Source organism: Pinus tabuliformis, chromosome 2_1 (genome assembly GCF_031772625.1).
Source record: "Pinus tabuliformis cultivar Carrire ecotype Pingquan chromosome 2_1, CPIR1, whole genome shotgun sequence".
Lineage (NCBI taxonomy): Eukaryota > Viridiplantae > Streptophyta > Pinopsida > Pinales > Pinaceae > Pinus > Pinus tabuliformis.
Window position 1 is genome coordinate 470,260,298 of NC_142299.1, and position 72,089 is coordinate 470,332,386.

The following is a 72,089-nucleotide window of genomic DNA, read 5'->3' on the forward strand; positions in this document are numbered from 1 at the left end:
ACGATCACGACAAGGGTGGTGAGCCTAAATTTTTCCAGCGACTCATTGACATAATACATGTAGATGCCCCCTCATCAATAATTGTTCGATGAACAGTTTTGTTAAGGGCTTTCACTTGAATAAGAAAAGTGAGTTGAGATGGTAACTGAGGGTCATATCCTTTATGATGAAAGGCCACAAGATTGGAATCCGCTGGGTCGATCCCACCTATTGCTGATAATAGAGCCTGCTTTTGGGAGGGGAAATTTTGCAGTACCTCAAGTGTCGACATAGCGGACGGCGATTGGGCCAAGTCCTCTACTATATTATAATTCTGTGTTGCTCTGGCACGAGGATTAAATGTCGATTTGTGTACTACTCCCTTTGGCGGCTTTATCGTTAGCTCAGGAATGATGGGTGGCACAACTTCTGTTGAAGTTGTTGTCGAACTACTAGGTTGATCAGTAGCCTTGTTGTTCGACAGTTGTGGATTCCCGTAATCTTTATTCCTTGTCGATATCAAAGCATCATTTTGCTATTTTGAAATGGACAACATAAGCACTTGGGATGGGTAAGAATTGTCACTAGCAACCAGATTGGTTCCTGTGTTTGGAAACAGATCAGTCAATACCGCCAAGGTTTTTGAACTCTTAAAGAGTTTCTTAACTTCAAATTTATGCGGACAATCTCTCGTCCAATGATCCTCATCGCATATTTGACACCCTGAGGAGGGTTTCCTTTGCCCATAAGGGTTTGCAAAAGATTTTTCAGGAGACGACTCATCCTGTTTTTTCTTTTTCCCTTTCTTTTTCTTCTTGCCTCCTGGTTACTTCGGTTATTTGCCTTTGTCAGTTGACACGACATTTACCTCCGAGGCGAGAAGTTCTTCATTTGCATTTTGACTAGAAACCGTACGGGCTTTCTTTGATGTAGCCTTTACATTTTTCGTGCTAGTCGTACCTATCACACCATCGTCGGCATGAGAGTCTTTGTTTGATTTAGGAGGAGGAGGAACAAAAAACTTCGGTCTAGGAGCATCAGGGATTTTGTCGTAGAGCGTGCCAGACCGAGTATAGATCAAGTCTAGATATTATGCACGAGCAATTACTTGCTCTTCAGTGACAAATCCTCCCTTTGCCACATCTTCCATGATAGAAGGTAACAATGAATTAATAAACCATTTAGCTAGCAGTTGATCAGAACATGTGTTTTTACCATTCTACAACGACGTCGCCACTCATGAATATGATCAGATATGTGAGTGGCCGTCGTTTGCTTGAAATTGGTAAGAAGCTCTGTTCCTGTTTCGTACCTTATTGGTAACTGAAAATGGGTTAAAAAGGTTGTGGCAAGGGTGCTCAAGTTATCGAATGAAGCTCTAAGCAATTCGATGTACCATTTTGCTGCCGCACCAGTTAATGTTCACTGAAAAAGGCGAAGCCTAATCGAATCATCATTGAGAGTGTTGGACGAACACCACAAATGAAAGGTCATTACATGATTCGACGGGTCTTCACCTAGATTTCCATTAAATTTAGGAATATCAGATGAAAGTTTATGAGGAATCGCCGGACAACAAGGGACATAAGCAATTGTATCATTTGTTAGCCTATTTAGATCTAGTAACTCTAAAGTTGCCATGAAAGGCAACTGTTGATTCAGGTTCGTCAAAGCATACCCAGGATAAGATGGGATCGCCTGAGCAGTGTGTCTTTGCATATCAATATAATGTATTTGATGTAGGTAACTTTGGTAAGGCTGATGGGCATAACCATTATGATATGATTGATGTTGACCGTTTTGAATATACGGCTGCCCATTACCCGCAAAGCTTTGTTGCTCAGGTCCTCGATAAGCTTGTTGGAATTGCGGTTGTTGATATTGTACCAGCCATGGTTGTAGAGCCATTTGCTATTGTCCAATACTGGCTGTTTGACCAAGATGAGGGGTAATAGTAACCGTTCGAGCCTGGGTCACTCCAGTTAAGGAGCCACTAATCAACGATTATGGTGGCGTCGTGGAGACAAGAGGTTGTTGTATTACGACTTGAGAAACTTGAGGTTGGCATGCAACAGGCAACGCTTGTACTTGCGACACCGTCACAATAGCCGGTGTAGTGGGGATGTTTGACACAGATAGACTTTGTTGCATTGAGTATACAACTCTTGGTTGTTGAGGTAGTATTGGCACCCAACTGTTGTATGTAATTCCAGCATGACCTGAATTCTGTTGTGAACTCTCATATGGTTGTTCTCCCAGAGGGAACAATGAAAGGGCATACTACCCGCCATACGGCGGCATTCCAGTGCTCAAATGAAATATTTGCCTTTGGGGACTGGGTCTCCCAAATTGATACTATTGCGAAGGATCAATTTGTTGAGACTCAACATAAGAGATTCCGATATTATTCCAGATGAACAAACGGGAACAGAACATATTGTCGAAACAGTCCCTGGATGGACTCCATCTAGCAGTTGAGAGCTAGTTGGGACAGATGGTACACTAACGAACATTGTTGGAGTAGCAGCAGGAGGTTCTGTTGTTGCTGCGTCAGATGACATAGTCCTGGATGTCGATGGTTGTTCAAACATATCTAGTCTATCCAAAATATTTCCTAGCGATTCTACAGGAACTTGCAATGAAGGGAGACTAACTTCTGATGAAGAAGGATATAGGGTGATCCCAGCTCCAAAATGCGATGGAGTACCAGATGGAAGATCCTCCACAATCTCTTCTATAGCAATCAATCCAGGTGGGAGAGGTAGACCGTCAGGTCCGTAAAATATTTCTGGTGCCGAAGAAGGTATAGACTCTGCAGTGAAAAATGTTGGAGGGATAACACCTTACAAATGAGCTGTAGATGGAGTCGGTTCAGGAATAGAAGTGTTTACCGTTACACTATGTTCAGTTCTAACGTCCTCTTGTGGCTGCGGAACTTCTTCTATAAAGGCAGGGATACTAGAAATTGTTGGAGTAACTGGATTCTATGAGGATGTTGGAACACAAGTTCCAAGCAAACCAGGGGACTTTGATCCGGTTAAACGAGTTCGCTTTGTCCGGAATAGTTTTTTTTCTAGAGTCAAAGACGGTTGACTCGTTAATCTCCGCGAACGACAGGGTTTCGATTGATTTTCTTCCATGATTTTGGATTACTTGATCAACTCAAAATAAAGGGGAAAATGTGATTCCGAATTAAATGAATTTGAGACGCTTTGACACAACTTGCTTTTTCAATTTTTAAGAGTCGAGAAAAAGCTAAAGATGACTCTAGTCGCCTTCGATTTTTAATGACCCTGAAGTGACAAGTGATCAGATGGACCTTTTCCTTTAAGGAGTCTGAAAGGGAACGAAAGAGACTACTCTGGAAATCTAGACAAAGGGATTACCAAACCAATCGCAAAACTTCAGAATACTTTTTACGGTACGACAGTCAATCTTCCCGAATGTTGTGTTCAATGCATTGTGATCGATAGGGCGGCAGACACGGCTTCCTAAGGATAAAGGATATAGCCTATTATGGTCTCCCAATATATACTCGACGGTACGTGGGAGCACAAGTACGTAATGGCACTTGTCGTCTCAAGGAGGAGGAATCACCCAGCCTATGATGAAAGCGATAGTTACCAGGCTTTACGACGCCGAAATACGTCTCTAGCCTAGACTTCTAAATGTTTTGTGTTAGGTTCCAAAGCATTTTTATGTTCATTGAATTTATTTTACAGTTGATCTTTCTTAAGAAGTTTGCCCTTAAGGTTCACCGCATGATGTAGATATACAATTCCTAAAATGCAATCTAAGATGATAAACAATCATTTATTCTTCTTTTTGCAATGAAAATCCTAGCTACTAAGGAAAGAGAAGCGAGATTATTTCAACATAGAGCAGAGAGCACACACTAGATGCATTGTCCTAAATCAAAATCAACAAGCAGTATAAATGCAAATTCACATGCATGTATTTGTTTTTTGCCTTCTTAATGTGTAAATGACAAAAAGAATGCTAAGTACAAATCTTGATTATTTTTTCAAAGCGACAGTACTAACAATTTTCTCTTCAAAAGACGAAAGGAAGACAATGATAACACTTTGCGATTTTGAATTGAAAATTGTTTTCGAAACTTGAAATACTATTAATTCAAATCAAATACAAGAGTAACAGTGTAATCAACTATCAAGAAGAGTAGGATTCTTTTCTTTGACTAAAAACGACACTTACGAAACTTCCAAATCAAAAGACGACAATTCGATTAAGCTACTTCTTTGTGAATGAGAACTGTAAATGGCGAAAAATACGTAAAATCATTCACAATTCTTTGTACAATGGAGGCTGAATAATGCAAAGGAAGGGAGTTTCCACAGTGGTATACTGATCACAGACAGCAAAAATCCTAAATAATGCTGAAGAGAGTGAAGAAAAAACCAAAATCTAGAGGCAGAAACAGTCTTATCTGATCATCGCACCTGTAACACAAGGAAATAGGGATGCATCTCACCTACTGCACATGGGAGGTGCAATGCATCCAGATTTCCAAGAGGAGAAGGTGCGATGGTCTAGGGACGAGACTTCAACTTGGTTCATGATCATAGTTTGCAGATTAGTTCAGGGATTTAGGCCGAGCTAATGATAGTCAGTAAATACAAATCATAAGGGCTAATCTAATGAGGTTACTTGAGCCACCACCAAGGCAATTAGGATGTTTGCAAATCAATTGTTCAGTTTATAAAAAAAACTCGGAGATAGACTGAAGCAGCATTGATCTACTTTGCACTTGCATAGCAAATTCAGTTCGAAGGCTAGCTGGCTTAACTTCAGACTCCGTCTGTAGTTTATAAAGCAAACAAGCTATTCGATCCCCAACAGAGTCACCATTTTGTTATCAGGAAATCTAGTGTCCATTCAGAGCTGCTAGTCCCACTAAGATGGGTAGCTATCTTAGAAACAAACAAACTAAAGTTACTTTCGTTTTCCTTTATGAGAAGTAGATGGGAGAGAAGCAGAGAGTACCAACCTCAGTCTTTCACTTGGCTCCTTGTTTGTTTCCTCTCCCCTTTGACAGATCTTTGCCGCTCCTTCCTTGCTTACCCCGCTTCAAAGAGCACCTGTAAATTCAAAGTAGCATAATACCTTCAAAGCAAAGAGATCTACAATCATAAACAATATAGGACCAGATATATATTGACCACACAAATGCATATATCATCAAACATACAAGAATGTGGAGGAAAACTTAAATAGCTTTATTGATAGAAAGAGTAGAAGAGAGGATTACAACCCATTGATCTGACCCAGCATCATCCTCCCAGCATGAAAGCCCTTCTTCACCTCATGAAAAGCTTAGATCACCCAACACTATGATGTTCCACCAAGAAACCAACAGCACTTCCTTACAAAATACAAGATTCCAGCCTTTTGGATCTCTGGGATGAGGGATCCATATATAGATGTTTGTAGGGGGGTGAGTCAGCTTCTGGGATTTTGATTAGTTTCCTCTCTCTGATAGTTTTTGTTTCCACTTGGAGATTCATGATCTCTTACTCATCCTTGGGCGAATTCAGAGAGGCAAGTGTCACAGGAGAAGTTTCTGGAAGATTCCATGATCATCCACCGTGCAAATTGTCTCTGCCATTTGTCTACTCTCGCCCATCGCACCCTACAGAAGGGCTTTTCAGTATGCATTACACTTTTTGCATGTGGCAGGTGAGATGCATCGCACCCTTAGCACTAAGCAGTCTGTATGGTCCAGTTTTGACCAGTTCTAAGCAGTTTTCCATGGAGAACTTCTAGGAGATGGTGTAATCAGCTAACCTTGTTCCTTTAGGGTGTGAAACAACACTTTTAGGGACTCAGAAGCCCTTGGTTTATGGACATATATGATTGGGGTTACAGTGCCCAAATATGTCTATAACAAGTCCGTTCGCCAACGGCTTCGCCTAGTGCACCCTAGGAAGGCCATTGTCATTAAGGGTGAATTTGAAAAGCTTCTAAAGGCTAGGTTCATCTATCCCATCTCCCTTACAGACTGGGTGTCCAATATTGTCCCTGTGACTAAAAAACAAGGCACAATCCATGTTTGCGTGGATTATCAAGATCTTAATCGTGCCTGTCCTAAAGACAACTATCCCACTCACTTCATTGATCAAATCATTGATGAATGTGTTGGGAGCAATATCTTTTCCTTTATGGATGGTTTTTTTGGTTATAACCATATTAATATCGCATCTTCCGACCAAGAAAAGACAGCCTTTATCTACCCATGGGGTACGTTCGTGTACAAGAAGCTTCCTTTCGGCCTCAAAAATGTTGGAGATACGTTTCAACGGGAAATTTTCTACGCGTTTCATGATATTTGCAACATTGTCCAGACTTACTTGGATGACCTTCCTACCCATTCTCGTAAGCTCCAAGACCACCCAGACCATCTGTGATAGATTTTTCTACGCTGCAGACACTATAACATTCGGTTAAATCCACACAAATGTGTTTTCTACGTGGAATCCGGACAACTCCTCTGCTTCATCATTTCCAAGGACGGTATTCACCTGGATCCACTAAAAGACGAGGCCATTGTAAATTTACCCCCTCCATCCTCACTGCACCAACTCCAGAGCCTGCAAGGAAAGGCCAACTTTCTTCATCGTTTTATACCCAACTATGTCAGGCTAGCCACAAGATTTACCCGTTTTCTCAAACAAGGAACACCCTTTGCATGGGACAAGGTGGCCCAAAAATCTTTTGACGATCTCAAGGCCATCCTCATACATGCTCCTCTGTTGCATCTACCGGACTATTATCGAGATTACTTCCTTTACCTAGCCGCGGCCCCTAGCACCATTGCTATGGTTTTGGTCCAAGACGATGACGAAGGCAGCGAACATGTAATCTACTACCTTAGTCAGAATCTCCTCGACACTAAAACATGTCATACACATGTCGAGAAGTTGGATTTGGCTACCGTTCAAGCTGTTCAATGCTTTTGGCACTATATCCTTTTACGTACGACTATAGTGATTACTGAGTGAAACTCTATGACCTATATCCCGACTCATCAGTTGCTGGGGGGAAGTATTCTAAATGAATCGTTATCCTACAAGAATTCGATTTGGTCTTCACTATGGCCAAATCTAAGAAGTCACTTGTTTTCACCGAATTGATTTGTTCCCTTCCCTCCAAGGCTTTCCCTGTTGGTGCAGATGAACAACTTCCAGATGAGACCCTTTTCCTGATGAGCACCCTTGATCCATGGTACGGTGATTTCATCGTGTATCTCCAAACATCCACATTTCGGTCTGCATTGACCAAGGATGACCATCAAAGGATTCAACATCATTCCCAACCCTACCATATTATTGGTGATACTTTATACCATGTCAGTGTCGATTCAGTTCTTCGTCGATGCCTTATGATCGAGGAAGCTGAAAGAGCTCTCAATGATTTCCACTCTGGGGCATGTGGTGGTCATATTTCTGGTTACGCTACAACTCAAAAAATCCTTCGCGCTAGTTATTTATGGTCATCTATATTTAAGGACTGCATTCTTGTTGTCCGTAAGTGCCACAAATGCCAAATTTACCAACGCAAGATGCGCGCCCCACCTGCTCACCTACACCCCATCATTACCATTGATCCCTTTGCCAAATGGGGCATCGATTATATGACATGTAACCCTCGTTCATTCGAGGGCATGGCTATATTATCGTCGCTATGGATTATTTCACCAAATGGGCTAAAGCGATGCCTACATATTCTGAAGATGTTAAGACAATGGCTCAATTCCTTTTTAACCATGTTATTTCCAGGTTCGGCATACCCCAGGCCACTGTCACAGACCATGGCTCCCATTTCAGAGATTACATGATGGCAGAGCTGACATCCGCATTGGGCTTGCGCCACGATGGCTTGACCCCATATTACCCTCAAGCCAACAGCCAAGTTGAAGCCGTGAACAAGGTTTTGGTCACAATGCTTCATCGTACTATTGGGATGCACAAGTCAAATTGGCATCTCATGCTCCTTTTAGCTCTGTGGGCCTACTGAACCTCAACCAAAGACGCAACTGGTTTCACACCATTCCAGATGGTCTATGGTTTGGGAGAAATATTGTTGATCGAATGCAAGATTCCTTCATTCAAGTTAGTTGTTGAACTCCTCCCCGAAATATCACCTCAAGAGGAACGCCTCTTATATTTAGAACGAATGGACGAGACTCGTCGTCTCGCTGCCTTGGTCATCAAAGCACAAAAGAAATGGGTTAAATCCCATTTCGATCAATCAGTCTCCCCCTATGCATTCTATGAGGGTGATTTGGTCTTATTATATGACCAAGCTAATGATAAGCTGGGGGCAGGAAAGTTCGAACCTATGTGGCATGGTCCCTATATCGTGAAATGCGTTTTGCAGAAAGAAGCTTATGAGCTTATTGATTATGAAGGAAATCCTCTTGATAAGCCCCGAAACGGATTTATCTCAAAATGTACTATGCTTAGGTCATCTTGCATGGTTACTTATGTACATTAGTGTGTGATTCATTTTTGTACAGCATGGTTTTGTGTGATAGTTTTCAAACAACTTTCCTGTTTACTATGTTTTTCTTGCTTTGCAGATGTCCGCGACTACTCACGTTGGTTTCGCTGATGGTGCTTGTCGTAGTACCCGAAACCTATCATCCGTGGCATGGGCTATCTATGACCCTAACGGTGAATTGATTGACCTTCAAGGTATCTACCTAGGTTGCACAACCAACAACATTGTTGAATATAGTGCGGTCATCAAACTGTTGTCAGAAGCCATCGCTCTGGGCATCATAGAATTGGTTGTCAACCTAGATTCACAACTTGTCATCCTTCAACTCAACAGGAAATATTCTGTTAGGAACCCTCAAATATTGAGAATGTATCTCCATATCCATCTATTTGAAAGGCATTTTGATTATATTACATATCAACAGATTCCTAGACACATGAATACATTAACAGATGCATTAGCTAATTACATGTTGGATAGACATTTATGAAGCATGTAAAAGATAAGACAAACCATTTGTACCGTAATAGACAGGGATATATATATATATATATATATAGATATATATACACATGGTGAGAATGTTTGATACATCAGAACCCCAAAAAATAATGTGTGTCTCAAAAAACATCAGCGTCTCACAGGCCTCATACATTCGTGGCATGCAAGCCTCAAAAAATATGTAAGTGTTGGACCTAGAAACTAATCAGCATGGTGGTCATGGTAGCATGAGACAACTCGTGTTGCAAGACTCAAAAATCGATGGATCCGATCTGAGACTCCCACCGTGTGTCTCTGGTACCGACGGGGCATGTCTCCTATCCGAGCATACTCTGGGATACCATGAGTTAACCCCTTAAGGTTCCTCGCAATATCCTCCTCATTTTCACTCCCTTCCTAATAAGGGGCAATAGAATTGATAGGATGGGGGACGCGCCTAGCTATCGGGGACATCTCAACTTACCGCTCTGGTCCAACATCTACATAAACAATAGAAATGTTATATGCACGCATATACCAAAAACAATTAAAAATCTCAAAATTAAAAATTTGATTTTTTACCTTCGTCATTGAAGTCCTCTCCATCTGGCAAGGGCATATCTGTATCTCCACGTAAATCAGTGCCATTATATGGCTAGTCCTCCACAACAATCTTATGTCATTGTAGCCATGAAAAGAATGCAGGTCAGTACAACATATGCTGACCCCCACTGGTCCTGGGCATCAAACGACTCCAACGGGCCATTCACAGATCGCATGGCATGGGAGGATCCGCCTCAGTCAGCTGATACTAGAACAGTGGCACTTATTCCAGGAAGAAGGTCACAAGTACAGATCTAAAGCCAAATTTCTTCAGATTCCCTGCCTTGGCCTTAGACAACTAGCGCTTGATGATCATCTTCATGGCCTCTACCTAGTTGAAGATTATAGGAGTTGTACAGTTAATAGCATAAAGGAAATTCAACTTGTTAGTCTCATGTTCCTCATGGGAACCCGCCACTCTATTGATAGTCAACAGAAGTACCCTCAGTGTCAGATCCCACACACTGGAAATCTCTATCTTCCCACTCTTGGATATCAGGGCCTCAGGGCAGTGTTCGGCAAGCAGGGAAGATATGCTTGCCCCAATCAGACGTGACCCATACAAGTTCATTGGCTCACCTCTGCGAGACAGTCCAGTGATGAAGTAAATATCTGAAGTTGTCAACTCCAGCTCCTGGTCGCCAATGACAAAAATATCCTAATTAATGTCCCAAACGCTTATCAGGTATCGAAGTAACTTGGGTTGGGTCCGCATCCCTGGTGTAAGGAAGAAATTTAGGAGCCCTCAAAGCCTCCAGGAAATTTGGTTCATTCATTTCCTGGGTGTCAACATCTTCGTGTTCCTGTTCCTTCAAATCCACCATTTTCGGTGGTTCTCTCCTGCAAAAGCCATTAATTTGAGTCAATAATCATCCTTGGCACATAAAATTCAAGATTAAATGGTCAGTTTTTTAGAACATAGTGTTTTTCCCTATCCACTATGCCAGCGCGCCTGTTTTAAAAATAGTTGCACCGATCAGCGCGGATGGCTTTTCTAATCACCCTCGGCTGGCGCGATTCCATGCCCAGAAATCGCACCGACAAAGGGCGAAAAGGATTTTCAAAAACCTCCCTAAAATCCAAAAAATTTACTAAAAGCAAAAACAAATAGCATGAAAATGGAGCTTAGGGCTTTGGCTGTTACCTAGAACTGACGGCTCATCGATTGACCTCCTAGATCTCCCACAAAATTCTCTGGAACAACTAGGGAAAAAGTGGGTAAAAATTATTCACAACAAAGGTAAAATGGTAAATGGTAAAATTATATTTTTCCCATTTTTATTCACTTTTTCATGAAAATATCAGGTTTTGTAAATATTTTGACCTATTTTGCCTCAAGGACTCGATAATACACTTTACTTTACTTGTGCAGCAATAGGTGATGGACATTCGACGATAATGGTGAGTCATGTTTCAACTATTTTCTCGACTCGTTAATCTCATATGGAAATATTTCAGAGTATTTTTTCCCTTTTTGACTCGTTAAAGAGAATAAAAATGGGGGGTCCACTTTCAGCTCTTTTCCGACCCTTTAAACACGAAAATATTGTCAAGCTCCCTCCGTTTCGAACTCATTAACGGATGCAAAACATCATGCGCTCAGCATAAGTTAACCCCTTTTTCGGGTTGGGAGGCACTATTTACGAAAAAGGCACTCCTTGACTGGAATGGTCAAACAGTTCTCTCAAGTATTGTTTTCTACCTTTTCGGGCTCGAGAGACACAAATGTACGAAAAGGGACCATGTGGAGTTTTCTTTTATGTGTCTTTTTCAAACTCTCTAAACATGAAAAAGATACTGAGTTACAGCTTTGTCGGACTCGTTAAACTATTAAATGACATCATAATCGTCACCATAACGAACATGAGCTTCTCCTTCCTAGGGCTTGCTAAACTTACTAGTTCAGATTCATCCGAAGGATGAACTTACAGAGCAAGCATATGATATCCCCTTCAAGCTTGCGATTAAAAAATAATTGGGGTACCTGCCAGAAATGGTGGGGGGGGGATTTGGAAATCTATCAGTTGTGTCAGCAGCTCACTCTTGAACATGACACTCATTGCTTCATGTCGGGTTGGGACATCCTCCTTTTAATTGTTGACCTTCCTGGGTTTGGGTCTTCCATTTGATCTCTGCTGCATCATCATGACCACCAATCCCATTGATCCAAAAGTTGCCAAACTTCCAGTTGTGTCACTATATGTTCAAGAGTTTCCCTTCTATAGTTACACTTACCTTTGATTCTCTGTATCATCCAAAATCATTTTGCATCCTCTCGTCTCGCGTCGATGATGTGGGATTCATTATGGCCCTCCTTCGACATGGTCACTTTCCGTCAACTTCGACTCATTATCTGGGAAGTTGATCGAGAGACTCTCTTCCAGTACCTTAAAGCTTGCATGCCCTAATGGCAAGTTCTTCGCACTCGACGACAAGTTCACATCATTGGCTTTCGATCAGGTGATTTCACAGGTGTTCGACTTCAGTTCCTTTATTCACATTCCGTGAATTGTGCTGATAGTACCTTAAGGACCATTGTCATTATTGGTGGTTTCTCTCGCACTTGTTAACAATTTACATCATTTATTGGTAATCAAGCGAATTTCTAGCATGTTCGATGTCAACACATCTATTCGCATGCTAGGATCTGTACTTTGATCGGTTCATGTTGGAGCGCAAGACCCTGGACTCAGATCACAAAATTCCAGGTTGTAAAGTGGTGTGACATGGTTATGATGATATGCATGTCTCTATCATATGGTTGGCTATGACCAAGCCATCAGTTATCATATGTGATCCTTCTCATTATTGGATGGATACGACCATACCTTGGTTTCGTTATTGTCCTCTTTGACGAATGGCTACGCCCATACGTGGATCCATTTACATGAATATTCTCTGGATGGTTGCGTCCATACCACGATTCATGTATCATTTGACAAAGATCTCAATGTATGTATATGCATCTATACTTGCTTCCAAGTTTTTCGATGGAAAACCGGTTCCCCGCACTGATTTATAAAGCATTTCATCCCTCACTCTAGCTCGGCCTTCATGCTTTTGGGGGCATCTGTTACACAACATTTTGTCACTGTCCCTGTACTCCCCGTTCCTTGATCCTGAAGGACCTCTACAGTTAACCTCGTATGCTTTTTCTTCATGAACAAACTACCATTGTGTCCCTCTTCATGAGCAGATCATTTCCCTTTTGCACCATTTCCATTGAAACTTTTGTTTTGTCCAGTTTACAAGACCGGCGATAATGGCCTTTGGCTTCCCCGCACTGATGTGTAGAGATTAGCACTACTCCTCGTGCCGAACAGACCAACTAAGATGTGTTTCGGTCACACCGATCCAGTTATGGAAAGTTTTTTAAATTAGAGCCGAAGCTTCCAGCTCTAGAAGCTCTGTAACGAAAGTCTGGTAAATGGTTTAGCCGAATGGGGTCGAGGATGACAGTTTGGGCTCCTTTCCCCTATAATGATGGAACTACCTCAAGGGATAAGTCCTTCTCCCATGAGAAGAGGATCCATATCCCATCCATATTTCCTATATAAACCTCCCTTCTTCTGAAGCACAAGCTAGTGTGAGTGTTATAGTTACAAAGTTTTGATGCTATTTTGAAGTAGACAAGCAAGCTATTACTAGTTGTAGCTATCTAGTTGTGTGAGGGAGAAGTGTGTTTTGGTTTGGAGTGAAGCCTAAAGGGAAGAGCTTTAAAACTATTGTTGTTTAAAGCCATCGTGGAATGCTAGCAGAAGTGTGTGGGAACCTGGTCTTGTTAGGGGAAGAATGCAATGTCAAGACGAATGGTTGTAATCTCTCTTTGATATTAATATATGCAACTATCGATTGATTTCCTACATGTTTTGTAATATTACATATTCATGGCTTAATGTTTCTTGACTTGTTAAGTAGGTTGAATTTGTCTATTATTATGTTTGTGTGTTGTTGTTGTTTACTTGTTTCAGGAGTTTGAAGAAGGAAGCGAAATTGCTAGAGTGAGAAAGCGAGGACATCATCAAGCAAGATAAGCGACCAAAAGGTAGGCCCTCTTAATTGATTCTAACCTAAGGAAATCTTCCATAGATTGTTTCTGTTGTGGCTAGACCCATTATCGGGCTAGAGCAATTTGTTCATGTCCACACTTATAATTTTATTTCACCACACTTCCCCAAAGAGGTGTTGTGTTCTCTTGTGATTGGTCATAACCAAGGCATATATTTAAAACCTTTCCAACGATGACTGGGCCGTATGACTGAAAGGGACTCCTACACCAAACAGTGTGAGTTCTAATTGGGACTTCACATCAGGGATATCCCCTTACAATGTTGGCACCATCCAACATCGTCAACAAATAAATAAGATAGTTGATGGCACAATAATAGAGAAGGGTGTCAATCTTGATGAGCAAATCTTAGAACAAAGCATAGAGGACAAGATTCTAGTAAGGGAGAGAGATGGAATAAAAGGAATAAATCCCAAAAAAATGAAGACATCTAAGCCTGTACATAAATCTCATAAGTATAAGGAATTTAACAAGTAATTGGTCATAGGATTTATAGAAAATAGAAGCAAAAGGAAAAGGACTATGGCAAAGGACCTACAGTAGAAATGTTGCATAAAGAAAGTGATATTATAGCTGAGGTTGGAAAGGAGAGGGGCCAAGGGAAGTCCTCAAGGAGAAGAGAATGAGAGGAGTTCACAAAAGGTGAGAAAGGTACAACAGCCAAAGACGAGCAAGGAATTCTCAAGACGTTCTAGGGGAGTGAACCGAATAAACGCCAATACCTAGGGTGAGGTGAGGTGTTCATGTAACAAGTGAGGCGAGGCTTGTTACAGGGCTAGGTTGTAGCTCACAATGAGCAAGGAGAAGATCATGTAGAGGGAGAAGAAAATGACCATTATTGGTTAGGAGGAAGTTCCAAGCACAAGCCATAGTAAGAAAAAGAAAGGATGCCAAAGTAAATGGCATGGGGAGAAGGATGATTTAGCCAGGAATTTTACCTTGAAATGGATTATTTAAAGGAGAGAGTCAACATAATGCTACAACTACTAGAATATGGGAATAAGACTACAAAGAAGGTTGGATGTTAAGGAAGAAGAAGGTGTTAGGTCCCTATACTACTAGTGTAACCCCTTATTGTTATTAGTACAACCCCCTTATTATATTTTTGTGCCCATATAGTCCCCATATTGTTATTATTGTGCCCCATGGAAGCCCACTATTGTTATTATTGTGCCCTTAGATTATTATTGTTATGTCGGCTCTGATTATATTATGACCCCTTAGACTCCTATATATAGAAAGGAAGCCTTTTCATTTGTATCATCCAAGAATTGTTCATTTGTGTAATATAAAGGAGGTTTCCCCCTTGAAGAGGCTTATTTTGAAGGTGTTTATCTATCTTTTCTATCTTTTGTGAGTTGGTTTCATAACATTTGGTATCAGAGCTTTGAGATTCTAGGGTTTCGCTGCTCCAAACAGGTCATCGTGGAATTGTCGCTATAACTCTTTTTCTACGACATTCAAAAGCTAAAAAAAAACCCATTTGAAAAGAAATCGCGCTGAACCTCAAGTCCAAATTTTAGATCCTTTTGTGCTATATTTTAGGAGATATGATCTTAGGAAGTTATGGTTTTTGCAAGCTCCTGAATTTCATATAAAATATGTTATCGTGGAATTTTCGCTATAACTCTTTCGCTAAAAAGTTTAAGAAGCTCAAAGAAAATACCATTTGAGAAGAAACAGGTATGAACCGCAGCTCCGAATTTCATATCTTTTCGTGCTATATTTTCGGAGATATAATCTGAGGAAGTTAGGCTTTTTGCAGACCCCCAAATTACATTCCAAATAGGTGACCGTGGGAAAATCATCATAACTTTCGCTCTGACCATCATATTGAATTTTCGTAAGAAGTTACAGAAAGAGAATGGACTGTAGTTTTTCGAGTATCATTTTCAGAACCTGAGGTTGAAACAAGGACCGGCGGCACGTTGTACAATTTCACTCTACTGAACCAGTCTATACTCAAGTCATCGTGGAAGATTTGTCATAACCCTTCATTGGAGAATCCAATCTTGATCAGACTTGCGGGGTTAGAAGGATTACTCAGAGGGTTACCACAAGAAGAAATTTCAGAAGTTAAATATCCAAAAGTACAGAGTTACAGTCGTTTCAAGATCGAGCTCCTAAAATCAAGGAAAAGTGAGATGAGGAAGTTTGATGGGAAGGATCTGGTAAATTGGATACTACAGATGGAGAAATATTTTGATCTACATGGTGTACCACTGTTACAAAAGGTATGTATTGCATCTAATTATTCATAACTGAATCAATTTTTATGGTATAAAGGGATTTGTTCTTGTAAGCAACTTGTTACGTGGTCAATTTTCACAGAGGAAATGATAGCACATTATGAGGATACAAAGAGCAACACCTTCTTTAGAGAAACACCACAATAATTGGAAGAAAAAAGAGCAAGAGGGCTTTGTTGCAAAGTGGAAAGAAAAATTAGGGCAACAAGGAAGTCTACCCCTCACAACTATAAAGATGGAAGTGTTGTTTCTCCTAGCCTTCCACAACCTACAAGGGTTACACCACAACAATTGGAAGAAAAAAGAGAAAAAGAGCTTTGTTACAATTGTGATAACAAATACATTAAAGGTCATAAGTGTGCTGAGAATAAATTATTTTACATTGATTGTGGAGAGGAGGAAGAAAAGGATCAAGAAACATCAAAAGAAGAGTATATACACCAAGAACCAACCCTAGAGAAAGAAGAAATGAATTTGACCATATCTTGTAAAGCATTGGAAAGAATTACTACTCCTCAAACTCTTAAGATAGAAGGACATATCAAGAAGAAAAAGGTTCAAGAAGTGAAAGACCACATCAATAAAGAAGAAATGAATCCCACCATATCTTCTAATGAAATTGTCGGAATTACCACTCCTCAAACTATCAAGATAGAAGGACATATCAAGAAGAAAAATGTTCAAGAAGTGAAAGATCACACAGAGCATCAAGAAATCAATCCGACCATATCTTGTAATGCACTGGAAGAAATTACCACTCCTCAAACTCTCAATATAGAAGGACATATCAAGAAGAAAAAGATTCAAGTAGTGAAAGATCACATCGAGCATCAGCAACAAGTTCTCCAACTTTTAAAGGATAATGCCACTTTGGTGTAGAATTGAATGAAACAACAGGCAGATCAACATCTCAATGAAAGTAGTTTTGATGTAGGCGATTGGGTATTTTTATGGTTACATACATACAAACAAATCTCCCTCAAGAAAGATATTTATGAGAAGGAAATGTTGGCAATAATACATGCACTTAAGAAATCGCAACCTTACCTAATGGGAAGACACTTCAAGGTAAAAACGGATCATGATAGTATTAAATACTTTTTGGAACAAAGATTATCCTCTGAAGAGCAACAAAAATGGGTCACAAAGATGTTGGGTTATGACTTTGAAATCATCTACAAAAAGGGAAGCAAATGTTGTGTCAAATGCACTCTCAAGAAAGGATGAGGATGTGGAAGCATTATTGTTCCATTTCTATTATCCAACTAGATGGGTAAATGAAACAAGGCATGAATGGAAAAAGGACGAAGAAGTGTGGCCACTCATTCGAAAGTTGCAGAAGATCCCAGTTAAAACAATATTGCCAAAACTTGATGAGGAAGGAAAAATCATATTGGAGCCTGGAGCAGTCACAAAAACAAGAACCCGACAGCTACAAAATCGATCAATTTTAGAGTATCTCATCAAGTGGAAGAACTTACCAGCTGAATATTCCACATGGGAGGACAAGAATTTTATACAGGAGGATCAAGAACTACTCAAGCGTTGAGGACAACACTTTTTGAAGGAGAGGGGCATGTTAGGTCCCTATACTACTAGTGTAACCCTTATTGTTATTAGCACAACCCTCTTATTATATTGTTGTGCCCATGTAGTCCCCATATTGTTATTATTGTGCCCCATAGAAGCCCACTATTTTTATTATTGTGCCCTTACATTATTATTGTTATGTCGGCTCTAAGTATATTATGACCCCTTAGACTCCTATATAAAGAAAGGAAGTCTTTTCCTTTCTATCATCCAAGAATTGTTCATTTGTGTAATGTAAAGGAGGTTGCCCCCTCGAAGAGGCTTATTTTGAAGGTGTTTATCTATCTTTTCTATCTTTTGTGAGTTGGTTTCATAATAGAAGGTGAAATGGCCTCTGCTACAAAATAAACTTAAGTGCTTCATTAGAGGAGAATGAACTCAAGGAAACTGAGTGTGAAGGAGAGGTTGTTCACTTTTTTGAACCAAAACAAGGATAAATCATAGGAGCGGAGGATGATGGTAATAAGATGATGATGTGATTAGCTCAACACAAGGAAAGGATTTCAATAACATTAGATGAGGAAGAATAAATTAATGTATTCCTAGTTAATTTTTTGCGTGAGTCTGTATTTGTAGGTACCAAATACAACGAAGTTGAAAAAGTGACATATATTATGGAGGAAGCAGAAACTAAAAGAGAGATGATTTATGTTGATGAATAACAACAAGAGGTGGAAGACTCATAAGATAGATAGCCTCAAGGAACTATCACAGAAGAAGGGGATACAGAGTTATCTCATGAAGACAATGTGGAAGAAGGCCATGAAGGAGTTCAGGTTGAAACTCTCCAAGTTAGTGAGAGGAAGAGTATACTTAGAGTCATAATTGATTGGTTTTGTTTTCTCTAATTAAATTTTTATTGGATAATTTATCAAAATATTTTTTCATTGAGTGAAGGCCTGTGGAAATTGGGAAAATATAGGAAATCACATGTTTTGAATATTTGTGGATTAGATCAATGCGAAGATGGTAGAGGAGGAGCTAACAAGAATTACTCAACACAACATATTTTGGCTAATTCAAGGGAGACCAAAAGAAGTCAAGAACAAGGATACAATTAAGAACACGTCATTAAAAAGGAGACCTCTTTGTCTCATACAATCAAGAAAATAAGAAGACTGAATTATGAAGATAGTTATGAAGCAGGGTACATAGAAGTACCTCAAGGAAGAGTAAACGAAAGCATAGTCTGGAGCAACAATGAGAATTTTTATGCAAATAAAGCAATTTTTTTGTGGAACAATGACAAGAGTGTCATTCAAGAACTTGCAAGAGATGAGAAAAGGGTTCAAGGATGAACTAAATTGCCTAATGAGACTATTGGAAACAATGTTAAATACTGAGGAGGGGGTCAATTAGTATTTAGGATAATTTTAAACTTTTATGCTAATTTATATTCAACATTCAAACTTGGCATTCACTATGTGAGAAACCATTAATAAATCATAACAATAGCCATATGAATCAACACAAGCACATGCATCATGAGCAACAAACACATGAGACACAAAGGTTTAACATGGAAACCCTTCCAAGAGAAAAACCACAAAATCTTGTTTGCTATTTGATGTAAGTATGAGCTCCTAATCTATTACATCAATTTTATTTGTGAGCCACCACTCAAAGGAAGCACCAACTCCCTTTGATTGTTTGTTATAACCCGCTAGAAGGAAGCACCAACTCCATTCTTTTGTGGACACCTAATTAGCTTACCATGAAGCACCAACTCCATTCTTCTGTGGACACCTGATTAGCTTACCATGAAGCACCAACTTCATGGATTTATGAAAGCACCCACTTGTAGGAGGCACCAACCCCTAAGTTCTCCTTAGATACCCACTAGATCGAAGTACCAACTCCTTGGTTTGCAAGCTCCAACCCACACTCAATAAGGAACTAATGTTCATTGTCCTTGGCACTCATTTTTCCTTGTTTCAACTCTTTGTTCTTCTTTACACCCTCCTATTTACTCAACCCACACAACATTCTAGTTTTTTCTCACTCTACTACAACAATGCACATATACACAGCTCTGGGCCCTCTTATCTCAACAACATACACTCAAATCTTAGCTTCATTTATTCCAATGTATCTCTTGGCCTCTCACAGGAGCAGATGCACACGCTTGGCCTCCATTTTTGCACTGGAACACTCTCGGCCTCTCTTTGCAGCAGCCTCACACACTTAGAGCTCTCCACTAATCTCTAGCAATAATGTTGGAATCCCTTGTTGTTTGAATACCAATCTTGGTTTTTTTCAACTGCCACACAATGGTCGATATCGCCCCTAGAGCAAAACACACTACTCGAGAGTGTACTCTGCACATGGCTCTCCTTCTTGTTGTGGTTTTTGATATATGGAAACTGTAGCTAAATTAATGTTGAGAAAGAGCTTCGTTCACTCAACCACTGCAACCACATTAAATGACATAATGGATACCTAATCATTTCTTCATGTTGGGAATTAATTCTTAGTTCATTTGTGTGCTCCAGCAAGGCTCTACATGCTTCTTAATTTCCCACAGGGCTCAAATTGTACTTCAAAGATGGCTCTCTCGGTCTGAGGTGAGATCTTTCTGCATTCGGTAATCTCTTTCATTTAATTTTTCATGATGTGCAAGGAAGAAAAAAGGAGGGATGTTGTCTCTATAGTCAAACACATTGCCCGAGAGTGTACTCTATGCATGGCTCTCCTTCTTGTTGTAGCATGCAAGTAATAATAGAGAAAAATTTCTTTTGTTCAAGACAAACTCCATTAATTCATTCTATGCAATTGTGGTCCTCTTTATTCTTGAGTCAACACTTCTTTGCAGTCACCATTAATTCAATGACACCAACCTTGATATGCACATTTACCTGGTTGCCTTAGGATTTTCCTAATCTAGCTATGGCCATGGAAAATTATGCCACAATTTCCTAAGAGTTGTCAAATCATTCAAACTCCACAAAAGTAGGAATATGGTGTGTTGCCACATATGGCATCCCCGCCAAAGATGGAGGGCTTCTCCCAAAGTTGTCGTCTCATCCATCCAAATGTCTAAGCACCTTATCAAAGGCCCAAAGCCTTTTTAATCTACCACTACCAACATAAGCTTTGTGGCTTCTTTTTATTTAATTAAGAGACTCACTACCAAATTCGTCAAAATTCCTTAACACCTTTCCCCTGGCACCTTTACTTGTTTCCCTCCATTGGACCAAGTGTTGTGACCTCCAACTAGGCCTCTAGGTGCTAAAATTATTTATTGGAATGAGGGGGCTTAATTTCCCTTATAATCTTCCTCACCCCTAGTTATGATCTTCCACACAAACTGGGCCACACTCATATCCATATGTTTCTACCCCAAAGCCCGAAAATTCTTTAAAATGAAATGCATACACCTTCCAGGTACTTACTTCCAGGTATAGAATCGACTTCAAGACTCTTTAGCTTTGAAAACCTCCAGAATGACCCACTTTCCACCTATTGACCTATTGTAATGAAGACCTCTGTCTATCCTCCCCACTGGAAATTCCTAACTCTCGATTAAAATTGCTTCAGGGATTTCAACCTTTCAGGTAATCTCCATTACATGTTCTGTTGATTAATGGTTCTTTCAATTGTTGTTCCTACTAGCCTGGATCCAGACTTTCCTGTGTCACTTATTAATAAAGTTTTGGGCATCCGAACTTATGGACAATCTTCGCTAAGGAGCTCCACTATAGTTGGAAAATCCGCCAAATTAGCATGCCACTAAAGAGTCTCTTAGCTAATCTTGGCACTCCAAATATGACTTTGGAGATCCTGACTTTGACAGTCAATAACTTTTTAGGCAAGAGATTATTTTTTGACTTCCACATACCGTTGGAAAGTTTTTTCCGAGCATAATCCAAGTATGACATTTCCAAGAGTATTTGACCTGAAATCTAGAAGTATAAATTCCTCCAAAACCTAAGTGTCCCTAACCGTCATAGGTACAATATTTTAGTTTCTTACCTCATCCTGCTACTATGATGGTTCTCCACTAGAGACTGCAGCAACTATGGGACTCCCCCTGAGCTTGACACACTATGCACATCAATGCCAATTTGGTTTACATAAATTCCAACACAAATGCCTCCAAATCCTGGGTCTCCCTAACTATCATAGGTACAAAATTTTAGCTTCTTACATCATCCTGTTAATATGATGGTTCTCTACCAAAGACTGCAGCAACCATGGGACTCCCCTTGAGCTTGACACACTATTCACACCAATGTTTCCCTAGTTGACATAAATGCCAACATATTGAATGCCACGAACCATTTAGACAAATCCAACTACGCAATAATAGAAAACCACACATTTGCAATGGATAGTCAAAGAGGAGGACAAGAGGTAGTGGGAATAGAGAATGAACTTAAGGGATGTTTAGAAGAAATTGTTTTCTATAATATTTTCTTTGTGTGTGCAAGGGTAACTAGAATTTGGAATCCCGGAAATGGAAATGAACAACCTTTCCATAAATCTAGTAGAAGATTGGGCTTGCAAACTATGTACCTTGGAGATTAATGAAGGAAGGTGGGAGAGAATTATTATAACTCTTGCATAGAGCATTATCGAGAAAAAGGAGGGCTACATAGAATGTAAAGTTGCTTCATGCAAACATTTTTTTTCATAATGAACAAGAAGAAGTGAATACCAAAGGATTTCTTGGGAAGGTGGAAAATTTGGAAATGTAATTGAAGACAACCTAAATGCCGCATAAGAAGTGGGCAAGGTTCGAGGACCCAAGGATATATTCTTACAGTCATAGGGCAACATGTAAGGAATTGGTTGCATGCTTACACACCAAGCAAGGAGGTGACTGTCTTTAAAGATAGAAGAGTTCCACTTAACCCAATGGACATATGGGAAATGGAAGTAGCTGAGGAGTTATGTATTATAACTTTTGCAAATTAGCAAGTCAAGAAATTGGAGATTAATGCGCAATACCATTTGAGATGGAGGAAACAAATGATAAGAATGGTGGAGGCACAAAGCAGTGCAGATAAAGAATGTATGGAGTAGGATTTCAAAGGCCTTGAAACCTTAAGGGAACCTTGGTATAAGTGGAAGTTGTCTTGTGAAGAGGAAAACTTCCCAATTCAAAGAAGAAATGGTCAACAACTAGAAAAAGTGAAAATGGAGTTAAAGACAAATATTCCCAAGTGGAGATGGATCAACCACAATAAGAGGCATATGGTTAACGAAGAACATTAAAGCAAGATGATTGTATGTAGGAAAAATAAAACATGACATCCTAGAAGACTGAGGCAACAATATAGCCATGCTTGTGGATTGCAACAACATTTCATTTGGGATCCAAGAGGTTTCAACAATTGAAGACATATGACCAAAAGGTCATATCTTTTATTCACTTGGGGATTATGATGCAGGAGCATTAACCACTAAGAATTCATTTTCCTTGGACTCAAAAAATGGGCATGTAAATTCTTGAGGGATAGCATATGTCCCTCATATTTGTAAAATCTTAATGTTGAGACAAGTTTCTTGATTCCAGGTTTATGGGTTGTTGTCTTGGCGGATGAGTTGGGGCAATGGGGACCTTTCCAATTGTAACCAGTCATAGTTGAGCTATTAGGGAGTTAGAGTAGGGACATGTGTAAGTAGTCTAGTCCAACTTATGTGTCCTTATGGGACAACCACAATTTTTTTGTTATGGTGGATTCTAGAATAGGCTAGGTATGGCCTTTTGAGAGGCTTGTTGGCAGGAAAACTCTCTTAGGTTGTTAGGAAATGCCTCATGTAAATGTATATGTACATATATGTGTTCTATAGAGATTTGTAGGTGTGGTTATTGGTTGGGAGGATATAGGAGGATATGAAGCTTGGATAGAGCTCAAGAGTTAGAATATTGCTTGAACAGGGTTGTGAGGGCTTAGGAAATAAGCCATCAAACATCTCCCCTATAAATATGTTTTTTGAATTAATAGAAATATGGATTGTTTAGTCTTCATTTGTGGTTTATTCTTTTGCCTGCATAAATATATTGAAATCCCATATGTGGTTGAGGTGAACTCTAAGAATTATATGAGAATGTTTAAATCCATGCATTTATTTGATGATGGAATGATTGCCTTAATGTGAGTTAGCCACAAGACGGATTCATGTGAGCAGATTCTTTTTAAACCTGGTTTTCTCAACCCTTAGAGTAATATTGCAACAACGGGTAATTTGGATATGTCCATTTCTTTGTTTAATGAAAAAATTTCAGCTTTGAATGGCGACAGTGTTGAACCATCATAACAAGGGAAGTTGGGTAAAATTTGGAGTTATGGCCAAATTCATGTCGATTAACAAGGTTGGAGGATGAGGAAACATCCCTATCAACTTGTTGTAAAGTGCAATGTTGGATTGTAGGTAGTGCTAACATTGTGTTGTTAATGAAAGGACCCATTTCGACAGTGGTGGGAGAAAGGGAAAAATTAGCAGGCCCTTTTGGCGGCGTGCATCAAGAAATACCTGTCTATTAACACTAAATTTTCCATTATAGAACTCGTTAAATGGAGGAGTCAAGACGAAACCTTAATCAAGCCTTGAAGCTGTCGTACATTTGACATTTGGTTGAGAACCTTGACTATGCTTGACTAAGCTACATAGGTCTGTTGTTCGAGTCGACTAGTGAATCTCGTGGACAGAGTATTTATACCTCGACTATTTGACTCATCGCTTGCCGTCAAACATGGTAGAATCTCAATCGTTGGTTTTTGCAAAGTAGCCAAGGCTCGTTGTGGTCCTCCCTATTAGATGGAAATTGTACACTTGGTCAAGGATACTTGGCGTGGACTTAGGTGGAGCCCTAGCTTGGGAATTCACGGAAGTTATTAGGGATTTTATTCAAGAGGAGGAAGTGAGTGTATTAGCTATTGGACACATTGGCCTAAGAGATAGAGCACCAGACTCATAACTCGTCCATAGCTAAAGGAGGTGAAGATCTTTTTATGTTGTGCAAGGTGGAATGATGTGTCGAAATTTTGAATTAATTGGGTGAGTATTGGGTTGTATCATTGGAGTTTTATTTATTTAAGTTAAATTGGGAAGTAAATTAAGAAAGGTATCCATGGTCACCTTTATTGTGTTACTTCATTTCATGCCAGATAGAAAATATTTTCAAAACTATGTTCAAGGTAATTTTGGAAAAGTTTATTTGAGTGAAAAAAACTATAATATTGAAAATAAAAGATAAAAATATTATAGAATGGAAACCAATGGTTTAAAAAAAAAAAATCATCTCCAGAATAAATAAATAATTTTAAAAATAAAACACGTTCTTGACAACAAGAAAATAATTGTATAGTCTTTGTATGAAAAGAATCGGAGTGGACTTGAGATAGAATATAAAATGGGTCTATAGTGAATTGAATGAGCATTCCTTGAAGCATTTTATAAAAAATGACTTGGAGCATCAGCTAATCATTTAATCTTAGTCTAGTAAATTTTGTAATTTTGTTAAAAAATTTATACACATTTTAGGTAATCGCATACATTTGAATTCACTTAAAAGTAAAGGCCCACATGGTTGAGGTAACACCTTTATGTTGTGTAAATACATGATTGGAGCGCTGAGGTGGACGGGCACTGGCGACAAAGATTGAGGTGCATAACACAACATTATTTCGATCAGTGGAGAATCGCTACAAAAATCGATGGTCACTCGGTAGATAACTTGGTGTCGTTATATGTTACTGACGACATTTTGTTGGTGTGAACTTTTGTCGTGTAACATGCCACATAGGATGGGCTGAAAATTTATGTCGTGTAAAATACAAGTTGACTTTTTATGGAGCAACATAATCGCCAACGCCTAATCCACGTCATATTGCCGAGGCATGGGTAACTAATATACGTCGATGACAAATGCGTGGGGTCCATCTGACTCTTACCTTTTAGTTGAATGCGTGTGGGTTACTTGAAAATTCTATGGTCCACTTGTTAAACTACCTTTGAATATTAATGAACGTTTAACTGCCAATAAAACACAGGTCAAGGTATAGCTCTCGAAAACCAATCTTCCACACAGTTTCAGAACAATAGCTCAGCGATTTTAAAATCCAAACTCGTTTCTTCCTCTGCAAATTTGCGTCCACAGCACCGACGATTACTACCTTTTATTTCTGTTTTCCAGTTGGCAATGGCCGCATCCACCTCCACTTCTGGGGCTGCTAATCCCAACTACAAATCCGACCAAATTTTCATAAACCATCGCGGGGTCGATGTGAAGGACACCTTCGCCAGGCCTCTCTACCTTCGCCTTCGCGAGAAAGGATTGACGGCTTTTCTGGATGACGAGGAGATGCAACAGGGATACCAAATTTCTTCTCAATTAGAACACGCTATTAGAACCGCCTCAGTCCATGTGGCGATCTTCTCTCGTCGATATGCTGAATCATGTTGGTGCCTGAACGAGCTGGTGATGATGTTACACTCAAATGCTCCCGTAATACCTGTGTTTTACGGTGTCAGGCCCGCTGATGTTCGGTGGATGCTGGGTCCATATGGTGAAGCCCTAGAAACTCAAGAAAGGAAGGGGCGATATGATCCCAATATTATTGAAAATTGGAGAATTGCTCTTCATCAAATTGCAAGTAACTGCGGTTTCGAGCTGGAGACGTCCAATGGGTAAGAACTCAACCTTCTCTATCAATATGAGTGTGTTTTATATTGAATAAAATAGAGCCTTTTTTTCTTACTAGGTCTACTTATTTTGTCTGGATAACTAGGGAGGGGTTGGTGGTGGAGCTGCTAGATAAGGTTGTTGAACGTCTGTCAAGTATGGTCACAAAGGCAAACTTGTATGTGGCCGAATATCCAACGGGTTTGGATTGCAAGCTCAAAGATTTTGAGGATACAGTGCTGTTCCGGAAAGAGCAAAGCGGGGAGCCTCAGATCGTGGGGATTGTGGGTTTAGGTGGCGTTGGAAAGACAACGTTGGCAAACACATTCTTTAATAGAAAGAAATCAGATTATAATAGATCATGCTTTTTATCTGATGTCAGAGATCATGCAGATAATAGGTCTTTAAATGTGTTGCAGAGTCAACTTCTTAGGAGCTTAGTTGGCTTGAATAACCAGGTAAACATAAACAGTATTGATGAAGGTAAAGGGATGCTCATAGAGCCTCTCAAGTCATTTGACGCTCTAATAATCTTAGATGATGTAGACCATGCTGATCAGGCGAAAGCACTTTTGCCAATTCAAACTTGTGATGTCAATTCAAGAACATTAATAGTGATAGCATCCAGAGATAAAGATGTTTTCAGAAGCTTAAGATTAGAAAAGTCATCGATCTATAAGCTATCTGGGCTTACTAGACAACAATCCCAGGAGCTCTTCTGCTCCCATGCCTTCAACCAACCTCATCCTCTCCGAGGGTTTGAATGTTTGGTACATAAGTTTTTAGACTGTTGTAATGGATTGCCCTTATCTTTAAAAGTAGTTGGGGCACTTCTTTATGGCAAAGAAATATCTCAGTGGAGAGACGAATTGGAGAGTCTTCAACAGATACTTCCCAATGAGATCTATAAGACATTTATACTAAGTTATAAGTCACTCAACGACGAGGAAAAAGAAATATTTTTAGATATTGCATGGTTTTTTATAGGTGAAGACAGGGATTCGGCAATAAGATTATGGAACGGATCAGGATGGAGAGGAAACAGGGGATTTCTCAACCTACAAAACAAGTCACTTGTGGAAGTGGACTCTTGGAATTTTATACGCATGCACGACCATTTAAGAGATGTCGGGAGACAAGTTGCCGCGTCTTTGTCGCCGTGTCGTCTGTGGCGCTCAAGGGCAAAGAACGTCAATGATAATTTGTCACACCAGTCATCTGTAAGTGTTCAGTAATTCAATTTGTCACACCAGTCATCTGTAAGTGTTCATTAATTCAATCCTTTATAGATTATTCAATAAAAACCTGGGACAGTTTTTGATTGATTATTCAATAAAAGGTTGGGATCATTTTTCAATTAATTCAATCCTTTATAGATTATTCAATAAAAACCTGGGACAGTTTTTGATTGATTATTCAATAAAAGGTTGGGATCATTTCTTGAATGAACCAGTAATAGCGATCGTTTTTTTCAACAATGGACAGGAAACAACTGTCCGGGGAATTTGGATGGTTCATGGTGAATATAATGGTCATGATGAAGATGATGTATTTGGCGCTATTGACACTGAAAATGCTGTGTTAAAACGCAAGTTAAGGAGGTTGCAAATTCTTCATATTGAAGGTTCTCTACGCATTTTGAAGAACGCAGAATTACCAAATCTACTGTGGCTTAGCTGGGAAAAATGTCCTCACTCTTCCCTGCCTTCGTGGGTTCCCATGAAGACGTTAAGGGTTTTACGACTGTCCCATGGCGAATTGAACACATTATGGCATTGCGAAGGCGAATCACAGGTAAATAGAAATGTGTTGTGTTCACGTTTGTAGCTGTACTAACATTTGTGTTTCGAAGGAATTCAAATGTTACCCAGATAAAAATCATGATTTTTTTTAATGGTTGTAACGAGTGAACATTTTGCTTTTCAGCCACCTCTGCAGTTGCCCTTGGAAGAGTTGAGAGCATATGAATGCGTGAAGTTGAAGCACATACGGGAGTTGGCCCTGGCCAAAAATCTTAGGTACCTAGATATTTCTGGGTGCTCTGATTTAGAAGAGCTACCGGATTTGAAAATATTGGTATCTTTGGAGAAGTTGCAGGCACATCGGTGTCAGAAGCTCAAAAGCATACAGGGGTTGGCGCACGCCACAAAACTTAGATCGCTAGATGTTTCTGGGTGCTCTCAGTTAGAAGAGCTGCCAAGTTTGGAAGCGGTGGTATCTTTGCAGGAGTTGCGGGCAGACGGATGTGAGAAGCTGAAGAGAATATCGGCTAAGGGGACAAAGCTTAAATCCCTGGATATTTGTTGGTGCTTTGAGTTAGAAGAGCTGCTCAATATGGAAACATTGGTATCTTTGGAGGAGTTGCGGGCACACCGATGTGAGAAACTGAAGAGCATATGGGGGTCTGCGCTCACGACAAAGCTTAGATACCTAGATGTTTCAGGGTGCTCCCAGTTAGAACAGTTGCCTAGTATGGAAACACTGGTATGTTTGGAGGAGTTGCGGGCATACCGATGCGTGAAGTTGAAGAACATACAGGGGTCGTTGCAGGCGATCAAGCTTAGATTCATAGATGTTTCTTGGTGCTCTGAGTTAATAGAGCTGCCACCTATGGAAACACTTGTATCTTTGGAGGAGTTGCGGGCAAAAGGATGTGCGAAGTTGAAGAGGATACAGGGGTCTAGGCAAGCGACAAAGCTCAGATACTTAGATGTTTCTGGGTGCTCTGAATTAGTGGAGCTTCCAACTATGGAAATATTGGTATCTTTGGAGGAGCTGCGGGCACACCGATGTGAGAAACTGAAGAGCATACGAGGAACAGCGCAGGCAGCAGCAAAGCTTAGATTCCTAGATGTTTCTTGTTGCTTTGAGTTAGAAGAGCTTCCAAGCATGGAATTACTGGTGTCTTTGGAGGAGTTGTGGGCACATCGATGTGAGCAGTTGAAGAGCATACGGGCCTTGGCCCCGGCTTCAAAGCTTAGATACATGGATGTTTCTAGGTGCTCTGCTTTACAAGAGCTACCAAATATAGAAACATTGGTATCATTGGAGGAGTTGCGGGCACACCGATGTGAGAAGCTGAAGAGGATACAGGGGTCAGCGCAGGCTACAAAACTTAGATATCTAGATGTTTCTCGGTGCTCTGAGTTGGAAGATTTGCCAAGCATGGAAAGTCTAGTTTCTTTGGAGGAGTTGAAGGCACACCTATGTGAGAAGCTGAAGAGCATAGGAGGGTCGGCACCGATGACAAAGCTTAGATACCTAGATGTTTCTGGGTGCTCTCAGATAGAAGAACTGCCGAGAATAGAAACATTGGTAGCTTTGGAGGAGTTTTGGGCGTCTGGATGTGAGAAGTTGAAAAGCATACGGGGATCAGCTCAGGCGACAAAGCTTAGATTCCTAGATGTTTCTTGGTGCTCTCAGTTGGAAGAGCTGCCAAGTATGGAAACGTTGGTTTCATTGGAAGAGTTGCGAGCTCCCGGATGTGAGAAGCTGAAGAGAATAAGGGGATCGGCACAGGTGACAAAGCTCAGATCGCTAATTGTTTCTGGGTGTTCTGAATTAGAACAGCTGCCAAGTTTAGAAACAATGGTATACTTGGAAGAGTTGCGGGCACACCGATGTAAGAAATTGAAGAGCATATGGGGTTCCGCGCACGCTATAAAGCTCAGATCCCTGGATGTTTCTCGGTGCTGTCAGTTAAAAGAGCTCCCAAGTATGGAAACATTAGTATCGTTGGAGGAGCTCAGGGCAGACAGATGTGGAATGCTGAAGAGCATACACGGATTGGCGTGGGCGACAAAGCTGAGATCTTTGGATGTTTCTGGGTGTTTTTAGTTACAAGAGCTACAAGGTCTGGAAGCATTGGTGTCTTTGGAGGAGTTGCTGGCACACCGGTGTGAGAAGCTGAAGAGGATACAGGGGTTGGCGCAGGCAAGAAAGCTTAGATGCTTAGATGTTTCTTGGTGCTTTGAGTTAGAAGAGTTGCCAAGTATCGAAACATTGATATCTTTGGAGGAGTTGCGGGCACACCGATGTGAGAAGCTGAAATGCATATGGGGGTTGGGGCAATCCGCAAAGCTTAGATCTCTAGATGTTTCTGAGTGCTCTGCGTTGCAAGAGCTGCCAAGTTTGGAAACATTGGTAGCTTTGGAAGAGTTGTGGGCAGACCGATGTGGGAAGTTAAAGCGCATACAGGGGTCAGCACAGGCCACAAAACTTAGATCTCTAGTTGTTTCAGGATGCTCTGAGTTGGAAGAGCTGCCATGTTTAGAAACATTGAGGTCTTTGGAGGAGTTGCGGGCACGCAGATGTAAGAAGTTAAAAAGCATAAGAGGAGCGACGCAAGCCACAAAGCTTAGATCCCTAGATGTTTCTTGGTGCTCTAAGTTAGAAGAGCTGCCAAGTATGGATACATTGGTGTCTCTGGAGGAGTTGAGAGCAGACGGATGTGAGACGCTGAAAGCCATACGGGTTTCGGTTCAGGCGACAAAGCTTAGATCGCTGGATGTTTCTCAGTGCTCTGAGTTAAAAGAGCTACCAAGTATGGAAACACTGGTGTCATTGCAGGAGCTGAGGGCAGCCGGATGTAAGAAGATGAAGAACATACAGGGTTCCGCGCAGGCGAGAAAGCTTAGATTCTTAGATGTTTCTTGCTGCTCTGAGTTAGAGGAACTGCAGAGCATGGAAACATTGGTATCTTTGGAGGAATTGCGGGCAATTCGATGTGAGAGTTTGAAGAGTATACAGGGATTGGCACAGGCGACAAAGCTTAGACACCTAATTGTTACTGGGTGCGTTGAATTAAAAGAGCTGCCAAATTTGGAAACAATGATATCTTTGGAGCTGTTGGGGGCAGCTGGGTGTGTCAAGCTGAAGAGCATACGAGGGTTGCCAAAGGCGAGAAAGCTTCGGAAGCTGAGTGTTCGTTCGTGCTTTGAGTTAGAAGAGGTAGAAGGTATTGAACAGTGCAAGCGGTTGGAGATGCTCGATGTTTCTGAATGTCCCAAATTACAGTGGCCGGAGTCGTGCAGCAGCTCTGCAGCAAAGGTAGGCGTGCTACCTACCTGAGAAGCAAAGCAACAAGCAGCAGTTTCATCAGACGATGCTATTGCTGTGCAAGTACATTTCTGGTTAGTATTTAAAGAAATTTAAAAGTGGAAATAATTCAGTAGATTTTGTGGACACTTCAAGGAAAGTTTATTAGATAAAAGGTTTAAATTTGTAATGCATTTGGTTCTTGAACTTCGTTAAAGAAATTGCTAGTAACTTAAAATTTGGTTGACACATTTTTTTAATCAAAGTGATACATCCAGAAAGTTACTCAAAGGAATTATTAATGATTTAAACTTTGTTAATACCTTTTTTTTATTAAACTGATCTAAATCCTTTCTGGTTACGAGAACGAGATAAATTAGTTCTTTTACAAATTAAAATAGTCCTATAAAAATATTAAAAATTAACCTTATAATTACACATTGGAAAGGGTTTTTCTCACTCAATTACAATTAATTAAGAAATAAATATAATGATTTAATATTTAAAATTTTATTTATAAATTATATATATAAAATAATTTTATAAATTTAGATATTTTATAAATTAAATATTTTTACAACGGTTTAAAATACCAAAATAAATTATTTAATGTTTTTAAATGTAATTTAACTATTTTATATTTTAAAATAATTTTTGGTAATATAAATTTGGGGGCGTTGTTATTTTTATCTATTTAAAATATATTTTCTTAATATTTAAATGAATTTAATAACTTGAGAAAGAAAGACCAAAACCACGAACAAATTATTATGCCCTTTATGAAAAATAAAACCAGTAAAAAAGTCAAATAAATGCATTTTTTATTTAAATAAATCATCTAATTTCTTGCATTTTTCGTCAATTAAGTTTTTGCTTTCATCACCGTTATATTGTATATAAGTTTTTGTTATAAACTTTTTTTATATAATTAGTAAAAAAATCAAATAAATGCATTTTTTTCATTTAAATAAATCATTTAATTTCCTAGATTTTTTCGTCAATTAAGGTTTTTTTGCTTTCATCACCGTTATATTGTATTTATTATAAACTCTTTCTTATATAATTAGTATTAAATGTCCACTATATATTCTCATTTGTTTAAGAAAAACAGCTGTATGTATGTAACCTGTGTGAACGATTTGTTTTCGGAGATTTCAGGATGTTAGGAAAAGGCAATGATGAAAACTTAATTGGGAGAATGGGTGAATGGAATATAGTCTTTTTCTAATAATTATGTCTTTTTCTTATTTTTCTGAAAGTTATGGAAATTTTGGTTATATTTTAAAAAAGTTGACAATTTTTTTTTGTAAATTTAAATAAACGTTGTTTAACTTCATAATTTTAGGTGCTTCAGAGGTTTTTGATGGTGCTGAGTATATTTTTACCATCAAAAACATGTTTGTGAGAATAATTTCGGCAAAATCACATAAAAAATCATTTGTCGAGGCGTTTCGAACCAACCAGTGTGGTTCATCATCAGGGCAAGTTGAAGATCAAATCTGAGTGATAAGTTAAATAAGGACAGCTGGCCATTTCATCAAAAACATGTTCAAACACTGTGTCTACAAGGTTTTTTGAAATTCTTTTACCTGGATTCCGGTATTTTTTCGTCGTCCAGAGAATTCTTCCACCTCCTTAAACCCCCACTGAAATATATATTAAAAATATAAAAAAAATAATAATTTTATAAAATGGAAAAATTATGAATAAATATATTATTTATTAAAAAATTTATATTTTCTATTCTTTATAAACAAAGATATTAATTTTTTTAATAATAATTAAATTCAAAATATAAGTTATCATATTTTGATTTGATTTTCTTTGTGATAATATGAGATTTTATAACTTTATTTTTATAATGTAATTATTCTTAAAAATCAAAGTATCTTTATTTTCATTGCGTTGAATCTAAAATGGAATTTAAAAATACATTTAATTTAATGGATTATAAATAAAATTTAAAAAATAATAATTAACAAAAACTTATAAATTAGAATATTATGAATAATTATTATTGCAGAGTTTTTATAACATAAAAGAAATTATGTAAATTGTAGATATGTTTTAAGTTTACTTTTATATCCTAGAAAGTAAAAAAACAAATGATATATTTCATTATGTAATTATGTGAAAACAAGTGTATTTTGTATTAGGGGTTGTAGGTTTTTATTTTTATGTGATTTTGTATATTAGTGTGATATTTTTCAGGATTGCATCTATTATTCCTTTTACCACTTTTCGGCTCTTCCTTGTTGGACTTTGAAAGTCGGTAAGTGGGTTTGAGTTTTGGGTGACGTAACAAGATCTTGGTTTGGACATCTAACAATGGAGTACCACGGCACTCACTCAGTGGACTATGAACTAAGCCCAAATCAAAATCAGGATTTTCGGCTCAAACAGAGTATCTGTTGAGGCCTCGCCCTTCGCTAGCTTTCCATGTTAAAGATTTTATGGGATATTCCACATTTATTATTGACTTGACCACTGACATAGAATTTGTGATTTCCACTATGTACTCACCAATTGTCCCATCTTTGGGGCTTCTCCTTTGCAAGGTGGTATTCATGACTCTCATTCTTAAGGTTTAGTGCAATGTAACTTTGGTTATGAGAGGATGCCCCGTGCCTGAGAAGATCCTCACCCTTTACAATCAGATGAAGGAGCTTTGTCAGGAAAGAAGAGGTGCATTCAGAGGCACGGGGGGCCTGTAAGCATGGTTGTGGGAAAGGACATTGTGGTTTCCCACATTATAGATTACATTGGAAAGACAATATTAGGCCAATTATGTGAAAAATAGATAAGAGACCCTTACATTGGGCTCTTGCATTAGAGGAAATTTCAACCTAAAAGTGGCCTCTTAAGGAAAAATAATAAAATAATATTTAAAATAATCAAATAAAAGATGAATTTTGGAGGGAAAATAAGAAAACTACTTTTTTTTAATTGTATTTTTGGCTTATCTCCTTAGGTTGGTTGGATTTTATTTTTGGCAACGAGTTTGATTGTTTGTGCATAATGAATAAAGATTGGAGTTGGGCTCATGCATGATTGTCTCTTTGTAGATGGACTATCGATTTTAACCTGACCCAAGAGCTAGTGGATGTATTGAAGGTCTTAATGACCCTCCCTAGCTTTCCCTTGCTTTTTTGGAATGATGGAGCTTTTATGGTGATAGGAAATAAGTGTGGCTCTTTTGTAAACTTGGATCCTAGTTGGATGTCCAAGCAGGCTCATAGATGGGTTTGGGTGCAACTTGAGGTCAATCTGAAGGATGACTTAATTGCTAAGCTAGAATTGGTACCGAATGGTCATGTCTGGACTGAAAAAGTAGACTGTTGGAAGCTCTCCTTTCAGTGTTTTCTTTTCCATGAGGTGTGGCATGTGTAGTCGGAATGCAATAGGTTTAGCCTAATATCATTTAACCCTTCCAAAGTTAAAGGTTCAAGGGTGGCTACGATCCTCCCATTGGTGTTTTGTGCTTCATGGCCCCAATAGGGTTATCCCCCATCCTATCCTCTTATGTCCCTCAACTTGAGATCTCAGAGGATTATTTTTCCTCTACTTAGGCTCTGGCTTCCCCCCCTTTTCCTTATCTCCCTTGCATGCTTCCATTGAAAAGAAGAGCTATGCTCTTTGTCCCAGCACAAAATTGAACAAAGTTCTTTCATTGAGTGGAGGATTGACAATGGATTCGCTCCCTGCTAATTCGGTAGGGCATAAATCCAACCTCCATAAAGCACAAGAAAAAGTGGTGCTAGAGATTAAGCATGGAAAACAAGCGTATATTTCTTGGGCCCTTACAGCTAGCAATGCTCTCTCCAGCGGTTGCCATGATCTTTCTCTCTTTCAATGTAAGAGGGTTGGGGGTGCTTGCAAAAAGCTAGCTTTGAAAAGGTTAATTATGAATCGCAAACATAATCTAATTTTAATTCAAGAGACGGTGGTTCTGGAGATAAGACCAGGTAGGTTCTCAAGTCTTGCATTAAGAATTAATCCTTTTTCCATGTAGATGTGGATGGTCTTTCAGGATGATTAATTATAAGGTGGAGCCCTTCCTACAAGGTTATTTCACCTTCTACATATCCTTCTACAATTTTGTTGAAATTGGAAGTTAAAGATTGTGACTTTCCTTTTTCTATGTTGAATGTTTATGGGCCTTATGTTGATTGTATTACTTTTTGGGAAGTTCTGGATTTCATAGGTGCAATGGTAGAACCTTTTATTATCATAGGAGGTGATCTCAACTTTACTTTATCCTTACAAGAAGTTTGGGGTCCCATCCCTCGTTGGATCCACAAAGTTCAGTCTTCTCAGGTTCTATGATCAAGCACAATCTAATTGACATTTATTAAATTGGTTAAATTATTTCCTTCTTGGAGGAATGGACATTCTAACGACCATGAAGTCTCTAAGTATTTAAATTGCTTTCTTATCTTAGAAGGTCTTTTAAATTTAGGGTACATTATAAAGTACTTTGTGGATGTGGGCGGTCTCTCTAACCGTAGGCCTATTTTACTAAATTTCTCTCTTCTTGGAGCTTCAAAATCCATTCCTTTCATATTTAATCCCTCATGGTTGGAAGAAGAGGTTTATTAGGCTCTGGTATGCAATTCTTGGAGACCCTTGGTAGAATCAACCTCCTCCTCTTTTATGAGTCTATATTCCAACAATTTATTAGCTGTCAAGCAAGCCTCACAAGTCTGGGCAAATAATTTCTATGCCAAGGCTTTAACTAGTGCATTTGAAGTGGAAAAGAAAATCAAACAATTTTATAGGGAACATGAATTTGGATAAAATTATCATTCACTTCCGCACATTCACGTACTTCGTCGGCATCTTCAACAACTTTTCTTCAAAAAACCACAACTTATTCATTCGGAAGCCGTTCCAGAGCCGTTTTTTTTTAATCGGCCTAATTTTTCAAGATTTTTCCATTGGGACACTTAGTTTCAACATCTACAGCTTCAGTTTCTGTTAAAATGGAAATTGCATGCCAAGTTGTTCTTGACAACACCAACTACTTCCAATGGGTGTCCTACATGGAGGATTTACTTGGAAGTAAAGGTCTTTATAGAATAGCCTCAGGCCAAGAATCTAAACCTAAAGATGAAAATAAGGCAGACAAATGGGAAACTAAGTAAGATCAAGCACGTGGGTTGACAGGGATGTCTATTTCTCCAGACCTTAGATTCCATATCGCAGAACTTGATACCCTGATGAAGCAATGAAACAACTCAATAAAGTTTTTGGAATTAAAAATGAAATTAGATCCCATCAACACGAAAATGAGTTGCTTATGTTGGACCCCAATAATTTTTCTTCCATTGAAGATTTTTTGTCCAAGTTCAAGACCCTTAGACTTCTTTTGGAAGGCGTTAAGGTTAAGAAAGAAGATGGTAGCCTTATCTATTCCATTCTTACTAAGTTAGGATCAACCTACCTTATGTTTGTTTCCACCTTCCATTCTACTAGAGAAGCATTTATTTCTCAAGGACAAGCCTACAAGTCCCCCTCTTTTGATGCCTTTTGTGATTCTTTAATAAGAGAACAAGAAAAACTCTTACATCTTGGTTTTCTTAATACTTGAAACTCTTCTAAGAAAGCCTTAGCAACCAACAACAACCAAATTCAAGGAATCTTAATAAGCAGTATCCTAAAAAGAATGGTCCTAAACCAAACAAGGGTCCTAAGCACTTTCAGTCTCAACAAAATGAAAAATCAATTCAACAAAATGATAAGGCAAATAAAAACAAAGGGAAAAATACTGATAGACATTGCAACTTTTGTAATTGAGATGGCCACTTAGAATCCAAATGCTTTAAGAAGATGGAAGCCTTGGAAGAAACAATGAAGAAGCATAACATCCATTTGGAGCACTCTTCAACTTCAACTTCATCTTCAGGAATAACACTCTCTACATGTGGTTTTCAAGCATCTCAGTCTGGTTATGCACTAAATGTATCTTCTTCTTCTCATTCTCATGAGTGGCTCATTGATTATGGAGCTTCTTATCACATGGCAAAAAACAAAGCCATATTTTCTTCTTTAAATGATTGTAATACCAAAAATATATATGTTGGTGATGATAGATCTCTTAGTGTTGTAGGGACTGTTACTATTCATCTAAACAATGGTCAATTTAATGATGTATTATGTGTTCCAACCTTATCCTGCAACCTTCTATATATATATCACATAACTCATTCAGGTGAAGGTAAAACCGTTGAATTTTCACCTCACGAAGTTGTAATTAAGGACCTAATAGATCCTAGACAGATTTTAGCTACTGCAATTGCTGATGATTCTATAAGGTTGTATAAGTTTAACAACTTTGGGTCATCAAATCTTCCCTCGGTATTTGTTGCTCATAATGATGAAGTGAGCAAACTTTGACATAAGCGATTTGGTCACTTAAACTATCGCTCCCTTCAAAATCTATGTAAAGAAAATATGGTAACAGGTCTTCCTATGGTATCTTGCAGAGATGGTGTTTGTTCCGGATGTGTACTTGGAAAACATCATCGGGATAGTTTTGAAAAACGTGCCTCTTGGCACGCCTCAACTCCTTTACAACTTGTGCATAGTGATTTATGTGGTCCACTTCCAGTTGTTTCATTCTTTGGCTACAAGTATTTCTTAACTTTCATTGATGATTTATCCAGACGCACTTGGGTATACTTCTTAAAACTCAAGAGTGAAGTATTTAACATGTTCTTGGCCTTTAAGGCCTTTGTTGAGAAACAATCTGGACATCAAATTCTTAAGCTAAGATCTGATAATGGCGGAGAATATTTTAACAACAAATTCATCAACTTTTGCACTGAGCATGGAATTCAAATGCAACATATTGTTCCATATACTCCACAACAAAATGGTGTAGCTGAAAGGAATAATCACACCTTCAAGGAAATGGCTAATTGTATGTTTCAATATAAAGGACTTAGTCTTAATTTTTGGTAGATTCAATTAACTGTGCAAGTTACATAGTAAATCGCAATCCTGCTAAGGTTTTAAAGAATATCACTCCAGAAGAAGCATGGAGCTCAATTAAACCAAACGTAAGTCACTTTTGTGTTTCTGGAAGTGAAGCATGGGCCCATATTCCAGATGAGAAACATAAAGCCTTAGAACCTAAGAGTGAAAAATATATTTTTGTTGGATATTCTGAAGATGTCAAAGGATAAAGACTTCTTCCACCTAAATCCAAAAATGTTATCATTAGAAGAGATGTAAAGTTTGCTGAAAATATATCGACCTATGAGCCTAGTTTAACAAATGTGCCACCTCTCTCTATCCCTTCTACTTCTAAAATTATTTCTTCTTTAGATGATGATAGCGAGGATGACAATCCTCCCCCACCTTCTTGGGATCCTCCTTCAGCTCCTTAGCTTCCAAAATGGGTCTGTGCTACTCGGGATGTAACAGGTGCTCTTGTAGGTGATCCTACAGATCAATGACGTACATATTCTTAGTTCGATAGAGCGTCTTCTTTACGGGTTCAAGCTTCAACGAATTATGATCCTGACACCTTTGCAGAAGCTTCAAGCCATCTAGATTGGGTCGCAACTATGAATGAAGAGTATCATTCATTATTGGAAAATGATACATGGGATCTTGTTCCTTTTCCAAAGGGATGAAAACTTGTTAGATGCAAATGGGGTTACAGAACCAATTTTGGACCAGATGGAAAAGTTGATAAACACAAAGCTCGTCTTGTTGCTAAGGTTTTTTCACAAGTTGAAGGCATTGACTATACTGAAACCTTCTCCCCTGTTGCCAAAATGAACTCTATCCGCCTTGTTCTTTCACTTGCTACCTCTTTCAAATGGGAAGTCCATCAGATGGATGTTGAATCTACCTTCTTGCATGGGGACTTGCATGAAGAAATCTATATGGAAAAACCTCCTGGCTTTATACAAATAGACTCCAGCCTTGTATGTCAGCTTAAGAAATCCCTTTATGGTCTCAAGCAAGCCCCTCGGGTTTAGTATGCCAAAATGGATAGCTTTCTTTTAGATACTGGCTTTTATAGGTGTCATTCTACAATACTATCTACACCAAGAAAGTGGGTAAGTCTCTTATCATTCTTGTTCGTTATGTTGATGATCTTATCCTTACTGGTAGTGATCCCAACCTTATAAACCATGTGAAGTCTAGCCTTAAAAAGCAGTTTTAAATGACAAACTTAGGACACTTGCATTCTTTTCTTGGTCTTCAAGTCTTGCAATCCAAGGAAGGTATTTCCCTTTCCCAGTCCAAGTATGCTTGTGATCTTCTATGCCACTTTCACATGGAAGACTGTAAGCTAGCCCCTTCTCCCTTTCAGTCTGGAGCCAAACTTTTAGTCACTTGTACTTCCCTTGAAGTTGATGCTACCTTATACTGTCAGCTTGTAGGAAAACTTTTGTATTTGAACCATACCCGTCTTGACCTTTCCTTTGCTGTTGGCCTTATTGCTCAGTTTATTCAAAAACCACACGAAAGTCATTGGAAGCAGCTAAAAGAATACTTCGTTATGTTCGAGGTACAATTCAGTTTAGGATTCATTACAGTGCAAAAGCATCTCCTCTATTGGTTGGTTTCACTGATTCCAATTGGGCTGGTGACCTTGATGATCGGAAGTCTACTGTAGGTTATGTCTTCACTCTTGGTTCTGGACCTATTACATGGGCTTGCAAGAAACAAAGTGCCATTTCTCTTTCTTCAGTAGAAGCAGAGTATCGTGGCACCGTAGAAGCTAGTAAGGATGCCATGTGGCTTTCAACTATGCAAATATCCACTCCAACATCAGCGCAACAAACACATTCAACTACACATGCACTTAATCGTAAAGCTCATTCATGACCATGTTCTTGAAGTGCAATATTGTTCAACAGATGATCAAGTTGCAAACATCTTTACAAAGGCTCTCACAGAGGCGAAGTTTACTAAACTTCGATTTATGGTTGGAGTTCAAGAAGTTGTCACTAAGGGGGGATAGGCTCTAATGCCTCCTTCCTTCTCCTATTGTGTCATATTTGTACATCCTTCAATCCTATCCCAAGTTGTTCTTAAGAGGGGTTGTTAGGATATTCCGACACATAGGAAATAGTTAAGTATAACTTGGTCTAGTGTAGAGTTAGGAAAAGTGTGTTTCTTTACTATGTACATTTGTAACTTACAATCCGATGGTCATGATATGTTTTAGACATGAAGTGATCTGACGGTTCATTCTCTTCTCGGTATTACCGACACTTGATCCGTGGCTTAACACACGATTAGTCCATGATCTCTATTTAAAGAGCATGGAGGGTCATTTGTAAGGTGACCGTTCATGAGAGAAGCTTATGCAATTTTTCTTTCTTTTACATTAATAAATTTCCTGAAGTGGCTGCGTTGGCTCAAGCCGTGGACTGTTTCCCTCTTTGAGGGTTTTAACCATGTCAAGAGTACTGGTGTATTGATCTGTGATTTGTTTGTGAGCGATGTCCTTTGGTGTTCTATCTTAGGAACTTACCCTGTAAATTCCTACAATATTTTCATATTGGTCACTCAAAGAGAACCTGTACAACCTGAGGTTGGAGGAGAAATTCCATAAGTGTCTCTGACAAAGGAAGGTTTGAGTTCTAGGCCACCCCAATAGTAGCAGGCACAACCACAACTACAAACACACGTGCTAGCTCTGCCAAGGAAATCCCCACTAGTGACCCATCTAAGGGGATGTGCACCCCTCTTAGCCAACACATGAGAAATAGAGAGAGAAAGAGAGACCCACTATAGGCAAGACAAATGGGATCCACCCTACAACTAGAGACTTCTAGCACATTACATTTGGAAACGTCTAGAAGAAGTTTGTTACAAAACGACTAGTTGTTTGTTACTAAAGATTCTTAATGGTTATTGAATACCACTAGCGGTTTAGGGTTAGGGCATTGGGTCTTGAGAGCCTATTTATAGGCCTCATTTTGATTTAAAAAGGGATAGAAATTTTTTGATGTATTAAAAATTTGTCGGCATTTAGTTCATTACTTTTAAATTATTGTATCCCATTTTATTACATAGAAGAAAATAAGAAAGAAAAACTTTATAGAAATATTTTTGATCTGTTTTTTGCATTTTTTATGTTAATTAGGATATTTATTTTGGTAGGGATATTCAGTAAGACAATAACAAAGACATCCAACTCATAGATTAATTATGGGACTATATAAAGTTCAAAACTCATAATTGAAACTAGTCTATTGAATTGCAATGTCTCCTCTCCCCACATGCACATAGCGATATTTATTGTCAAATGCATTTACAACCTATTATAATAGAGATAATGTAATGTGAGTAATTTTTATATAATGATGTGGCTTCAAAAAAACCATTTATGGAAATAATAATAATAATTGATATATTAGTCACAAACAACTACAAATGAAAAATAAAATAAAATATCTTTACAAATTTAATATGTGCTTGATATAAAAACACTACCATATATAGAGAGAAAATAAATACTATATTTATGTAGAAATATTACTTTTATACATAAATAATGATATATGTTAACGATTAGCTATAAGCAATACGTAGGGGTTAACAATGTTACTAGAAAAGGGGGGAAAACCTCGAGAATGGGGTTCATGACGTTATTAGAAAAGGGGTAAAAACCTCAAGAATTCTTAAGGGGACCATGTTGTACCTTTGAGCCAAATGTTGTATTAATTTGGTAGTACAATGTCATTTAGAAGGTATAAAACTTTTTTTTGAAACAAGTGACAAAATTAACATTTGATGTTGTGAGTTGACCAATAAAATAGGATAATGGTAATAATATTCAATATGTCGTGTAATTATTAATATATAACCAAACTAAGCGGATGGCCTGACATTGAAAAATAAATTAAAAAGTTTTCATTCTGGATTTAATCTATGATTTCATCACCTGTATGCCTTTGCTTTTGGATTGGTGTATAGAATTCTAAATTTTCCCTTATTTTCTTTTCATAACATTAACGTATTAGTATTATACATTTTTTATTTTTTATTATTCTTAGTTTTTTTAAAATATTTATTAAAAATATATTAAATATTTTAAAATATTTAAATATTTTTAATTTTTTTCTTAAATGTTTATTAAAACATATTGTACTTGCAATTTGAATGTTATTAAATTGTTTAATTTTGAAAATTGAAATATATATTAGTTGATATAATGAAAAAATTAATTATGGGGAGACACTCATTGTTATGAAAGGCTATCCAACGGCAACAACATTAATATTTCCCCTTTATAGGGTCTAGATTGATAGATCAAACTAAAGGATTGTAGTAGAATATAAGTATAGAATTATCATGTTTCAGCAAATTCAAATAGAAATTTAAATTTTCCAAAGCTAGAATGGTAATAATATGAAAATTTGGAAATGTCTAAAAACAAGCCTTGGAGGTGGGCATAGGGTCTTGAGAAATTTTACAACCCTATACATTAACAAATCTTTCTTCTGTTGATTGTGATAAAGAACTTGTGCGCAACGATTTTTTTATCTTGTAGACTATAGTTATTTATGAACCAATAAGATTTGGTTCAATAAATGGCTTAGAAATATTGGTTTTGAGTTTATTTCATGAAATATCTTGTTGACTTTCTTGTTGATTTTTATAGCTTGGGAGGTACTCCAAGCCTTGAGGATCGAGGGTTTGGAGGAAGGAACTCCACAAGTGGCCTTGTGGGCTTGAAACCCAAGCTTGGGGCTTTTCACCCATCGTGATTTGGGACAAAACCATGAGCACATTTCGACATGTGATGGATGAGGATGATAGCTCTTGTCGATACGAATCTAACGCAATGAAGATCATTCGATTCCTAGTTGTAGAAATGGAGATATAGATTTTTGAAGTCTAGAAGTGGCTTTTGCACATATAAGGTCAAGTTTGCTGGATGATAATATGCCACATGAGAGTTGTATAAGCCCTATGTCGGAACTAAGAGAATTAGTTTTTTTTTTTCGGAGCGATGGCAGGGCTTCATGTGCTAAGGGTTTCTGCAGGGTTTTATGCCGCCGTCGACGCCACCCCAGAACCGGTTGCTGCAGGAACGGATTGGGGACTGGTTGCGAGTCTCACTACGCTGCAAGATAACATCAAGTCGTGGCTTGGGTCCCTTAGCGGAAGGAAGCAACAGGTTTTGATCCACATCAATCAGGTTCTTGATTCTTTCTCCCCCTTCTCGGCATGTATCGTTTTCCTCAGGGCGTCTCCGGACACCACTTTACTTTGTCAAGGGTATTATGCTTTAGATCTTTTGAATCACACACGGCCATGGACTGTTTCGCCCTCCTCAACAGGAGATCTACCATGGTTATTTTGTTTTGAATGCGGAAATGGGAAACAGAGCCAAATGGCAAGTCCACTGCCCTTTCTTGGTTTTCCGAGGTGGTATGGAACGGATCCGCTCTCCCTGGCTCTCCATGACAGCAGATCTGGTCCTTATCTAGCGGATCTGGAAAACAAACAAAAGTTGGGCCTCTGCGTGAGTTCAGATCTTGATATGTCAAATCCGGAGCTCAAACAGATAAATAAGGGTTTGGTAAAGGCGGAACCGGCGGATCTGAATCAAATATTCATCAGATCGGTAGAAGGCAAACACTTTTGTGTCCAGATCTGGGAATGGATGACTGTATTGGAATTAAAAAAAGAGATCCAGGGCAAACTGGGTACTCCAGTTGCATTTCAAAATCTTTTATTTTCAGGTCTATACATGCAGGATCATCACACACTACAGCAGTACAGGGTTGCAAAGGACTCAACTGTTATACTCAATCACCGACTGCGAGGTGGATCCAAGGGATCTACATCAAAACCTACAGGATCATACAGAGACACAACAAAAGGGAAAGAACTTCCAAAGGGGAAAGAACATGCAACTGTTAATATTCCTCCAGGGCAGTACATCGTGGATGAAGTACCAGAGAGCCCCTCCATTCCTTTGGATTTCCCAGAGGTAAAGTGCATATTCTCAGACCTACAAAAAAATGTCGTTATTTGTAGATTTAACGGCTTCTGGCCTAGATCGGATGCTCTGTATCAATGGATCCATACGGCATGGACAAAAAATTGCCGGATCCATCTATGCTCGAAGGGTTTTTTCATAGTAGTCTTTAGCATTGAAGAAGAGAGGGAAAAAGCTCTCACCGAAGGACCATGGTTCTGGGGCAGTGCGGGATTATTTGTCACCCCTTGGTTCCCGGAGTTTGATCCAAATACCATGGTGGTGTCAAGGATGCCGGTATGGGTAAGGTTACATAATCTTCCGATGCACTTTTGGCACTTTTCATCCTTAACAGCTATAGGGAATACCCTCGGAAGAATGTTAAAGATCGATACAGAGCGACATTTAAAAGGAATCTTCACCTTTGCTAGAATTTGTGTCGAGGTGGACCTCAGCCAAGGGTTACCGGAAAGCATCATCCTGAATCTCAACAATACTCAATGGAAACAACCTTTGGACTATGAGAATACAACGTTCAGATGCAGGGGATGTCAACAAACAGGTCATTTGTTCAATGCATGCAAAAGCTTTAACAAGAGCAAACCACTACAAAGGAAGCACAAAGGATGGCAAAACATAGATAATGTCATAAAGAAGAGAACTGCGGAAAAAAAAGCCCCCTTAGTATCAGAAGACGCAGAAACAGAAGCAGAGGAGGATGATATCACCATAGAGGAGGTCGAAATAGAGAACCAGCAGGAAAACAGAGCAGTCAACAAGGAGCTACAGCCACACTCAACTCAGGCAGAAACCCAGCAAAATCAGACAGAGACGACAAGTATGGATCAAAGCATGGGAGGCATCAAACGGCAGCATCACTCAGATACTTCAGATTCAGACAAAGAAACAGGGCAACCGAATGTAACAACCCAGTTAGTCATTGCCTCGACCGAGCCCACTGTGGGAGAGTGGCGCAAGGTTGAAAAGAAAAAGGGGCGAAAAACCTGAAGAAGTCAGGCTTTTTTCCCCTTTTTTTCTTTCTCTTTCTCTTATTCTTTGTGCACCTTAGTCTACTAACGCTGTCTCTTTGGCTCAAGAAAACTCAGTTGAATGTTTTCACATTCATTTTTGTAGCTTTTTTATTTCTCGATTAATAGAAAAGCGCGGTATTTTTTCCTTGGAAAAAAAAAGCCCTATGTCGGATGTTGGAGGAATTCCTTCTATTGTGTATAAATAGGAGGTGATTGTGTCTCATTTAAAACATCCATTGGAGCAACACATAACAAAAAGGGAGCTCGTTGAAGGAGAACATTTCTCTGTTTTGGCCCAGATAGGAAAGGAGGATCAATGAAGAGGGAATAGGGTTGTAGAAGAACTCTTCCATGACTATTTCGGCACCTTATCTATCCAACAGGAAGGTCAAATAAGAGGAGGCTACTTTTGTTTCGGGCTGTAGGCAAAAGAGGGCAGACCAATGAGAAGGAGATGACTGTTAGGGCATCTTTTAAGGTTTTTTAGAGGCCGAATTTTCTATGCAAGAGGGATGAGGTAGAGGTGTTGTGTTCCATGTTTTCTTTGGAAGTGTTTGTGGGTGAATTACCCTTAGAAGAGGTACCGCAATCTTGAGAAGGTTGTTGTGGGTAGGTCGTAGGCCTTACCAACCTATTTGGGAGTTTGTAGGGCGACTTGAGGGTTGATTCATGCCCAGAACAACAACGTAGGAGGAGAGGACACTTCCAAGGGAAGGTTGCATATCACATGAAGGGACTGTTTGGGTATTTTGTTAGTGTTTTTGCATCATGATAGGTTCCCTAACCAGGTACAGTCAAGGACAACAATAATATATCAGACTTGGAGCAATTTTGTCTTATGTTGGGTTCGTGTTTTGGATTAGTTTGGATGGGAGTTACATTGCAGCCTGTGGGAGCCATGTGTTGGAGTTGTATTGGGTGTTAAGAAACCCAAACTAGGAGTAGATCTCATAGTGGAGTAATAAGTGTCATAGGAGAGGACTGTTGGTGAATTCTATTAGCAACCATGTGGAGGGGATTCTTAGGTGTTGGATACCCTTACTAGGAGAAGATGCTAAAACAAGGATTGGTCACTCATGGTTTGTTGGAGAGCAGTGTGAGAGTGGACCAAGTGTGAATAGTTATTGGGAATTTATGGTATGTTGGAGGAAAACATGTGATCTGGAATGGAGCAGATTAGTAATGTTGTGCTAATTTCCCATTTAGAATAAAACCCAAGATGCTTATCATTTTCTTATAAAGTGCTTAAGGATTCACCATGTTTGCTTAATTAACTGATTCCCACAAGAGTTTCTTATGTAAATGTTATAAACAATTTAACATAAAACATATGTTGAACAACAACCAAACTATAGCAAAGAACATCAAAATACAACACATAACACAAATATTGATGAGGGGTTCACCCCTCCTGGGCTACGTCTGCTTGGTCCAACTTCCAATGCTTGGGCCTCTCTATTATGCTCAAAATTACAACAAACGTGTGTTTACAATGCTCAAATGCCTCTGAAACCTGTCTCCATGAGTTCAGAATACTAAAAAATGGCCATCTAGCCTCTTTTTGCCTCCCATTTGGATGAGAACTGAAGAAGTTATCACTTCTCCTAGTTCTCCCACTATTTGTTCCACAAATTGCTCCAAAACCAACATAATCCTACAAATTCGCTCCAAAATCCGCTAACTGAGCGATAATTTGGCCGCGCTGCAGGCCATAACCTGTCGGCCGTATCTAAAATCACAATTGGCGAGGTTTGGTGGGCTGAAGGTCTTGTTAACACGTCGGAATGTTGCGATAGCGATATCGCAGACCCGACGTGAGTATAAATTGTGGTTCATAACATCTCACGTCCGGGAACTTATCGCTCATTGCAATCAATGTTAATCGGTGGTAACATAAATATCAGTGGGGTTTTGGTGCGATATGCGATTGCGATTATTGCAAATCGCAACCCAACCTGTCGGGGGCCGATTTTCGTAATACCTTCCCCTCGCCGATTGCGATTGCAATTTCCGATTGCCTTATCGCATCGCAACCGAGCTTCACCGGGGGCCGATTCTTATCCACCTTTCTACCTATGACTGTGATTTGTGAAATGTGTGGGCCTATGGTAGCCTTCCACTTGGCGCTTCCTCATTCTCTGAAGACCTTGCCACATCATCCCAATCCTGCCATGTAGACAAGTCAAACTTGAATCTTTGACTTGCTCTAACTTCTACATACGAGCTCGGATTTGAGTGTCGTTCACACCGTTGGATTCAGAATGATGAGATCTTCAATCTGAAGTTGAGTTTGACAAAATTATGACACTTTGATTTTTGAGCATAAACTTGAGCACCTGATCACTCCTCCCCATTGGAAGCCTTTTGGACCCCAAAAGATTATATTCAGTTATTGAACAGATGAGGGTATTGTTCCCTCACCTTCCCCTCTTCAATCCATTTGGCCTTTGATGGATTTGTACCTTTGAGACCCACTCGAAGATAATCAAAATTTCCCCTCTTTGATGACCTCGTTCTTCTGTCAAGTATGGTGTCTTGCTGAAGCTCATCAAGAAATTCTGGAGAAAAATATTCAATTGATGGAATCTATACACTTTCTCCTTGATCTTCAATCAAAGGAGGCTCATACAATCTCAAATTTTCAACATCAAAAATGGAATAAATTTGCATATATGAAGACAAATCAAGCTCAAAAGCATTATTACCAATCTTTTCTAGAATTTTAAATGGACCATAACAGATTGGTTTCATCTTTTTACCTTCACCTTGAAGCCTTTCCTTGCTAATGTATAGCCAAACTTCATCACCTACTTGAAACTGATGATCCACACGATGCTTATCATGCCTTGCCTTATACTTGCCTTAACTCTTTACTAGTTTTTCTTCAACTATTTGGTGAACCAACTGAATTTTCTCAATGAATTTATTTTCTCTGTCTGTGTCACTATGTCCATCTACAACTACATCTTTCTCAAAGATGAAATCCAAAGGTGATTTAGGCAAATAACCAAGACATGCCTCAAAATGCGAAGTTAGAGTAGAAGAGTGTTTTGCTTGGTTGTAAGCATGCTGAATATAATGTAACTGTTCATCCCACAACTTAGGATGTTTGCTGCAATATCTTCTTAGCAAATGAATAACTGTCCTTGTTAACCACTTCAGTTTGACCATCTGTTTGCAGTTGGAAGGCTGTACTTTTCTTCAACTTGGTGTCCATCAAGTTCCATAAATTTGACCAAAAATTCCCAACAAATCGGGAATCACGATCACTTACAATAGAAGTAGGTAATAAAAAATGAACCCATACATTTTGAAAGAAAAGTTGAGCTATTTGTTCAGCTGTAGTTTTTTTTTTACAAGGCATTATTATGCATATCTTCCTGAACCTATCCACAACTACGTACAAATAAACATGACCTTTTCTTGATAAAGGAATACCTCCTACAAAATCCATAGAAACACTCTCCCATAGACGTGAAGGCATTGGAAGTGGTGTGTACAATCCTAGTTTCCTATTACTAGGCGTACTGACTGCACACAATGAACAACCTCTGATAAAATGTGACACACTTTCAAGCATACGAGGCCAGTGAAAATACCATTTGCCATTGTTTTACTTACACCGAAATGTCCAACAATAAGAGAAGTGCGCGCTTCCCTTGTGACATTTACTCTCTCTCCCTGTGGAACACAAAGTTTTCCCAAATGATACAACAAATTATCATGTACATGGTAGTCTAATTCCTCAACTTGTTGGCCTTGACTCAAGTTTGAATATACCTCTTGAAAGTCAGCATCATGTGCATATTGTTCAACATAACTTTCAGGCAAAACATAATGATTCTTGAGTAAAATGGCTACATTAACAATTGGTCTAGAAAGCATATCAACAAATCTGTTATAAATACCTTTCTTTTACTTGATTACCAAGTGGAATTGTTGTAAGAATCCCATCCAACGAAAGTGCCTTGATTGATGCAATTTTGTTTGAGATTGTAGATATTGCAAAGGTTGATGATCAATGTGAAGAATGGTTTCTTTTCCCATCAAGTAATTCTTCCATTTCTTCACACTTTGCACCAATATTTAAAGCTCTTTATCATATGTAGGATAGTTACTAATAGTGCCATTAAAAATCTCAGAATGAAATGAAATAGGCTTACCATGCTATAAAAGAACTGCACCCATGGCATAGTCACTTGCATCTGTTTGTATTTCAAATGGTTGTTTCAAATACAACAATTCTATAACTGGGGCTAAACTAATCTTTTGTTTTAAAGCATTGAATGATTTTTTTTGTTTTCCTCCTGACTAGAAGACAACCTTCATGCTGGTCAAAGCATGTAGTGGAGTTGCTATGGAAGAGAAATTGGCAATGAACTTCCTCCAATACTGCGCTGCTCCTAGAAAACTCCTTACTTCTGTGACTGATTTGGGTATTGGCCAATTCACAATGACCGAAACTTTAGAGGGGTCAATCTTTAGCTCACCTCCTCTAACTATGTGGCCCAAATACACTAAGGAAGTTTTCCCGAATTCAGATTTAGACATCTTCAGAAATAACTGTTCTTTTTTCAAGATATCCAACACTTTCCTCACATGCTTGACATGCTCTTCTCGTGATTTGTTGAATATCAAAATATCATCTAAATAGACAATTAAAAACTCATCAAGAAAGGATCTTAAAACATCATTCATAACTCTCATGAATGTAGCTGGAGCGTTGAAAATACCGAAAGGCATAACTAGCCACTCAAACAATCCCTGTTTGGTTTTAAAAGCAGTGTTCCAAATATCCTCCTCAGCTATTCTAACTTGATGATATCCACTTCTCAAGTCTAATTTAGTGAAATATTTTTCATTCTTCAACTGATCTAGCAAATCATCTATTATGGGCAGTGGGTATCGATTCTTTATGGTAATTTTATTCAAAGCTTGATAATCTACACACATGCGCTAGGTTCCATATTTCTTGGGTACCAAAACAATTGGTGAACCACATGGCGAAGTAGAGGGACGAATTACACCTTTATCTAACAATTCCTGGACTTGTTTCTTAATTTCTAAACTTTCCAGAATTGACATTCGATACATACCGATGTTTGGGAGTGGACAGTCTTACTATCGCTGAATTTCGTGCTGAATTCCCCTTTTTGGTGGTAATCCCTTTGGTTCTTGAAATATGTCTCCATATTGATTGAACACATCAACCAATTCAACTTTTAGCTTCACGTCATAGCCTGCAAAGGATTCATGCTCCATGTCATTCTTCTGTTTGATCATAAGGAGCACGAGACTCTTACTGGAATTGACCAGTCGCTTCATTTTCCCTGTGCTTGCCAAAGACAGATTAAGCTTCCTGCGATGGGCTCTCACAATATACTCCACTCTATCTTTGAACAAATGATATTTGTTCTCAAATCTATGGAAAACGACTTTCATGTCATACAGATATGGGATTCCCAACACAATTCTAGAAATATCGAGTGGAAGCACATCTAATTCGACTTCATCAATGAAATTGGCAGTAATTGCAAACTTGAAAACACATTTCCGTGTGACTTGAAGATTGGAATCCTTAGTTATCCAACCCAACGGATATGGTTTATGATGAGGCACGATTTCCAAATTCAACTTCTTGACCAAGCCTGTAGAAATTAAATTTTCCCGGGATCCACAGTCAAACAATGTATCAATATTGGTGTGTTTGGAAATAACTTTGACATGGAACAACTCAACTCTTTTTTCTTCATTTAAAGCGTTGTTGGAGTTATTTTCTACGCTGGTTCTTGCCACAATTTTTACCTTAGTGACTATGGCTGCAATCTTGGTTTCATCACCTAAGTTAGAACCCAAGTCTTGTTGTACAAAAATGTTGGTCTTCTGTCTCCCTTTATTGTTCAATTTCTTCGGTCGTAATTCAGGATGAAGCTTCCAGCAGTGCGCTTCATCATGGCCCTCTTTGGAACAATTCTTGCACACGGGTTTCTCCCCTTCTTTCTTAACAAAATATTTTTTCTTCTGTTTTCCTTTAAAATTCTTTCCTTTCCCACCACTCTGGAATGAATTCTTCTTACCTTTTAGATAGAGGAGGAATGACCTGTTATAGAGTTTTGTGAACCCAACGTTTCGGACTGCCAAGTGAGTCCATCATCAGGGGATGCGACAATAGATAATCTTCAACCTTAATGATGTATCCATGAGCTATGTTTAGGGTATATATATATATATAGGTTATTAAGGAATAATGTGAGAAATTAGGTCGGCCATTTTATTTTATTTTATTTTATTTTTTATTTTTTTATTTATTATTATTATTATTATTTTATTTATTTATTTATTTTATAATATCATATATTATTATTATTATTAATTAATTATTTAATTAATTGATTTATTTATTATTGTGTTTAATTAGATAAATTATTAAGTTAGATAGGTGGATTAATTAATTAATTTAATAAAAAGGTTGAAGGGATAAATAGGTTAATTAGTTAATTTTATATTTTATAGGTTTAATTATTATGTTTACTAATTTATTTATATATAAAATTAATTATTTTGAATAATGATTTACTTACTTTATTAATGTGTTTAAATTAATTATTTAATTATTTATTATTATTAAATTATTATTAATTTTATTTTCTTTATTTTATTTTAATTTTTTTATTTTTTAATTTTTAATTTTTAATTTAATTCTATATTTTATTAAAAGAGTTTGATTAAATTATATATATATATATATATATATATATATATTATGTTTATTGATTTATTAATTTGATTAATTAACTAATTAATTGATGAGTAATAATATTTCATCTTACCTTCTTCTTGTACATTTTTCCTTATTGCTTCGAGGTGTGTAGCTTGAACACAGACCTCATCAAGATTCGTGGGATTAAACATAAGAATGGTATGTCGAAGATAGCTATGCAAACCTCCTATATATTTCAACAAAGTATCTTGTGACTGCAAGTCTACTCCTAGCATAAGAGCTCGTCTCCTAAACTCTTAAGTATACTCTTGCACCTTTGACCTTTTAATTGTCTGAAATTTTGCAAATTCATAATAGCTTTTTGCATATGGGCTAAAGGGAAGAATTGTCTTTTTATAGCAGCAATGAAATCAAACCAAGTAATAAATATCTTACCATGTTTTGATCTCGTCTTGAGTCCTTGCTTCCCACCAAATGAGTGTTACACTCTCCATTCTCAATGAAGTCAACTGAATTTTGATATCATCCTATTGAAGGTTCTGAATTCTATAATACACCTCCAAATGACAAATCCCTTTATCAAGCTTCTCTACATTCACTTCACCATTATACATGGGCAACTCGAATTTAAAATCAAGTTTTAGAAAGGGTGATTTACCAACTCCTTTTAAAGAATGATAATGAGTATGAATAAGGGTTGTATTAGTGGAAGAGTGTGAAGATGCTTGTGAAGTAGAATATGAAGAAGATGGTGGAGAGGGTGGAGGTTTGTCTCCATTCCCATTACCTCCTTTCCCATTACCTCCTTCTGAAGAGCCTTCTCCTTTGGGAGGTTTGGAACTTTCTCCTTGAAATCTGCTATTCCTCTCTTCATAGAGGACCTTCACCATCTCTGTCATATCAAAGAAAGCATTTCTGAAGGTCTTCTCATCTTCTATCATGATAGGTTCTCCTTCATGAGACATGGTCTCTGAAGACTCAATTGAAACTTGAGGATGTACTAGTGTAGAAGACTTTGGAAACCTTGCTCTTCTTCCACTTGACCCAACTTCAGGGCTTCCAACCAACTTTCCTTCACCTCTTTTGAGCTTTAACCTTGTAAGCATGACATAAACTTGCAAACAATTAAATCCTTCTTTCACAAAGAAAATCTAGTAAGAAAAAACCAGTGCTCTGATACCAACTTGATCTGAAATGGAGAATATTAGTAATGTTGTGCTAATTCCCCATTCAGAATAAAACCCAAGATGCTTATCATTTTCTTATAAAGTGATTAAGGATTCACCATGTTTGCTTAATTAAGTGATTCCCGTGAGAGTTTCTTATGTAAATGTTATAATTTTTTTTAACATAAAAGATATGTTGAACAGCAGCAAAACTACAACAAGGAACATCAAAATACAACACACAACAAAGAGGTTTGATGAGGAGTTCACCCCTTCTGGGCTACATCTCCTTGGTCCAACTTCCAACAAAAGTGTGTTTACAATGCTCAAATGTCTCTGAAACTTGTCTCCATGAGTTCAGAATACTAAAAAATGGCCATCTAGCCTCTTTTTGCCTCCCATTTGGATAAAAACTGAAGAAGTTATCACTTCTCCTAGTTCTCCCACTATTTGTTCCACAAATTGCTCCAAAACCGAAATAATCCTACAAATTCGCTCCAAAATCCGCTAATTGAGCGAGAATTTGGCCACACCACAGGCCATAACCTATCGGCCATATCACAAATCACAATTAGTGAGGTTTGGCGGGATGAAGGTCTTGTTAGCATGGAATAATGTTGCGATAATGATATCGCAGACCCGAATGGAGTATAAATTGTGGCTCATAACATCTCGCGTCTGGGAACTTATCGCTCATCTCAATCAACGTTAATCGGTGGTAACATAAATATCAACAGGGTTTTGGTGCGATATGCGATTGCGATTATCGCCAATCACAACCCAACCTGCTAGGGTCTAATTTCCGTAATACCTTCCCCTCGCCGATTGTGATTGCGAATTCCAATTTCCGTATCACATCGCAACTGGGCTTCGCTGGGGGCCGATTCTTATCCACCTTTTTGCCTACGACTGCAATTTGCGAAATGCGGGGGCCAATGGCGAACTTTCACTTGGAAATTCCTCATTCATTGAAGACCTTGCCACATCATCCCAATCCCGCCATGTAGAGAAGTCAAACTTGAATCTTTGACTTGCTCTAACTTCTACATATGAGCTCAGATTTGAGTGACATTTGCATCGTTGGATTTAGAATGACGATCTCTTCAATCTGAAATTGAGTTTGAAAAAATTCTGACACTTTGATTTTTGAGCATAAACTTGAGCACCTGATCAGCGTGATAGTGCCCAAATTGGAGCTCGGTGTGCACCATCTTCATGAACCTAGGTGGTTACTAGAGTGGCAGTTATTGAGCTCAAGGATCTGATCAACCAGGAGCAGTTGAGTAGACCTATACTAGTATGTGGAGAAGGAATTCTACAAAAGATGATGGGTAGTCCTACTAGCCTGTGTTCATTGTGGGAGTTGGATATCTTGCAGTGATAGCTGGCAACCCTCTGTGCCCTATGTTGGTCTTCATTGGAGCAGCGCAAGAATACCATAGTGGGTTGAAGTCCCTGAGTAGTTTAGGAGCAGCAGTGGATAGATTAAGAGTTTTTCACAAACTAAGTTGTTAATAAATAGACAGGACTCGAGATGTGTTGATGCATTGATGGACGAACGATCAACTAGTGAGCAGATTAATAGCTAAGGTTCAGTGGCTAGATGGACTTGGAGCATTGATAGAGGCAGGAGCTACAGATTGGGAGTCGCAAGGCTGAGAGGGTACAAGGTATGATCCAGAGGATCTGAGAGAGCATGCAACAACCAGATGGTTGGAGTATCTTGTTGAGGCTAGATTGGTTGTCAATGGATTGACACCAAGCCCTAGTTTTGTATCTTGTATCTGTGGATGTATGAGGACCATTATCCCTAGTACGAGAGCTCTAGACTATTGTACTATATGATTAATATAACGAAGTTGGGTTGAATAATGTAAAAAATTGTTTATATTTTGTGCATATGTGATTTACTGTTGTTTATATTCCATTGTGCAAAGTAGCTTCATTGTGATTCTTGGTTTGGTAGCATCAGAGATTTAGGATTGTATCCCAGACACCAAGGTCGTGGAAATTCAACATGGGATTAGAGCATATCTGAGCTACTTTGAGGGACAGTGAATCAAAGTGTGCACATTGAAGTAACTCAGAGGGAGTTATGGGTGTCTAGATCATGGAGAAGAGGGTTCAGTTGAAGACATGGAGATGTGGTTTTGAATGGATTGGAAATGAGATTGAATGGGAGTTTTGGTGGATTGGTGGAGAGTCTGGTAAACAATAGTTTGTTGTAAGGAAGATTCTTGATCATGGACTTCCTTTGATTTGTCATGAATGGTCAGGAAAGATTGAGAGTTTCTTTGGCTTGGACGAGATCAGGTTGATCGTGATAGCTTCATATGATGGACTACAGATTGGAAAGTTAGAGTCTTCATCGGATCGCGATGTTACATATCTGAGATGGGAGGGATTTTCATGAGTGGTATTTGATCTGGGAGGATGAGTGTTTGTAGTGATGAGCCAGTGGAGATCATGTAGGCTCAGAGGGAGTCTAGCCTCAGAGCGAGCAATCTTGTGGAGGTATGGAATCTTCAGGTTCAGATATGATGGGGTAAAGGCACTACTGAGATTGTCGGGTTCATTCTATAGAGCATGTTGCAGTGATGGACACCAGATGGGCTAGTGTCACTGGAGATCATGATGGTTACTTCCTACTCATGGAAGTACCTCCCTCACTAAGAGGGAGTGTTTATTTTTATATCTTGGTAGGTACTCCAAGCCTTGAGGATCGAGGGTTTGGAGGAAGGAGCTCCACAAGTGGCCTTGTGGGCTTGAAACCCAAGCTTGGGGTTTTGTGCCCATCATGATTTAGGACAAAACCATGAGAAAATTTTGACATGTGATGGATGAGGATGATAGCTCTCGTCGAGATGAATCTGACGCAATGAAGATCATCCGATTATGAGTTGTAGAAATGATGATATGAATTTTTGAAATCTAGAAGTGGGTTTTGCACATATATGGTCAAGTCATATTGATGATAATATGTCACATGACAATTTGACAAGCCCTATGATAGACATTGGAGGAAGCCCTTATATTGTGTATAAATAGGAGGTGATTGTGTCTCATCTAGAACATCCATTGGAGCAACACATAAAAAAAAGGGAGCTCATTGAAGGAGAACATTTCTCTATTTTGGCCGTAGATAGGAAAAAGGACTAGTGAAGAAGGAATAGAATTGTAGAAGCACTCTTCCATGACTATTTGGGCACCTTATCTATCCATAAGGAAGGCCAAATAAGCGAAGGCTACTTCTGTTTTGGGACACAAGAAAAAGAGGGCATACTAGAGAGAAGGAGATGACTGTTAGGAAATATTTGAAGGCTCTTTACCGAATGAATTTGTTGTCTAGGAGGGCTGAGGCATAGGAGAAGGTGTTCCAGGTATATCTTGGAGGTGTTTGTGGGTGAATTATCCTTGGAACAGGTAGCTGCAACCTTGAGAAGGTTGTTGTGGGTAGGACACATTCCTTAACAACCTATTTGGGAGTGTGCCGTAGGGTAGTTTAAGGGATGATTCAAGCCCAGAACAACAAGGTAGGAGGAGAGGACACTTTCAAGGGAAGGTTTGATAACACTTCATAGATACAGAGATGCAACAGAAATAACACTTCATTTTATTAATATAAAATATTTAAATATGCTTACAAACAGAATGGAAAACAAACTATCTCAGGCAATAGTAGCTGATCTCTGAGAAGATATGTGGTAGATACATGCCTCTGAACTATGTTACAATGATGCTAAAGGGAATATTTATTATTGAACACCAAGGGAAGACCTTAAAAAACCAAAATCCTAACCCTAGGAGATGGAGCGCCAAGAGTCTCTGGGTCTCGTTGGGGTTAGTTGGACATCCAAATTCCCGGGGTCGTAACTTGGTCATATTATCTTTGTTTGTTTGGAAAGTTCTCTTCGATTACTACAGGATTTGTGGAAAGCCCCTACCAATGGCTATAGGCCTACAACAGACCTCTAAAAAATGTCGCTTAGGGGGTCAAAATTGCTCAAGAGGTTCGGGATCCGAAAAACTACTAAAAATAGTAAATGTTGTACTAAAAAAGGAAATAGACAAAACTGACTGGAGTTCTAGGTGGAATAGGTGGGTGGACACCAATATCCACCTAGATAATTCCTCCCTCCTTAGGAAGCAATGTTCCCCATTGCGTACAACGCCTCTGTGAGGTGAGGAAATTTCTGTTGACCCTGGTCCTTGGTGAACCACTTCCCTTGGTGAAGGAGTTGGCCTACTTTGAGAACTTGATATAGATGGATCCTCTATTAGCGAGTGTTATTGATCCGCGTGTACATGATCTTATCATTTGTGGCTTGTTCCATGCAGTTTGAGTTTAGCTATGTTGGTGTGAGTTGTTCTGCAATGTCAGATGTGTCCAGCAATGGTGGAAAGTATGGCCGAAGGTGGTCTACATTAAACACTGGGTGCAAACCAAGGAATGGTGGAATTCTGAGCTCAAAGGCATTGTCCCCTATAACCTTGGTGATGGTGTATGACCAATATCAGAGTGGGAGAAGCTTGTAGTGAAGTCTAGCGAGGCGCTCTTTCTGCAAATGTAGCCAAATTTTGTCGCCCACCTGGAACTTGTGTGGCACCTGATGTTGATATGGTGCTTCTTGTACTTAGCATTGGCTTTGTCCAATATATCATGGACCTACTTGTTATAGACAATTTTGTGCCTTACAGCAACAAGCATGAATTGTCAATAATCCAAGGGATCCAAAGTTCCCTAAACATGATGTTCCTACCCCTAGAGGAACAAGGTCAGCAAACCAACAGCTCTCAGATCAGTTCTCCACCTGAAAACACTCAAAAACAAGCAATCCTGAAATCAAAGCAGGTGCTCCACTAGGTTTCTGCGCTGAAACTCAGTTGCTCCATGGTGTACCTGCGTTGCAAAGCAAGTGGAACAAAGGCCACCTGCGCTGAGCGGGATGAGACAAGTGGCACAATGAGTCATTGCTTTGGAATCTTCCAAAAATGACACTTGGATCAGGGATTTCGCCTTGTGATGAGTCAGAGGCTCTGTTTCTCCAAGTGGAAGCAAGGTTCTCCAAGTGGACTCAAGAACTGAAGATCAACTAAAGATTAACTGAAGAGAGAGAGGACACAAGGCAGCTACACATCAGTTGCAAGCTGACTCATCCTTTCTCAATTCATCTATATATTGAGCTCTCTCCTATGAGCTCAGGAGGTTGGAATTTTGTGCAAAGTAATGATATGCTGTTGGTTTCACTATAGAGCTATTGGGTGATTGTTTGAGAGAGGTGAAGAGGAGAAATTCTTTCTGCTGGGAGGTGTTGCTGGGTTGGAGCCTTCAATGGTTGTAATACTCTCAGAACCTTTACTTCTTCATTAATAAAAGCTATTGAGGTTCTTCTATATGTTCTTGTTTCAATAATATATTGTGATAATTGCATGTTTGGTTTACACTAATCCATGAACCAGTTATGATTGCATGCCTCTTGTAGTTTCCTTCTTTGTTATTTTGCAGGATCTCATTGTAGCTGGGCAAGCAAAAGAGCAAGGAGCTAGGGGCAAGCGGCCGAAGAGAAGAGTTTGGATTCGACATTAAGCGCAAGGCAACGGTTAGTGCATTTCTCCATTCTCTTTTTCTTTCATAAAGAAGTAAACCTTAAGTAGTTTGTTTTACAGTTGTTGCTAAGGTACTATCACCCTTAGAGTGGGATAGGGTCATCCGAGTCGAATACTTTTCCCTACAACAAACTGGCGACTCCACTGGGGATCGTATCCGTTTGATTGTGTTTGTAGTATTTTTCTATTCATCTCCTGAACAAAAGAGTACCAAATCGAAAAGCTTTTGACTATATCAAAAGCGAAGTAGAGGGCAACTACTCTAGCTCATTTCTGAGCAAGTTCATGATTTGAAGAGCTGATCTACAAGGATCCTTGTAAGCTCTTAGTGATAGATTTTCACCTTACTTATCATCCCTTTGAGTGTGCTTGACTGATTGTTTCTGATTTGAGCAAAAACTATGCATTTTTGAGAAAATTATGACCCGGAAACTGTGAAAACGCAATTCTCGTTTTCCAAAGCAGGTAGTACACAGGCTACCTGCTTTGCAACGCAGGTCCCGAAGGGGCTACCTGCGCTGAGAGCCAGATTGGCTGTGCAGCACCTGCGTTGGCCCAATTTTGCCTAGTGCTGTTGGGGTTTCCTCCTTTTCTCTTGCCTGTTTTCACCATTGATTTGGCTGCCAGTTACCAGTCTTGCACCTGTTCTGAAACCAATATTACTTGCCATCATTCTGCCTCTGTTATATAACAAAATTGTACTTGTTCTTTGTATTTCTTACTCATTTACAATTTCCCATAGCGAAGAGTAAACTAGTCTTGCTTTTGGCCTCTTAGATCTGAACCTGTGTTAGGCATTTTGCTGGTCTAAAGAGTTAGCTTGTTTGCTGTCCATAGCTGATTAGTCATTTTACTTTCGTCAGTATGGTTTGATTTCATGCATTTCCAGTGATTAAGCAAGTAAATCTTAAGGTGTCTTTTGATTTTGGACAAGCTTGTTTACTTTCGCTTTAAATCGAAATCAAAGTTATATAACAACTTTCTTTTTGTAACCCATCCACATTAAGAAAGGGAAAAGAAAATACATGCATTGTGCATTTTGCATTTGACTGTTTGCTTGACGATTTAGGAAAATTTGCATTTAGTGTGTGCTCTATGATCTGTGTGAAAAGATTTGCCTTTCTTTTCCCTCAGTAGTTAAGGTTTTCAAAGTTGAAAGATTGAAAAGTTTGCTTCTCATCTTAGACTGCATTCATGAATTTGTTACATACATCTCGTGGTGATCCTTAAAGGCAAACTGCTAAGCAAGATCAACATTAAAATAAATCCAATTTACATAACAACGCTTTGTAACATAACGAAAACACATAGAGGTCTAGGTAGAGACGTGTTCCGGCGTCGTTAAACATAGTGACTGTCGATCTCTACGAAGGTGGGTGATTCCTCCTGAGAGTCGGTGGCACTAATACGGACTTGTGCTCCCACGTACCGTCGAGTATATATTGGGAGACCCCTATAGGCAATTATCCTTTATCCATAGGAAGCCGTGTCGGCCACCCTACTGATCGCGATGCAGTGAACACAGCATTCACGAAGATCGACCACCCGTACCGTAAAACGTATTCTGTGGTTTCGCGAAAGGTTTGGCACACCCTCTGCCTAGATCTCCAGAGAAGTTTCTTTTGGCCTTTTTCAAACTCTATAACTGAAAAAGTCCATCCGAGCATTTGTCACTTCGGGCTCGTTAAAACATCGAAGGCGACTAGAGTCATCTTTAGCTTTTTCTCGAATCTTAAAACATGAAAAAGCAAGTTTGTGTCTAAAAGCGTCGTTAATAAAATTTATTTTAAACGGAACATAATCACCTGTTATTCCCACGTTGATCTTTCAGTTGAAAAGTATGGAGCCCACCAACCAAGGAAGTAACCTTGGCGGAAGTCCAAATCCCTTCTCCTCTTGGGGAGATGTTGGTGCGCCTCATATGGCCACATTGTCACTTCCAGGATTGACAATCGGCCTACCTGTATGGCTCTTTTCAACTAATGTAGTCCAGATCGTCACTAATCCTGAGCAGTCGAATCAACAGTCAGACCAGTCTAGAACTACCCACCAGCCTTCCACTTCTTATAATCCTTCCTCTGATCCTTCATCTTCACAAGGTAGAGCCGGCAAAAGTCAGCCTCCCATGGAGAAGAAAGAAAAGAAGAAGAGAGAAAAGAAGCAGAAGGGGCCTATGGCGAAGGCGACTGGGGGCAAGCAAAAGACAGCTGACAAAAACCCACACACTGCACCGACCGGGCCTAAATCGCCATGTGTCATTTGCAAAGGGTCCCACTTCCGTCGTGATTGTCCTTGTATTCCCCGGATACTAAAGGACTGGTCCCCGAGGTTGCACAATCCGGTAGCATCAACCTCTGGTAGTCATGTTGATTGCAGTCCGTCAACTAGCGAGAGTGAAGGACGAAGAGGGAGACCAAGATCACCCTGTATGTTGTGTGAAGGCGATCATGCCATCCACCGATGTCCATTCTTAGATGAGGCAAAGAGAGTTTTGGAAGATCGTCCGGTTTCACCGTTACGACTTCCTCCTGGATACCAAAAACTCGCACCTAGTCCCTCGATAGTTGAAAATCCAGCTGACCCGCTCAAGTGGTCGGCTGAAGTGTCGGTCATTGAGAATGAACCTACTGAATCCAGACCAGACGAAAGTCTAAAGGTCGAAACGGCAGTTGACCCGGTTCTTCCTTCAGAGGTTTCATCCTCCAATGACTCCGTCATTGAAGACCCATCTTCAAATGACACCCTCACTGAAGAGGATAAAGATGACACCGTCCATATCCTTTTCATCAACACAGACTCTAATGAGCATCAGGGCAATGCGCCCATTCCTTTATCGCAGGAAGGAACATCGTCAGGGTCGTATCCGGCCGTATATTCGGTCCCACCACCAAGCAACCTAGTTGTATCCTTTGATTGGAATCAACTAGGCAGACCCCGGTTACCAGCCAGTATCCCATTCAGATTCATAGTCCAAATCTACAGAATGGTGATGGCTGGAACTATCATTGATGAAGGGGCATATGTGAGTATCCTTTCCTTTATTGCTTGGAAAGCACTGGGTTGCCCGGCGCTTTTACCTGAGATGAGAAATCTATCAGGTTTTGATAAAGGAACCAGTCACCCGTTAGGGATTCTCCCCAATGTTCCAATTACATTGAAAGGGAAGACAGTTCATATGAACATCATGGTCGTCCAGGGACCCTTGGTTTATAACTTACTCCTTGGACGGGACTATATATATTGCATGGAGGCAATAGTATCCTCGCTCTTTAGAGTCATGTGTTTTCCGCACGAAGGAAGAATGGTCAAGCTCGTAGACCAACTTTCATTTCCAGGATCACGCATCGCAAATAGTCAAATACCATCCCTTAACGGTTTATTCACTCAAGGAATGCCACCACCCCCGGTTCTACTTCCCGATGAATGCGAGTAATTCGGAAAGAAATAACTGGAACCCAGGGGGCATGCACCCTGGCCTGCCTTGGGCAGAGAAAACCTTGGGTATAAAGTTAATTTCCGCAGAAGAATGGACTAGTCCGTACCCCGTCCGAAAAAGGAAGAGAGGGTTGCTCTAGGATAAAATTCTTTTGTCAAAGTTATGTGAAGCGGAAGAATCGCTCCCTTTGTCTAAAAAAGTAGGCTCTCCTAAGGAGGAGATCCACTTGTGGCAGCAAGTAGCCACCATCTTTGAATGTCAAGCCTCACCCATTAAAACAATATGTTTTGAAAGAGAGTAGGGGTAGTCTCCAAAGAAAGAGATGAAATTGCTGAAACAAGTAGTCACCATCCTTAGCAACCTAATGATAGACATCGCCGAAAAGAGAGTTTAGTTTGCGGCAGCGAACAAAACCATTTTTCGGATAATAAGTAAGAGGACAGAATCTCGAAATTATACTTTATACCTGGGGGCATGCAAACCTTTTGGAATGCAAGCGCGGGACGACTATTTATTTTTTTTAAATTTTTAGGTCCTCCCTTTAAACCTATAGGTCTAACCCGTTAAACTCGTAGGATTAGCCGTTTCCAGCTTGCATAAAGAAAGGATGAAAGGCAAAAGTTAAAACCTACCAAATTGGAGTAATTAGTGAGGTATCGCTCCTTAAATAAGATTACCTCACCTAAAGCATTCCTTGTATTAAGACTGGTATAATTGAGCAGTTTTAGCAATGTTCATGCTCATTAAAAAATAAACGCAAGAATCGAGCAGTTTTGTACAGAGTTCATGCTCGTTAAAAAATAAACACAAGTTGTGAGCAATCTTTCCCTAGCAGTTCAAGCTCATCCAGAAAAAATGAACCGGTAAATAACCTGGAGAAATGTAACCTTTGAAAGCCGTTTTAAAAACCTTTGGTCGTGTTCTTGCAGTCTCACCTCCATCCGTTCATTTGGCCAATCGTTCATCTCCATATGTGTGTTTACCCATTTTGAGGAACAGCTGCGAAGAGTGATTTCACTTAGCCATCCTTGTGACACTGCCGTGATTGGAGAATTCCAACCTGTACCTGGAATCTGCTGCTATCCCTGTTCATCACTCGTTCCTCAAAAGACGAGTCTTCTTTGAGCTATTTTCACTGACTCGTAAAATATGAAAAGTTTGCCGAGTTTTTGCCTTCCAGCTCGTTAAAAGGACCGGAAGAGCTATCCCTCCTCTAGATTTTAATCTTTTTGGACCTGAGGGATTATTGCACAAAAAGATCGAGCGCTTGTTTTGTTCGGCTCGTTAAAGAAATCGAAAATTCATCCCTTCTGTATGGTTTTATACTTTTTCGGACTTAAGGGATTAGAAGACGAAAAAGGAATTTGGAGTTAACTTTTCGTACCTTTTCAGACTCTCTAAAAATGAAAAGGACCGAGTTTTCCTTGTCGTTAGACTCGTTAAAATGATTAAATAGCGACAAACTTGTCTTTAGACGAGAACGAGTTTCCCTATCGCTAGGCTCGTTAAAACATAGCGATGGGCTTGCCCGAAGGGCAGGTTATAGAACAAGCATATGTTATCCTCCTCAAGCTTGACAAAAATAAAGAGGTACTGGTCAGCAATGACTGGGGAAAAATTGGGAGAACCTCACAGCATTAATGGTAGCAAGTCACTCTTGAACATGACACTTTGTCCTCCGTATCACATCGGGTTGGGTTGTTTCATTCACCGGTCTCATAACCATGGTCCTCGCCACACCATCCACAATTGGGGTAATGCTACCAATCCATCACATCAGTGTCGTTATATGTTCAAGAGATGTGGTTCTGCAAAGAGTCAACCGTGTCCCATCCACTACCATACATTATCCTTCATCCACTTCATGACCGCCACCCTGAATCATACATCACAGTTTGTTTTCACCTCATCACAATCACTAGCTCCGTTCCGTGTCACTGGTGTGGGATTCATTAAGGCCCTCCTTTGACAGATCGCTCCTTGTCGACATCAGCTCATTATCCAAGGAGTTGATCTAGGAACACCCCCTTCAGTACTTTGAAGCTTGCATGCCTCAATGGCAAGTTTCTCACTTCCGGCGACAGGTATACATCAATGACCTTCGACCAGAAGATTTTGCATGGTGGTCGACGCCAAGTCCTTTATTCCCACCATGTGAATTGTAATGCCGTACCTTGAGGGTCATCATCCTTATCGGTGATTCCTCTCGCGCTTGTTAACGGTTTACATCATTGACCGGTAATCAAGCGATGTCTTTCCATGTTCGACTTCAAGAAATTCTCACATGGATCGACTTGTACATCGAGTGAAGATCGGAAGAGATTGAAGACCCCGGATCTAGTTTCATCCATCCGGGCTGCGATATATATTCAGGACATAAAGACATTTGATATGTACATCATTACAGCAGATGATCATCCTTCTCAAAGGATGATAATTTCAGCAGAGAATTATCAGTCTACAATCAGACGATCGTCTGTTCTATGTACCAAAATGTATTTATAAAGCTGAGCATGGGAATGCCCGCCTCAGCTAGATCATGAAAATGTATGAAAAATAATGTATTGTATTGTATCTTATTATAGGACACTTCTCAGCAGATTGAATGAACTTCGGATCCTCTCAATAAAGCATTTCACCCGATAAACGACCTCATACTTTAGGGGGCATCTGTTATAGACAATTTTGTGCCTTACAGCAACAAGCATGAATTGTCAATAATCCAAGGGATCCAAAGTTCCCTAAACATGATGTTCCTACCCCTAGAGGAACAAGGTCAGCAAACCAACAGCTCTCAGATCAGTTCTCCACCTGAAAACACTCAAAAACAAGCAATCCTGAAATCAAAGCAGGTGCTCCACTAGGTTTCTGCGCTGAAACTCAGTTGCTCCATGGTGTACCTGCGTTGCAAAGCAAGTGGAACAAAGGCCACCTGCGCTGAGCGGGATGAGACAAGTGGCACAATGAGTCATTGCTTTGGAATCTTCCAAAAATGACACTTGGATCAGGGATTTCGCCTTGTGATGAGTCAGAGGCTCTGTTTCTCCAAGTGGAAGCAAGGTTCTCCAAGTGGACTCAAGAACTGAAGATCAACTAAAGATTAACTGAAGAGAGAGAGGACACAAGGCAGCTACACATCAGTTGCAAGCTGACTCATCCTTTCTCAATTCATCTATATATTGAGCTCTCTCCTATGAGCTCAGGAGGCTGGAATTTTGTGCAAAGTAATGATATGCTGTTGGTTTCACTATAGAGCTATTGGGTGATTGCTTGAGAGAGGTGAAGAGGAGAAATTCTTTCTGCTGGGAGGTGTTGCTGGGTTGGAGCCTTCAATGGTTGTAATACTCTCAGAACCTTTACTTCTTCATTAATAAAAGCTATTGAGGTTCTTCTATATGCTCTTGTTTCAATAATATATTGTGATAATTGCATGTTTGGTTTACACTAATCCATGAACCAGTTATGATTGCATGCCTCTTGTAGTTTCCTTCTTTGTTATTTTGCAGGATCTCATTGTAGCTGGGAAAGCAAAAGAGCAAGGAGCTAGGGGCAAGCGGCCGAAGAGAAGAGTTTGGATTCGACATTAAGCGCAAGGCAACGGTTAGTGCATTTCTCCATTCTCTTTTGCTTTCATAAAGAAGTAAACCTTAAGTAGTTTGTTTTACAGTTGTTGCTAAGGTACTATCACCCTTAGAGTGGGATAGGGTCATCCGAGTCGGATACTTTTCCCTACAACACTACTGGATGATGTGTTGAATGCGCTCAATGAATTTGTTAACCCTGTCAATCTCGGATTGGACATGAGACGAATCTCCCTGAGTAGGTGTAAATGGTATGGATATATTAATGGGACATAATAGCTGAAATCCCAGCCCTACCTGAAAGGGGTTGTGGCCCGTTGAGCTATGGAGAGATATGTTGTAGCTGTGCTAGACATAGGGGAGGTTTTCATCCCATGTGCACGGATGATTTGAGTTGTACATGCACACAATGTGTACGATCATCCTATTGACGACCTCTGTTTGGTCATCAGTTTGGGGGTGGGAAGTCATGCACTTTGTAAGTTTGGTATCCAACATTAACCAAATACTTGACCAAAATGTACTCAGGAATACGTTGTCGTGATCTGATACAATGGACTGTGGGATCCCAAAGTGTACCCACAATTACTCAAATAATAGCTTAGTAATGGCCTTTGCTATGATACTCTTCTTGCAGGTTGCCATAATGGCCATCTTGTAGAATCTGTCGACGACCACGAAAATGTAGTCGTTGCTGTGCTTAGTAGAAGGAAGGCATGACATGTAATCCATGGAGTTGGATTCCCAAGGTAGACTAGGAGTAGGATGATTTGAATTTAAACAGTAACACAACAAATTACAAAGATAACCATAAATATAGAGATGCAACAGAAATAATACTTCATTTCATTAATGTAAAATACTAAAATATGCTTACAAACAGAAATGGAAATAAACTAGCTCGGGCAATGGTAGCTTATCTCTGAGGAGAGATGTGGCGGCTACATGCCTCTGAACTATGTTACAATGAGGCTCGAAGGCCTATTTATTGTTGAGAAACAATGGAAAACCCTAAACATCCAAAAGCCTAACCCTAGGAGATGAAGCGCCAAACTATGGGTCCCGTTTGGGTAAATTGGTACATCAACTTCTCGGGGTCGTAACTTTGGCATACGATCTCTGTTTGACGTGCACAATACCTTGTTAGAAATATCTATTCGAGGACTACAACTTTCGAATGGCCAACATCGGTCATTGTCCCATGTTGGCCCTCGTTTTCCCAAGAAACGCCTTTTAGGGCCTCAAAATGGCTCCGGAAGTTCAAGACTCGAAAAAACTGCCAAAAATAGTAAATTGCGCTACAATTAAGGAAACTGAAAAACTGAAAGAGACAGTTGTGGGGGTCCAAGTGGGATCGGCGGGTGGCCACCAACATCCACCTGGATCATAAGAAGATGAATATATATGCCTTGCTTCTTGATGGTTTGTTTGGAAATGGTGCATGCAATGCAAGATCTAATGTACTTACCCACATCCTGATGAAGGTTCGGTCAACAAAAATACTTCTGCAGCACTGCCATTGTTTTCTCTGCTCCGAAATGTCCAATGACCCAACTGTATTGCACCTCCCAAATCATCTCGGCACACTTACTTGAAGGAACAAAAATGAGTCCCAGGTGACATAACAGTGCATTCTGGAGGTGAAAATTTGGAACTTGTTTACCTTCCAAGATTGTTTGGTATGTGGTGACAAATTCTGGATATCTCTTGTACAGATGTGGCCACCCCGAAGTCTTGTGCCCATAGGAGTCGAGCACAATGATCAACACGATGACTGGTGGTCAGCAGAGGTAGTCTGCAACATTATTGGTGCTTCCCTTCTTGTACTTAATGTTGAAATGGAACTGTTGTAGGTATGTGGACAATTTCTGATGGCAATCGTTTTGCAACTTCCCTTGTTTCTGTATGAACTGCGGGGGTCGGTTGTCTATGTGGATGACCATTTCCTTACCTAGAATGTAATGCTTCCATTGATGATAGGCCTACACAATGAAATATATTTCTTTGTCATAGGCGGGATACCTTCAGATTGTGTCTAAAAGTGTCTCACTGAGGTAAGACACCAGATCAGAGAAAATTTTAAGGGCTAATATTAGCCCATGGGCTAATTTTCTATACTTTTTACAAAAAAAAGATTCACTAATTTCCATTTTTTTGTAAAAATGATTCGCCGAAATTTTATAGAATGAAATTATTTTACCCTAAAAATCGCCAAATATGATATATATAGACTATAATAAAATATTATAAATTTGAATATTTTTACAAAAATATCTCCAAACATTTTTGAGATTTGATATTATGGACTAGTGGGATTCACCAAGGTTTCTAAACTTTAAGATAAATTTCCATCCTTAAAATTTTCCCTGCACCGGATCCCCTTGCTGAGTAAGAATTTCACCAATGGCATAGTGTATCGCTTTCCATGTCAAATGGTTGTTGTAGGTCTAGCAATGTGAAATTTGGTGCGGAGCAGAGGTGATGCTTAAACTAGGCAAACGAATTCTCTTGGGTTTCAGACCAAAAGATCTTTGCTTTCGCTCTGCCCTTGGTCACTTGACTTAAATGCCAAGTGATATGAGAGAACCCCAACACGAATATGCAGTAGAAATTGGAAAGACCGAGAAAGATACGGAGCTATGTTAGAGTGGTTGGGGCTGGCCAATCTCGAATGACTTGTATCTTGGTTGGGTCGACATGCACACCTTGATTGTCAATGATGTACCCCAGGTATTGAACTTGGGTCATGCCAAAAGGGAATTTCTCCAAATTGGCACACATCTTGTGTAGTCGTAGGGTTTGGAGGACCTGTCAAATATGGTGGAGGTGTTCTTCCCAGCTCTGGCTGAAGATGAGGATGTCATCTAAATACACCACCATGAATGAATTGGTGAAGGGTCATAATATGTCCTCCATCAATCTCATGAAGGTTGCAGGGGAATTTTTCAACCCAAAAGGCATGACCAACCATTCGAAAAGGCCCTCCTTTGATTTGAAGGTAGTCTTCCACACATCAGAGGGTTCGATAGGCACTTGATGATAACCAGAATTCAATTCAATCTTGCTGAAATATTTGGTCCCCTTATGCTAGTCCGGAAGGTTATCAATTTGTGGTATTGGATACCTATTCCAGATAGTGATCTTGTTCATCTTCCAATAGTCAATACAGAGTTTCCATGTCTCGTCCTTCTTCTGTACCAATACAATTGGGCTCCCATAGGGTGATGAGCTTGGCTTGATGTGCCCTTTCTGCAAAAACTCCTGAATCTACCTCTTGATCTCATCATTCTCTGGAAAAGAGCGTCAATAGATCGATCTATTGGGTAGCAGTACCCGAGGTCAGATTGATGGAGTGCTTGACCTGACAGTGCAGAGGTACCCCCGTAGGTGAGGTGAAAATGTTCTTGTATTCCTCCACAACCTTGTCCATCTTCTACTGTTGTGTGGAGGAACCCTGTGTGGAAGCCGTGGCCACAATCGTCTTCTTGCCCTGAGGGCGAATCATAAGGAAAACAATTTCCTGGTCTATGAAATTATGTTACTGCATTTCTTTGTAGATATCAAAGACATGGTTGTAGGCAAGGCTACCTCCGGTATCCTGCACAACTTATTTCCCAAAGTAATAATCATAAAGCAATGTCTAGACTCATATACAACATGTTGCTTCCACAAGTATAGTTGTCCTAGTAATACATCACAAACTTCAAGAGGAGCATAATCACATAGTACCTCATCCACGAAGCGCTTGATGTTGTAGGGAAGGCGACACTGCTAGCTGATAGAGAGATATTGTCCTTGGTGAAGCCACCCAATGGCATACAACTGCAGATGTGCTACAATTAGTAGGCCCAACTGCTTCATGACCTCTTCTAAAATGAGGTTCTTTATGTCCTTCTTTCAACAATGAACTGCAACGGAGAACCCTTCACCCACATATGTGAGTGGAAGAGGTGTTCCCCCTCCTCTGGATCTTCAGGCTCATTTTTCTTGATCTTGGTGGTGGCCACAGTGGCACTGGGCTCCACGTCAATGAACTGCTTCCCTTTGTCATTACCCTTGTTGGTTTCTAGCTTAGAGTTAGAACATGTGTTTGATTAAGATGCCTTCAGCTCAGTCACCAGTGACTGCTTGGCCCGACACTCACATGTGTTGTGAGTGGAGCTCCTATGGAACTCACAACATTTTCTCATGTCCTTCTTTGTCTTCTAGGTTTTTCTTTTATTGCGGCTTCGATGGGTTGTCCTAGGTTGACCTGCCTTGGATTTTTCCTTTGGTCTGCAGTTTGGGGGTGCCTTTCCCTTGCTTCGGATTCATAGATCCAAAGTCTCGCTTCTTCTACTTAAACTTCTGCTGAATCTTGACAGCGTATCGGTACACCGTGTTGAGCGAGGAGATGTCCAGGAACTCCATCTCATCCTATATGTACCTATGTAGATAATTGCAGTACGTGAGTACTAAATGTCGCTCAGAATCCTTGATACCCAACTTCGTACGAAGGGTATGAAAAGCATTGGTAAACTTTGGATGGTCTTGGTCCCTTCACTGTCGCAGTGTGGTCCACTTTATGTATTTATTCTCATAGCTCCTAACAGGGTAGTACTGCTCCTTAATGGCGTCCTGGAATAGGAATCCAAAAAATATAACCATAAATACGGAGATGCAGCAGAAATAAATATTCATTTCATTAATATCAAATACTGCAATATTCTTGCAAACAAAATGGAAAATAAACTAGCTCAGGCGATGGTAGCTTATCTATGAGAAGAGATGTGGTGGCTACATGCCTTTGAATTGTGTTACAATGAGGCTCAAGAGCATATTTATTATTGAAAATCAAGGGAAAACCCTAAACAACCAAAACCCTAACCTCAGAAGATGAAACACCAAGAGTTTGTGGGCCCCATTGGGGTTAGTTGGGCAACCAACTTCCCGAGGTCGTAACTTGGTCATATTGTATCCGTTTGGCGCGTACGATACCTTGTTGGAAAGGTCTCTCCAAGTACTAAAAAAATTTCGGTAGGCCCTCTTTTATGGCTACATGTATACTTTGGCCCTCAAAATAATATCGTTGAGGGGGTCAAAATTGCTCCAGAAGTTCAGGACCCAAAAAACTACTAAAAATAGAAAATGTTGCAATAAACAAGGAAACAGATGAAAATGACTGGAGGTCTAGGTGGAATAGGTGGGTGGCCACAAATATCCACCTGGATCATTCCTTCCTCCTTAGGAAGCAATGATCCCCATTGCGTGAAGAGCTTCAATGAGGTGAGGAAATTTCTGGTGAACCTAGTGCTTAGTGAACCACTTGCCCTGGTGAAGGAGTTAACCTTCTTTAACAACTCGATATAGCTGGATCCTATGTTGGCGAGTGTTCTTGATCTGCATGTCCATGATCTAATTAGTTCTAGCTTGTTCCATGCAATCTGGGTTTAGCTCTGTTGGTGTGAGTTTATCTGCAATGTCGGATGTGTCCAACAATGGTGGAATGTATGGCCGAAGGCAGTCTACATTGAACACTAGGTGCAGACCAAGGAATGGTGGAATGTTGAGCTCGAAGGAATTTTTCCCTACATCATTGGTGATGGTGTATATCCCATATCATATCGAGCAAAGCTTGCGGCGAGGTCCACCGAGGCACTCCTTCTGCAAATGTAGCCAAACTTTTTTGCCCACCTAGAACTTGTGCAATACCTAATGCTGATCATGGCGCTGCTTGTAGTTAGCATTGTCTTTGTCCAATATGTCATGGCCCTATTGGTGGATGTGTTAAATTCCATGAATGAAGTTGTTAGCCCTATTAGATTCACATTGGACGTGAGCCGAATCTGCCTGAGTAGCTGCAAATGGTATGGCTACATCAATGGGACATAATGGATGAAATCCCAGCCCAACCTGAAAGGGGTTGTGGCCCATTGAGCCATGGAGAGCTCTATTGTAGTTTTGTTGGACATAAGGGAGGCTTTCATCCCATTTTCATGGATGATTTGAGTTGTACATGTGCAGAATGTGTACAATCATCTTATTGATGACCTCTGTTTGGCTACTAGTTTCAGGGTGTGAAGCAGTGGACTTGGTAAGTTTGGTATCTAGCATTGACGAGAGATTTGACCAAAATGTACTCAGGAATATGTTGTCCCGATTTGAGAAAATGGACTGTGGGATCCCAAAGTGTACCCACTCTCACTCACAGAATAGCTTATCAGTGGCCTCTATTGTGATACTCTTCTTGTAGGCTGCCATAATGGCCAACTTAGAGAATCTGTCGACGACCATGAAAACATAGTCGTTTTCATGCTTAGTATAAGGAAGGTCGAACATGTAATTGATGGAGATAGATTCCCAAGGTCGACTAGGAGTAGGAAGAGGAGTATATAGGCCTTTCTTCTTGATGGTTAGTTTGGAAATGACGCAGGCAGTGTAGGATCTA

The 72,089-nt window shown here is 39.5% G+C and overlaps 1 protein-coding gene across 1 annotated transcript; it reads left to right on the top strand.

Moving 5' to 3' along the window:
* The first annotated feature begins 25,532 nt into the window (after positions 1–25,532).
* On the top strand, positions 25,533–31,192 carry LOC149200956 (uncharacterized). Its single transcript, XM_089401134.1, has 5 exons — positions 25,533–26,127; positions 26,229–27,342; positions 27,608–27,916; positions 28,049–29,911; positions 29,960–31,192. The coding sequence occupies exons 1-5, from the start codon at positions 25,640–25,642 to the stop codon at positions 31,190–31,192; spliced, it is 5,007 nt and encodes a 1,668-aa protein (XP_089257260.1). The 5' UTR covers positions 25,533–25,639.
* Positions 31,193–72,089: the final 40,897 nt, after the last annotated feature.

Coding starts and splice junctions, on each gene's coding strand:
- LOC149200956 (XM_089401134.1), top strand. CDS start 25,640: ATGGCCGCATCCACCTCCACTTCTGGGGCTGCTAATCCCAACTACAAA. Junction 26,128..26,228: donor GAGCTGGAGACGTCCAATGG/GTAAGAACTCAA, acceptor CTGGATAACTAG/GGAGGGGTTGGTGGTGGAGC. Junction 29,912..29,959: donor TGAAGAGCATACACGGATTG/GCGTGGGCGACA, acceptor GGGTGTTTTTAG/TTACAAGAGCTACAAGGTCT.